The following is a 72,089-nucleotide window of genomic DNA, read 5'->3' as shown; positions in this document are numbered from 1 at the left end:
TGTTGTGGAGGGGACGGAGGAAGAGCCGGTTGGAGTAGTGGACGGCCGTAGAGATGGCTTCTCCCCAAAAGTTGTGGGGTGAGTTGAATTCACTCAACATGGTTCTTGCCATCTCAATGATAGTCCGGTTCTTCCTTTCAACAACACCATTTTGTTGAGGAGTGTATGGCGCCGAAAACTCATGCTTGATGCCCTCATCATCAACAAACTCTTGCATAGTGTAGTTCTTGAACTCGGTGCCATTGTCGGTCCTAATTGCCTTGATCTCGGATTCATACATACGTTGAGCTTTCTTGGCGAAGGTGATGAACTCTCTATGGGTCTCGTCCTTAGACTTAAGGAGAAAGACCCAAGAGTATCTTGAGTAATCATCAACAATGACAAGTCCATACTTGCTCCCACCAAGAGTATCATAATGTGATGGCCCAAAGAGGTCCAAATGAAGGAGCTCCAAAGGCCTAGATGTGGTAACAATACTCTTGATGGGATGCTTCTTCTTGAGTTGCTTTCCGGCTACACATGCACTACAAACACGATCTTTCTCAAAAGAAACGCCGGTTAGTCCCACAATATGCTCACCCTTTAGGAGTTGTTTAAGATTCCTCATGTTAACATGACCAAGGCGGCGATGCCACAACCATCCTTCGTCATGCTTGGCCGCCATTAGACATGTGGAGAAGGAGGGGCTCTCTTTCGAGAGGTCAACCACGTAAAGGTTGTTCTCCACATATCCAACAAGGACCAATTTGAGATTGTCACTCCTAAAGACTTGCACATAATATTTAGTGAAATATGAATTGTACCCGGCATCGGCAAGATGATATATAGAAAGTAAGTTATAGCCAAGGTGTTCAACAAGCATAACCGTCTCAAGGCACAAGTCCTTAGAGATTGATACCTTGCCATACCCAAGTACCTTTCCCTTTGAGTTGTCACCAAAGGTAATGCTTGACTTCTTGTTGATATCTTCAATGAATTGATCAAGCACACCTTTTCCTCCGGTCATATGATTGGTGCATCCACTATCAAACGCCCATTTTGGACCACCGGAGGAATACCCCTACAAAATCAAGTAGAGGATTTAGGAACCCATCGATTAATGGGTTCCTTTGCAATGGCAACAATATCTTTTGGTACCCAAATTGAGTACTCTCTATAAGCATAGCCATTAGGAGGGCCAACATAGTTAGCATAGACATCACCATAATAATCAACAAATAATGCATAGTGATCGTTTGGCCCCGTGCGGTCACCACTAGTGGCTTTGCCCTTTGAGGCTTTGCCATTGTTAGTGACCTTCTTGTTCTTATCTTGAGCGGGTTTCTCCTTCTTGTAGTTTTTCTTCTTGTGGGACTTGGAGCATATCCAAGTCCATACTTTTGATTGTTTGACCTTTGCTTACTCAAGAGGTCATCCAATCCCATCTTGTTCTTGGCGGTGGTGAACTTTGCAAGTTCCTTCGTTAGCCTAACATTTTCCTCAAGAATAGATGCTTGCTCACAAGAAGATTCATTAGGATGATAGTCAAGACCATATTTGGTCACCAAGGACTCAAGATATGCATTGGTCTCAACATGCAAAGAAAGTTCCTCTTGTAAACGAATATGTTCCTCAACAAGTTTAGCATGCTCACTAGTAAAGGAAATGGAGGAACAAGCAAGCTTTTCAACATCAATGGGATCCTTCATTGATCCAAGAGCCCTTTTGTAGGATTCTTGAAGTAGATCATGGTTCTCTCCAAGTTTCTTGAGCTCATCCTTGACAAGCTTGTTAGCTCTTTCAAGGTGGTCAAGATCCCTAGTGAGAGAAGCATGAGCAACTTCAAGTTCCTCCTTTGAGGCATTGAGCTCTTGGGTCAATAATTGAGCCCTATCAATAGTTTCTAGGTCCTTAACTTTATCAAGTTCATAAGTTTCAATTTGTTGCTTAAGGCCTTGAGATATGCACCTTTCGGTTTTTAGCTCTTGTCTTAGGAGATTGAATCTCCATTCCTTCTCATTCAATTGATATTCTAATTCCTCAATGGACTCATCCTTTTCTTTGAGTGAGTCCATCAAGAAATCAAACTTGACAAGAGCTTCACCACGAAGGGTGCATCTAACATCATAGAGTTCCTTAAGCACAATTAATTCTTCTTGATCTTCGTTTTCATCATCAAGAACACTAGATAGGGAAGGTGGAGGTTCCATTACCTTGGTTTCCCTTGCCATAAGACAAGAGCCAATGATTGGAGAGGAGGGAGAGTCATCGGAGTCATCATCTTGAGTTGTTCTTGCCATGAAGGAAGAGCCAACATCATTCTCCGTGGAGTAATCTTTGGAGTAGTCATATGTGAAGAGTGACCCGGGCTTAGAGAAAGCTAAACCGGCCACTCCGGCCTCCTTCTCCTCATCTTCCTCTTCTTCATCGGACAAGTACTCGGCCCCAACAAAAGCTCTTCCCTTGTTCTTCTTGTACCGATCGTTGATTGGGTTCGGCTTCAATCTTGGCTTGACCCCTTTGATGAACTTTGGCTTGTCTACCCTTTTCTCATAAGGGCACTCATTTGCAAAGTGGTTATCTTCATCACAATTGTAGCAAGTTCTCTTCTTCTTCTTGTCATTGAGGAGCATTGGGAACTTTGCCTTGTACTTCTTGGCAAAGAAAGCAAAGTCGGTAGCAATGTCACTAGTTGAAGTCATCTCTTCATCTTCTTCAATTTCATAGTCTTCTTCGCTTCCATGGTCGGCTCTAGCTTTGAGAGCAAGGTTGTGTGACGCTTCATGGTTGTGTGAGGCTTCATCAACACGGTTCATTGCCTTGAGCCTCTTTCCGGCTTTGGCCATGCTTTCATTGGCGGCCACATAGGAGACTAGATCATCGGAGTTGAGATCGGCACTCTTGGTCATGATTTGTAAGTTGAGTGCAAGGTTGGTGTCTTCTTGTTTGACGGCAATCATAGCAATGACCTTGGATTTTATGAAGGCTTCGTTCATCTCGAAGCCGTCATTGTACTTCTCAGCACCAAGTCCCTTGACCCTTACTCTCAGAGCACCAAGCCTAGCATAGGCATCGGATACGGATTCTCCATCTCGAATCATGAACTGGTGGGCCTCTTGCTTTGCGGTCTCATAAAGAGCTGATTGGATCAATTTGGTTCCCTCTTGGAGTACTACGATCCGATCCCACAACTCTTTAGCGGAGACAATGTCATCGACTTGATCAAGAAGCTTGCGGTTGATGCCACTTCTAATCTTGTCACGTGCGGATGCATTGAGTTGATTTGTAGAACTCGGTGGAGGTCAACCGAGTAGGATCTTGTGGCTCCCGATGTCCATGAACAATGAGCTCCCATAGCTCCACACTGCAGCTGCGAATATGAGATTCCATAGCAGATTTCCAATGTGGAAAGTGAGTTCCATCATAATGGGGAACGGTCCCACTATGGTTTATATGAGGCATGGGTGAAGTGTTTTTGGGATAGTCATGGTTAACATCATGGTAGGTTTCCTTAGAGGCCGAAGCCCCACTAGAAGTTCCACCCGCAGTTAGGTTCTTAAGCATGGCAGTCATTTCTGTCATTTGGTTTTGTAACTCATCCTCCTTTTTCTTCTTCTCGGCATCATATGCCAAGAATCTAGATTTCATCTCTTTAACCGAAAGGTTAGAGTCGTCATCTAGACCCTCAAAGAGTTTATCCATCTCACTCTTAAGGCGGTGAAGCCCTTAATAAGAGTCCAGGCTCTGATACCAATTGAAAGTATAGAGATGGTAAACCTAGAGGGGGGTGAATAGGTTTCTACAGATTTTAATTCTTTCTTTGCAATATTAGGCTTTGCGGAATATAAAGGTGAGCCTAATGCAAACTAGGTGAGGCAACCTATATGAGGATACAACTAACTCAAGCACGAAGGCTCTCACAGGCAGTTAAATCACAAGTAAGGAGTTCGGTTTAGAGATAACCGATAGCACGCGGAGACGAGGATGTATTCCCGTGTTCCCTTGCTTTGCAACAAGGTACGTCACGTTTGGAGGAGTGGAGGTCCCACGAAGGATTCCCCGCGCCACGAAGGCTCACCCTATTCTCCGGAGCCTATCCCACGAAGGAATAGCTCACTCACTTGTGGTAGACTTTGAGGTAGCCTCCAAACCTTCACAATCTTGCTCGGAGCAAATCCACAGCCCGGATGCTTCCGGACTCCTCTTGCCCACCTAGGGTTTCCAAGGAACCCTAGGAAGCAAGCTTCTCAATGAATACAAGGGGGAATGAGATTTGGCTTGGTAGAACGGTAGATCGGGTCCTCCTCTAACGATTCCCCGGAGGGATTTGAGTTTGGGTGGAGGAGGAGGGAGATCTGAGGCTTTTGGTGTTTCTAGCAATGGAGTAAGAGAGAGAGAGCTCAAGAATAGCTTGTAGTGTAGTGCCTAACCCTTCCAAGGTAGAAGAAGGGGTATTTATAGTGTTCTTCAAAATCTGGCCGTTGCCACTTGCCACCTCAGCATTTTTCCTCGACAAACCCGGTCGACCGGGCCACAGACCGGACAGCCCGGTCCAGAGGCCGGTCAGACCGGATCAGTGACCGGAGCTTCTTTGCGTTGTCCTGGCGCCTCTCCGGTTGGTGGCCGGTTGTCGGTCGGTTGCCGCCCGGTCGACCGGACGGAGCGCCGGACCCGCCGGTCGAGAGCCCGGTTGACCGGGCGCAAACCGGATCTGCTGGCTCCTCCTTTGGAGCCCGGTTGCCGCCCGGTTGACCGGCCACCACGTCGGACTGGCCGGTTGCTGGCCCGGTTGGACCGGGCAGGTGACCGGATTTCTCCTGTAACCCCTTTTTGATTGTTGTTGAAATGGGGGGTCTCCTTTAGCCTTCTTGTTCCTTTGATACACCATTTACGCCTCATTGCCTAATACCTGAGATTATACTTATAAACATATTAGGTCAAATACTTTAGCACGGTGTCATCGTTACCAAAATAATGGATAAGGGTGAAATACCCTTACAAAGACAGGTACCACCGGCCAAGGTGGTGCCCTGATGGACTCAGTCGTTCCCAAAAGCGTAGGGTTCAGCGACTGCGTAGCTTGGAGGAAGCCGAAAGGTTATACCTGCACACGCTAAGGAAGGCGCGGCCTGATCTGGCCGCGAAAATTCAGCGAACCCTGGATGAAGAGGGTCGACCACAAAAAATGGAGTGGCGCCCCAAGCAAAGGAACGCCGATGATGAAACATCGGCTGGCACAAACATGGTGCTCATCCTTCCAACGGAGTTTAGTGCTCCAGGATTAGACGATGCACCCAATTTGGACGACTGCGAGCGCATCGACGTGACAAAGGACGGGGTTAGGCTGGTCTTATCCACCGGCCTGACCGTGTAGCAAGAACAAACCGATGAGCAAACGTGGCGAGGCCGATCCTTGGGATCGGCCCCAAAGATCCATGGAGGAACATTGCAAAACCTTCATTGAGCGATTTTATCAACGTGGAGGCCGATTCCCGCAATCGGCCAAAATTATCCTCACCACACATTCCGCCTGTGTTCAACATCGATCTAATAAGCGGCGGTTTTACGTCGGCTGATGAGAGCCAACATTAGTCCTAACGGAGCCGACGTTCAAATATAGTGCCTTGGCTAACTACAGAGCCGATATCCGCAGCTACCTGGCAGATTCGGCTCGGGGGGCACCTAGTCAGATGAACATGTGCGATACATGTGCGGTGAAATATTGGGGGCCGATAGAAAATCGGCCAGTAAAAAAAAATTTACATTTTCATGGTTGATATTTAGCCGACGCGCGGACATCGACTTTAGAGCTAAAGAAACAAAGCCGATGCACAGCCATCGACTCTAGTACAATTACACAAGATCTACCAGCTGCGTGTTCAAGACACGGATTTCGACCAGGTCGGTGTTCAGTTCAGCTGTGAGGCCTTCTGTTTCCTCGAGGGAGTGAACAATGAGCCGATTTTGGTGCCTGAACCTTCTCTTCGAGGACTTCCAACCCTTTGCGCCAGTTCAGCAGTACTGTCAGAAGCATCAGTTTTGGCATACAAGGCAGCCCTTTGCTCATTAAGCCGTTGGTACTTCGTCTACAATATCGGCTTTCAAAGGAAGAAAGGTGATTGGCTCTGGTGCATCTACCGTCGGCTTGGCTGAGTTGGCCACTTTCTCAGCTACGCTCGTAGGAATGACTAGGACCTCTGCATGGTGGCTGTCTCAATTGCCTGAGTTCAAGGCCCTTTGTCTGATCTGTGCATCCTCACCTATATTCTCGCCTTGATTGAGGCTCGGGGGGCAACTGGCCTGGTAGATGCTCTGTTTTAGAAGCCGATTGGGGTGTCATCAGCTGATCCTTCGTCGCAACCTTCTTCAAAAATGGTGAATTCTTGCAGAAGAGGATCACTGGACCTGGTGGGAGGAATTTAAGGGCTTTCTTGAAGACTCCACATTATCCACCAGATCTCAAAGTCATCAGTTGAAGGATTGGAGGATGAATTGTGAAGGACCGATGCGTTGCTATCGGCTCATTAAGCATTGGCTAAGTGGACAAATCGGCAAAATCAGTATGAGGGGAAATCAGCTAAATTAGCTCAAGGGAAATCGGCAAAATCAAATTGGGGAAATTCTTCATTGATAAGCAAGATTTCTTACATAAAGAGCTGATTGCTCTCAAAAGGAAGTACTAGGGGATACATTGCCCCGTCTACTACTACTGATCCTATGCTAATGGTCCTATCTATGGGCCGTCGCTGCCCTCGTCGTCGCCGTCGTTGCCGCTGTCGGCGCTACTCCCGGCGGGCTCGTCGTCGCTGCTCCAGCGGCCGCCGACCGGGCCTTCGTTGTCCTCGTCCTCCTCGTCAGCGTCGTTGTCGTCGCTGTCGAAGTCGCTGAGGTTCCCCGGCCAGGGGCAGAAGCGCTTGGCCGGCGGTTCGTCGGAGGAGGTGTCATCCTCCTCCTCCTCCTCCTTCTCTTCCTCCTCCTCCTCAGGGGAGGTGAAGTCGTCGCAGGAGAAGCGATCGTCATCGCTCTCCTCCTCCGTTTCCCCATCGGCGAGGAAGCGGAGGTCACTTTCCCCGTCGGTCGAGGACTTGTCTTCCTCGGACCAGATGGAGAAGTCGTGACTAGACTCCTCCCCGGCTTCGATGGCGCGGCGGATGTTGGCCGCGTGGGCCTCCTCCGGGTTCCACTCCGGCGTCGGCTCGCGGGAAGAGGAGGACTGGGTGGAAAGATCCGATGAGGCAGAGGAGGAAGAAGACATGGTGGCACAGGAGGGCTTTTGGAGTGCTAATGCGAAGGGGATGCGGAAGCGAACTGTTTGGAGCGGTTAAATAAAAGGGGATATAGTGGAAATTCAATGCCACAGCAGTTTCCGAGGAAGTGGTGCCTAAAAAAAAACTGCCAGGTCACGCGGAGAAGTTGAGAAGGCAAGGCGTCATGATGAAGGATACTGCGATGGTTCTGCCACGACATGACCCGACGAAGAAAAGCAGAGTGATTTTGGAATTGTCAATTCCAAAACCAGGGGGGCATGTGTTATCACCAGAATTTGACCGAGTCAGAGGTGGGCCGCGATCAAGATGGGCTTGAAGGATATACATGGAAGAAGTTCATGAATCGGCCTGTATATGCAAAGTTTGGGCTAGTTTGCCCGTGTATCTGTAATATAGTAGGATACGTGTCGGTTAGTTAGAGTTTGTCTCGTGCACGGTTGGGATTATTCCCACGTTAGAAAGTCTACGGACTATAAATATGTATCTAGGGTTTATGAAATAAACAACAATCACGTTCACCACGAACCAATCTAGGCGCATCGCCAACTCCCTTGTCTCGAGGGTTTCTTCCGGGTAAGCATCATGCTGCCTAGATCGCATCTTGCGATCTAGGCAGTACAAGTTTATTCGTTGTTCATGCATTGCTCGTACTGAAGCCTTTTTGATGGTGAGCAACGTAGTTATCTTAGATGTGTTAGGGTTAGCATTGTTCTTCATATCATATGCTGTCGTCGTGCGACCCTTAGACATCTAGCCGCCCTTACACCTATCTTAGGTGTAGGGGCGGCACCCCGCTTGATCATTATTTAGTAGATCCGATCCGTTATGGTTGCTCCTTGTTCTTCAAGGATTAGTTTAATATCTGCATAGTTAGGCCTTACAAAGGGTTGAAGGATCCAGCGGCGCGTAGGGTGTAGTTTGCTAGCCCTAGACAGGATGTTCCGGGGATCAACTTCGTGTTGGTTTTTAGGCCTTGTCTAGGATCGGCTTACGATCACCGTGCGCGGCCGCGAGGCTCAATCACGAGTAGGATGTTCCGATTATGCGGTGAAAACCCTAAATCGTCGTAGATCGTTTTAGCTTTATCTTGATCAAGCAGGACCACCATATATTCGTACACCTCGTGCGAATCATGGGTGGATCGGCTCTTTGAGTCGATTCACAGGACAACCTGAGAGCCGATCGAGGCTCGTATTTAATGTTTACGTGTATGCCATGCAGGAAACTAAGCGAGGCATCTCCATCACCTTCCTGACCAGGTATAGGTCAGGTGGCACGCCCTTGCACCAGCATCGGACGTGCGTGCCGGAATCTTTGCGGGCCGTCGCTCGGAGGGACCAGGGCCAGCCGCAGCCCTAAGTTGTTCCCGGCTCTCCTGTGTTGCCTGTTAAATAAAAGGGCGAACTGTTTGGAGCGGTTAAATAAAAGGGGATATAGTGGAAATTCAATGCCACAGCAGTTTCCGATGAAGTGGTGCCTAAAAAACAAACTGCCAGGTCACGCGGAGAAGTTGAGAAGGCAAGGCATCATGATGAAGGATACTGCGACGGTTCTGCCACGACATGACCCGACGAAGAAAAGCAGAGTGATTTTGGAATTGTCAATTCCAAAACCAGGGGGCATGTGTTATCACCAGAATTTGACCGAGTCAGAGGTGGGCCGTGATCAAGATGGGCTTGAAGGATATACATGGAAGAAGTTCATGAATCGGCCTGTATATGCAAAGTTTGGGCTAGTTTGCCCGTGTATCTGTAATATAGTAGGATACGTGTCGGTTAGTTAGAGTTTGTCTCGTGCACGGTTGGGATTATTCCCACGTTAGAAAGTCTACGGACTATAAATATGTATCTAGGGTTTATGAAATAAACAACAATCACGTTCACCACAAACCAATCTAGGCGCATCGCCAACTCCCTTGTCTCGAGGGTTTCTTCCGGGTAAGCATCATGCTGCCTAGATCGCATCTTGCGATCTAGGCAGTACAAGTTTATTCGTTGTTCATGCGTTGCTCGTACTGAAGCCTTTTTGATGGCGAGCAACGTAGTTATCTTAGATGTGTTAGGGTTAGCATTGTTCTTCATATCATATGCTGTCATCGTGCGACCCTTAGACATCTAGCCGCCCTTACACCTATCTTAGGTGTAGGGGCGGCACCCCGCTTGATCATTATTTAGTAGATCCGATCCGTTATGGTTGCTCCTTGTTCTTCAAGGATTAGTTTAATATCTGCATAGTTAGGCCTTACAAAGGGTTGAAGGATCCAGCGGCGCGTAGGGTGTAGTTTGCTAGCCCTAGACAGGATGTTCCGGGGATCAACCTCGTGTTGGTTTTTAGGCCTTGTCTAGGATCGGCTTACGATCACCGTGCGCGGCCGCGAGGCTCAATCACGAGTAGGATGTTCTGATTATGCGGTGAAAACCCTAAATCGTCGTAGATCGTTTTAGCTTTATCTTGATCAAGCAGGACCACCATATATTCGTACACCTCGTGCGAATCATGGGTGGATCGGCTCTTTGAGCCGATTCACAGGATAACCTGAGAGCCGATCGAGGCTCGTATTTAATGTTTACGTGTATGCCATGCAGGAAACTAAGCAAGGCATCTCCATCACCTTCCTGACCAGGTATAGGTCAGGTGGCACGCCCTTGCACCAGCATCGGACGTGCGTGCCGGAGTCTTTGCGGGCCGTCGCTCGGAGGGACCAGGGCCAGCCGCAGCCCTAAGTTGCTCCCGGCCCTCCTGTGTTGCCCGTCGCTGCTCACCGGTGGGTTTCTGGCCGCAACAGCAACTACAGGTCATATCGTGTTTATTCCACATATGACACCTATGAGAAGGATCTAACCCTAGTTTTCGTCAGTAGAATATGCATATGCTCTGCATGTTGAGCTCCAAGAAGAAAGTCAAGCGGACACCCCCTGTGTCGTCCCCTTCGAGGCGACCGGGGGCTGGAGGGAGAGAGAAATCTTAGTGCCGCAGGGGTCCCTCCTGCGCCTCTTCCGCCGCTGCCGACGGCTCACCCATGGTATTGGTACCCACCGCTCGCAAGACGTGGGGGTATATCCGGCCGTTTGACTCGGCGGAGCTTGGAGTTAGGGCCGCGGCTCTGGTTGTTAGGGGTTGTTGGCCGTGTGATGCATATAAAATGCATACATGAACTTTGTCCTTTATCATATTAAATTCCCACATATTTGCAACATATATTATGATAATACCATGTTTTACCTTGATTTATGGGGATTTACCAATGATTCCCTTTATTTGGTTTATAACATTGCAGAACAGGAAACCTTTTTTTGTGTATTTTTCACTTTCAGAGACCTATACGGAGTCAAATTAATCTGGGATTTTTGGAGCATCATTTTTTCATCGGGGAACCACCCTGGGCCTTGGAAGCTCACCTGGAGAGGCCTGAGCGCCGAAAGAGGCTAGGTGGCGCTCCTAGTAAGGGAGGGCGCGCCACCCACCTCCGTTCGGTCGTCGATCGTCCGATTACCCTGATTCTTTTGCCAACCGGAATATTTTACCCTAAAAACCAATATATATATGACCCCTAATAGTTTCCGGGAGAAGAGCGCAGCACAAACACAGGAACACGAAAATGGAGGCTGCTGCCGAGAATATTGAGGGGGTAACTCCTCTAGGATCACCGCCGGAGGGATCTCCACCTTCTCCAACGTCTTCATCATCATCACCATGATCAAGGGAGAGTAGTCCACCTCTGGACTACGGGTTTGTGGCAGTAGCTTGATCTATTTCTCTCATGTCTTTCATAGTTCTTAGTGCCATATGAGCTGCATAACATGATTATGGCCATATTTGTAATACCTATGTGGTGGATTCTTATTCTATGATATTGTGTTATGAGATCTGATCATATTATGTGTGAGATGTATTGATAGATGCATATTATGTACCCCGTTCTTCAGTTTATGTTCTGATCCAACATCTATGCAAGAGCGTGTGTGGGGTGATGTGTGTATTAGATGGAGTAGCATGGTTTTAGTGATTGGATAGTGACAATATGTTCAAGATCTATTATGGCTTTGCCTTTTTCCTTTGCTACCTCACTAGGATAAAGTGAATGCATGTGCTATGTTCTTCACGTGACAGTACGTAGTGATGATCTTGTTTGTTCAAGGTAGCATATTTGATATTTAAACTTCATGTTAAAGTACTTATGGCTATGAAGATTGATGAGGTTTCTTTTTTGTGGGGTATGAGAGATGTGTTGCATCATCTCTATGTTAGGACTTGATGCCCATAATAATTTTGATCTTACATAAAATATTATTTGCACATTCATATCTCATTGATGAATTGTTATTTGTTCACCACAACTTAACGAGAAAATAGTCAAGTGAAACCATGAACCCCTGTCCACTTTTTATCATAATAAACACATTTATATTGCTTTTACCTTGTTTTATATTTGCTACACTATTTTAATCCGAAAATACAAAAATATTTACTTTTCTCATTTGCATCCAAAACACCAAAAACAATCAACCACTTTACAGTTTTTACTTAGTTATTTTATTTAGTCTAGTTTTATTTGCTTTATTTCTACTTATGTTATTTACTTACGCGAAACCTTGTATTTGACAAACACACGGTGAAGTTGGGAACACAAGATATTTATTTTACTTGCAGGATTGCTAGAAGAAGGAAGAAGACTATACTCTTTGTACAACTCCCCGAGAGTTCGATCGTGGGAAAAATAATCTGCTGATACAACACTCTGTACTTGGAATCCCAGCGTATCAAGATCTTGTGGCGTTGCTAATAGCTGTCATCACCGTGGTAGTTGCTACGGCGGCGACATGGTTTGGCATGGGGGTTTCTACTTCATTGTTGGCGTTGCTTCTCCTTTGTCCGGAAGGAGGCGGCCGCCAGCGAGCGGAACCTTTAGTTCTAGATTGAATAATTTTGGGGCTTTGACCCTGCTGATTTTTGGTGGTTTGGCCCTGATTATCTCCCTGTGCCAGGGTCGTCGATCTGTTGGATGCTGGCCTCTTTGATCTAGCCGCTAACAAGTTCTGTTCTGCTTCCCTTTGGAGTTCTCCGATGTTCGGGGCATGACATCATGGATATCAAGATCGGAACTGATACGGTCATGCCTGGCCTTATCTTTAGCCAGTGAGGCTTCATGAGGGCGTGGCACAAAGCTTCGCGCTTTTGTTGGTGCCATAGGACATGTCTTAGTATAGTTTTCCATGGTATTGACTGAGGTGGAGAAATTCATGGTAGCTACGATTGGAGGTTTTGAAGTTATGTCAGGGAGGTGTTTTGGTTGCGATGAAGACTATGTTGCACGGGCTCTTTTTGTGTGTCATGTGCTTGTGACTTGCAGCAGCGGCCTCATCAAGCGGGGGTGACATCACAGGTGGACGACATTTTTGGTGTAGCCTTTATTGGTTTTACCTTGACATGGTCTTGCTGAAAGCATTATTTTGTGAACTCATAATTTTTCCAGAGATCTTCAATCGGCGACACTAAGCTTGTGCATTGTTTCTTTCTTATAGATGTTGCTTTTGGAGGTACAAGTGTTATATTTGGTGGTGGTTAGAGTAATTGTTGCTGCGAGTATTTTATCACCGGCAACAAGGCCTTTTTATTTTCTTCAAAAAAAATTGGGCTGCCATAATGCTCTATTTTTGCGTAAATTTCTCTTGAAGATTTAGGATTCACGGGTATAGAAGTAACCCGTGCTCTTTTGGATTTATATACTACTTCCTCATTTCTCTTTGGATCTACATTTTAGGATATAAATTTGCCCCGGTTTAAATCTACATGTTGAGTACTCCCTCCGTTGTTGTATATAGATTATGTGTGTGTCTCTAGATCGTCAGTTTGACAATATACGTTCATGAAGAAAAAAATACTAATATAATATAAAATGTACAACAAAACAACTGTACTAATAGAAAGTATCTTTAGTAGTATTTAATTTGTATTGCGTTGGTTAGATTGATGATTTAGAGATGCATGCAAATTAGGGCATCTCCAGTGGTTCGATTCATTTCGAACACGATCCGTTTTGATCAGACTGCGGAAACTAAATTGGCCTCCTTGGTTGGTCTGTCTTTTTAGATCGGTGTAGCCTCAGAAGATCGACACCTTTTTTCACAACAGAATTTTTGAATTAATACAACAAATTTACATAGTACAAAACATAAATTTTAAAAAGAAGAAAATAACCCTAGCTAACTAGGGCACCCACCATGGCTGCCTACTTGTTGTCATCGTCGATGAGATTGATGAAGACAGGCCATGGCCAGTGCAGGGGTTGTTGAGGCGTCGGCTGCGGTATTGGTGCGGGAGGAGTCGCCGGAGGACTCGCTCGCCTCCGTTGGGCGTGCGCGGATGCCCTTAGTTGGATGGCGAGGCCATCCCACTGAGTGAGATGGTCAAGATCGCTTTGGGTGATGGCCATTTCGACAGCCTCCTCCTCCATGAGGTTCGCTGGCTGGAGATCCTGGTTGACGCCGACGCCTAGAGCAGTTGTGTTGGCATCGTGGTCGTCCTCTTCCAAGCCGTCGTGCACGTCGTATTTGTCCTCCTCCTCGTCGAGGCCAACGTCACACTCCCAGTTGAAGAACTCAACGTCGCAACGCATTCCGGGCGCAAATTTGGGCCGCGATACGCGGTGCAGACATGACGATCATTTTGTGTCGGGCCACTGGACTGGATTTTTCCCCCAAATAGTCTGTTCCCATCCAGTTGCTGGAGATGCACTTACTTCGGGTATAAATCTAGGGCACGTTTGGTAGCCTAGGCGCCCCTTGGCTCGCATCGGCCCAGCATTTTTCGGGCCGTTTGGTTCCCTGGGTGCAGTCGCATTCTTGCATAGCACGGGTTTTAAAGCACCCCTGGGACAGGCCCCGGAGGAACGCCCGGTTTGACAGTTCCTCCAGGGCCAGGCCCCGGCGAGACGAAAATCGACAACATCGTTCGCGCGGGAGCCCCGCCTCGGCATGGCGGGAGAAGCCGAAATCCCAGCGGCGTTGCGCGGCAAAGGTAGGGGTAACCTCCCTCTTCGGTTACCCTCTCCATTAGCCCCCTCCCAAAATTTCCCTTCCCCCAAATTTCGCACCGGCGGCGGTGACCCAGATCTGGCAGCGCGCATCTCCCTTCGGTCTCCGGCGTCGGACAAGAGTCCTCTTCTCCAGCCGCGGTGGAGCTTGCGCACATCTGCGGTGGCTTTCAGCCCTGTCCTTCGTCCACCATGACGGAGGTAAGTGGAAACTCCTCTGCTCTACTGTAGTGTTAGATTCATGTTGGTAGAACTAGTTGGGTTCGATAAGACCGGTCGTAATGCATAGATCTTGTTTGAGTAGACCGACCAGCTCCAGCTTGTGCATCACGCCGCAGTACTCATCATTTGTGTACAAGTCTGGATCCTGATGGTGCACAAGAGAGCAGTTAGGCATGCTGCTTTTCCTCGTGTGACTTACGGACCTATGTTACAACGAGATCATGAGAGGATTGCCAACCTAAACAACATCTACAACTGCAACAACGTAGAGGCCATCCAAATGCTACGGATGAGAAGAGCCCCTTTCTATGCACTTGTGAAAACGTTTAGGGAAAGAGGACTGCTGACTGATAGCATCCACACCTCTATCGAAGAACAAGTCGCAATGTTTCTTCATGTCGTTGGTCATAACCAGAGGTTCAGAGTCATCCATAACACATTCAGGCGATCCACAGAGATTATCTCTAGGTACTTCCAGCAAGAGTTGTACGCAATTTGGGAGCTCAGAGGTGAAATGATCAAGCCAGCATCAATGAACACACCAACCAAGATCAAGAATAGCTACAGGTGGTTCCCCTATTTCAAGGTGAGTACAAAATCATGTTCCTTCTACCTATCTGATATGTGCTACTGTCAGAAACATGATTGTGTTCTACTGTGAGAAACATGTTTGTGTGCTACTCTTTTTACAGGATTGCATTGGGGCTATTGATGGTACTCATGTCACTGCAAAGGTACCGAGATCAATGTATGTAGCATTCCGTGGTAGGAAGCACTACACCAGCCAGAACGTTCTAGCAGCTGTGGATTTTGATATGAGGTTCACATACGTGCTTTCTAGGTGGGAGGGTTCAACTCATGATGCGAGCATCCTGGACGACAGCTTATTAAGGCCTGATGGGTTGCAAATCCCTGACGGTAAGTTCTACCTTAGAGATGTTGGATATGCATGCCAACCTGGAATTCTACCTCCCTTCAGGAAAACAAGGTACCACCTCAACGAGTTCTTCTATGCGAAGCACCGACCTCTGAATGCGAGAGAGTTGTTCAATCTCAGACACTTAAGCCTTAGAGTCACCATTGAGAGGGCCTTTGCTGCATTGAAGAATAGGTTCAAGGCCCTTGACCAGAAACCATTCCACACGTTTGACACTCAGGTAAAGCTGGTCCTTGCTTGCTGCATTGTTCACAACTGGATCCTAGGTTGGGGCGAGGATGAGTTATTCGAAGAGGTTGTTAGTTTTGATGAAGTAGAGACTGGCCATGGCGTGGAAGCAGGCGACAATGATGCCTGAAAGGTGAAGAGGCAAGAGTGGGCAGACGCAATGTGGGAAGCCAGAGGCAACACCACCATGTGAGAAGAAGTGAAAAAGTGAAGAAGCGAAGAAGAAGTGAAGAAGACGAAAAAGAAAAAGAAACCCTATGATCCCCTGTTTCTCAAACCCTTTTCGATCCCCATATGTTGAACGACCTCGTTATGATAAACTGCAATTCGTAGTAGCTAGGGAGCAACGTGTTATGAACTACCATTCGTAGTAGCTATGGATGATTTCGTGAACTGGTTGCAACTATCATGAACTGTGATTTCTGTGCGATGGGAGGTGAGAGCATGGTAATGCTACCCATCGTAGTGAAGAGGTAACCGTAGACATGACTGGATGGTACGAAACAGGCCTAATATCATCTCCATCGATATTTGGACTTGGCTGTAGGCAAACAAATAGAAAGTCTTTTTTGGCCAGCCGCTGCAGCCCGACCTACCAAACAACAGGCCAATTTCAGCTTGTGGCTCGTTCTAGACGTGCAAGTGTGCTTGCATGGCTGCGCCAGTGAGCAACGAATCAGACCCAGACTACCAAACGCCCCCCTAGCGTTTTGTTTCACGTGAGACTACTCCAAACATTATGGTCAAGTTGCACTAAAAAACGTACTTTTTAATTTACTGATCTTTTTTAATTTTTAGGATGTAGAAAAACATTTAGAGTATAACTTTTTACACTTTCGTATTTATGAAAATATACTAGTACAGTACTTAGTAGTATTTGGTATAGTGCAACCGAGCAAGCACAAGACGGGTAGTGCAAAAAAGTCAAGCAGCTCTTCAGAAATGAATGCACATAGGATTCTCTGGCGGAAGCCATGCCCGTGAACTGTGGCCTATGACGAACGCATGCGTGCTACGTACTGGGCTTTACAGCTACTGCTGCACAACTTTCCTTTCCGCTGCACGCAACGCACGCTAGCCCGTGCCAGTGTTGACCACGACCTCCTCCATCTCTCGCTTGCTTTGCTCGGTCACGGGCGCCCTGCAACCGCCCATGCAAAGTTGCAGTTTCAGTTTCAGTCCAGTTTTCGCGCGTGACGGGCACCGTGCCAATTGAAAACTAGGGCTTGGAAACCGGAGGGACGGTGGAAAAGAAGCCGCGCCGCATTCATGACCATGGCCCAAAGTGACAAGCGACGGGTTCCCAGGAGCAAGGCCTTTTGCCTCGAGCCCTGCAATTTATTAACCCGGCAAATGCAGTTCAATCGAAGGAAATATGTCTTCCAGGACTTATTCTCCAAAAAAAATGCAGTTCAGTCCAAGGAAATTTGATGGCCATTCTTGCTCAGTTGCAAACATGTGGGTTGCTTTTGTTGAAACGGAGGTAGTATTAATTAGCTTGTAGACTCATTCTATCTTCAAAAGTGTGATGTTATGGTAACATAGCTACTACAACCATGTCGGTTTTTTTCTTCATTTAATATCATGTCATTCATCAATTTGCATAATTGGCAATGCATGTAGCTCTATATTACTACTACCTTAGTTACTCCCACTATGGGTAGTTTTAAGTTAAACTTTTGTGTCATAACTCTACTACCCCAAAAAAAGATGCAAGTAGAATTGTACATTACCTCTCCACTTGTTGTCAAATGTGAGCTTTAAAATATTTACTAAGGTGGCACCGATAGAGTGACATGACTTGCCCATAAAATTATTATACCAACCAGGTCTGCTTTTATACTGAGATAAAATGGATGGAGTGTTATTGAGATAAAACAGTCATTTTACAACAGGATTTGCGCATGAAAGGATTCACACCTTTGTTGTGTGAATGAGTACCGATGTTTTTGCAAGGTGGTGGTGTTGGGATTAGGGTAAATGACAACACATTGGTTATTACTTCCACACCTTGAAAAGGTTGCGCGAGGCGATCATTTACCACCTATGATTTTTAACATAGTTGTGGATATGTTGGCAGTTCTTATTGCTAGGGCAAAGGAGGATAGCTATGCAGGAGGCCTGATACCGCATCTTGTAGAAGGTGGCATATCTATCTTACAATATGCTAACAACAAAATTCTTGTTATGGAACAAAATTTGGAGAAACTGATCAATATGGGGCGCGTTTGGTAGCCTGGCCTCGCCCTGGCTCGCTTCGGCCCAGCAATTTTTGGCACGTTTGGTTGCCTGGGCTGAGTGGCGTTGTCGCACGAACCGCTTCTCAAAACACACTCAGGCCAGGCCCTGGAGGAACGCACGGTTCGGTAGTTCCCAACGGTGCAGACAAATCTCCAACGCGGCTGATGCAAAAGCGAATCTTCGGCGCACACGCGGAGACAAGGATGGAGATGGAGGGAGCTGCGGATCGCATCGACGAAAAGCGAAAAGGGGGGCGGGAAGGATTTTGTCACCTCCCGTCGCACCCCATCGCCTATTTCTACCCCCTCCTCCACTCACCCCCCAAATTTCAAGCTCCTCCTCCCGTCGGCAAGCATGTAAGAGGCGCACGCATCTCCGGTCGGCGACGGTGGCAGTGGCGGTGGCGACTGCATCTGGGCGGCTTTATTTACTTCCTGGTGCAACACATCTTCACGTCCAACGATGACTGTAAGGAATCCCTTATCCTGATATCGCGGTTATGTTTAGATCTAGGTTAGGAGTTGTCAGATGTTGCCGTAGGTTTGCTCTTGTACCGGTGCTTTGTCTGGATTGTGCTGGGCTATCATGATCTTGCTAGGGTTCGACATTTCCGGTTGCTTGTTTGTCCCAAATGTGCTGACGTACCATGATCTTGCTAGGTTTTGTGATGTTCATAGTTGCAATGATCTGCTTGTCTGATTGAGGATGATCTTGGTATGGTTTGTGTTGTCCACTTTAGGCATGTCTTTGTTCCCAAGTAGATTCACATTATATGTACTACGATGTGTGTAGGACTTCTTCTGTGATGACTTTAGCCAGGCGCTTGTCTGTGTTGGGGACTTTCAGATCCCTTCGCAAGCTCCCGATTCACAACCCCTCTATGATTCCAAGGTGGCGGTGACCCCTCTGCCAACCGTCAATGGGCATGTGGCTGACCTGGTGGCTCAGGTAGAGGCAGAGGTTGCTGCTAGGTTAGCCGCTACAAAGAAGAACAAGAACCGCAGGAAAGCGGATAGGGCTTTGAAGGCTTCACAGAAAGGGAGGGGTACCATGAAATGGCTTCCATTCATGTCTAGCTTTGTCTTGGAGAAGATGTGCAGCTTGATCAAGACCTGAGTGAGAACTGACAAAGGATTCAAGGAAGTTCATCTGACTGTTGTGGCGAAGGGCCTGTGGTGTCTCCGCTTGCTCCACTCAGGTGTCAACACTTGGATCCTTTCACATATATTGTTCTTTGGCGAAGAAGAGGTGTTGAAAATTAATATAAACCAATCTTTGGATGTGAAGTGGGTTCTCAACGGAAATTTAATTCGGCTCCCGGGTGCATATACTCCCTCTATAAAAAAAATCATATTTGAAAGTGTTAAAAAAAATTGACAACAAATTATACATGCACATCTTCACAATATATTGTGTTCGTCAAGTTTCGCGAAAAAAATGATATTTTTTATGTTCTATGTAAAAAAGAAAGAAAAATTATCTTGTGAAAAGCCTTACTTTGAGCACCGAATTTAATATTTTTTACACACTTCACACGCGACAAATCAATTTTTCATGAAACGGCTTTGTTGATGTGTAGCATATGAAGATGTATGTGCGATTTTTTTGTTAAAATCTTTTGACATTTTAAAAAATGTCTAAGATGCATTTCAAAATAAAGGAATCATATGCTCCTACGAGCCAAAACACCACTCCTATTGTGAACCGTTCAAATACATAAGGATCCCAATTCATTATAGAAAGTTGACAAATAAAGAATGAAAATCAGTTGAAGATCACTTTGAAAGAAAGTTGGTATGTTGGCTTGGTAAGATATATACTCTCGTAACGTCTTGTCATTATTAATTCTATTCTTTCGAGCTTGCCAATGTTTCTTCTATCTTTCTTTGAAATACCCCAAAGGGGCACGAAGAAGATTAGATTATTATACCGTCACGGGTGTACAAGCCCTGCACGCGTCCCTTGATCATCAATTTAATCAATATAATATAAATTATAAATTATAAAATTTATATCATTAGAAAGTAGAACATCTAAACTTTCTAATGATATATGTTTTATAATATATATCTTCTATTAAGTTGATCAAACTTACGATCTAGATGGACGGATGTAGTAGATCTCATTTTATCTAGCAACCAAGGTGTCTAAGAATCAGGGTTCTACATATCAAAAGTAAATACTTATTGAGAAAATGCCTTTTTAAGTTATTTAATGAAGAAATGATGTGGCATGAGTTGCTACATAAAAAAAATCTCAGGACAATATCTTTATCTTGGATTTGAGTTAAGCCCATAAATTCTTCTTTTTTGAAGGGATAATTTGTAATAAAGAGGAGTTTTTCGAGCGTGTTCTTTCATCATAGGTGATGGACAAAGCACACGTTTTCTGGGATGATTCTTGGCTTGGCGCACACCATTATTATCTATATATCCCTTGCTATATAATATTATGTGTCACAAAAATATGAGTGTGCTATAATGAATCAAACACCGTTGAATATTAGTTCCAGTGTTTTGAGAGACAAAATAAAGTGTAATATGGTTAAGCTTGGTTGAGTGTTTGATGTGGATGTACTTGTGTGATGAACCAGATAGATTTTGTGGTACTTGACGGCTTCTGGAATTCTTTTGAGCGAAGTCTTAATATGCCGATTTCATGAATGGCCATACTCACTTTCTTATCCATTTGTGAAGTTGATTTGGAGGTAGTCAACTTTACATTTAACATACCAGCCCCAACCAATGTTAAGAATATGTTTGGTAACTGAATAAACAAAATTGACAAAAAAAAAAATGATGCTTGAATTTGTGTTGGAGTTTGTTCTATTCTTGGACAATTTAAAAATATCGTATTGATGTAAATTTTGAACAAAACTAGAGGTGTTTATTTCTTGCAGGTTATCCACGAAGCTACTTGCTAGATCAACATGCGGTCATATTTCCTTCCAACGGACCAGCATGAATATATGTACTCCGTTGATGGCAGTCACATGGAATATCTTCACGCAGGGTGATTGGCTGTTTGGTAATAGGATACAAGATGAATTTTTTTGTATATCTTATTTAGATGGCTGATTCATGCGGCCACATTATGTGAATATGTGATCCTTGAGGATTGTAATAAATTTTAAATTCCCAAACTTTGCAATAAAGAAGGTTTTGTGCTAATGCAGGCTTAGGGTAATCTCCATTTGAAAAAGAAAAGCCTATATAGAAGGCGAGAAACGGTTGCGCATTGGGGGGCATCATTAGCCGGAGGCAGGCAAGCGGCAGCCCCCATCCACAATGATGCTGCTGGGATCATGTGTGCTCGGATGTATCTGCTGCACTCATGGCGAACACAGAGAGCTCCCTGCTCCATGGTCCATGGTGAGCCCAAGGGCGAAGTAAACAGGGGAAGTACTCCGTAAAACTAATCTCAGTGATGGACTGTACTACTAGAACAAAAACAGAGACCAGAATGTAGCTTTGTAGTACTCTGAAAAAAGTCTGACTGGTCGCCGGCTGATGGCCTATGGGAGGCAGCCCCAAGACCGACCAGGCATCACCACTGCGCCGCGCCGCATTTCTTTGGTTGGGCAATGGCCCGCGCGCTCTTTTGGGTCTTTGCTTTCCATCGCGATCCAGACTCTGGTCAAACTCAAAACAAACAAACAAACAAACAAAAAAGATGAGATTCTCCTCACGGTTTTCTAGTACTCCCTGTACAAGCCCACTACTACTATTTGTTTTCTATTTATACAGAGTCACTAACACTATTCAAGAAAAATCAGATTAGATTTTACTAGCTTCTATCAAATTAACTGACGAGTAGTTTAGCTTATTTTAGAAAAAAACTGTGTCACTCAATCTGAAACATAGAGTGTAGGCACCACATATAATATGTTTAAATAGTATGAAATACGAGAGCATTTCCACATAATTCCGTGGTACTGATTAGTTTGATTTCTTCTCTTACTCTCTCCGTTCACAATTGCTTGACGTTTTGGTTTCGTTCTGTTTATTTTCATATTCTTTGTAAATAATAACTTTGACTAAACCTAGAGCGTGAAGTAAATAAAAATAGAGTGACTGGTACCAGGAATATGGAGTTGTCAGTATATAATACAAACAGTGATAATGTTATAATGCATTTACCCCAAGTTTTTTGCGAGCACATTTATGTAGTATTTATAGAGTGATTCAGAAGAGAGTATTGTATTTTTCCCGAAATATTTGGCCAATGTTTCAATGAAGGAAAATAGTTCTATATTTTCATTGCCTCTCAATTGATGCAAAGATCGGCCAAAATGATACTATACACCTTTGATTTCGATCAATAAGGCCCATGTGGCCATGTGGTTTCCAAGATTTGTGTTTGCCAAAAAAAAAATCATAATTATATCCAAGGTTGAAAAAAACGCTAGGCGTAAGCGAGACGGTTGGCATTCTCCTAGTGCCTAGGCGATACTTAAGCGTCGCGGGAATAGTTTATACCCTCAAATGTGTATATGGGTTAATGTATGTGAATAAACATCAATGTAGATCATGTAAATGTGTAAATTTGTAATAACTACCTTTAGAATAATTCCCATCTAGCTTTGTTAGTGAATATGGCGTGATTTCTTATTGTGAAAAACATTTTTTTGGTTGCTCTACCTAGACTTCCTCGTATGCCCCACGCGAGGCATTTGTACATCGCCTAGTGCCTAAGTGTGCTTAAGTGTTGCTTAGGTGTTGCCTTGTCCAACAGTGATACCATCGTAGAAAATTAGGTTTTCTGCCCCTCGTCGGCGCCGCGAACAATCTGCCTCGCCTTTCGTGGACTTAGGGCCAAGGAGGTGTGGTGGATCCCGGTCCTTGTCTGTAGGAGGGCTCCATCTTTTGTTGTTTTTTCTCAATCCGTTTAGGGTTTGTCTCCTACTTAGGAAAGCGTGGAGATGGCGACTTCTTGAATATGTAATAAATTCCTAGTCCAACCCCCGTTCCGGTGATGCATCTAGCATCTCCGGGCATGTAGAGGTTTTTCTCCGGTGGATCTCGCTGGATTTGGTGTGTGCTCCTTCTAAGGTATGCTTCTCTTCATTAGTCATGATTGCGTTGGTCCTTTGGATTGTTAGCACGATGATTTCTCATTTATCTATTACAACCAGCTCTACTACGACATTCTTTGTCTTGCTTCAATAAGGGTGTGTTTGGTAGCCCGAGGCAACTCAGAAATTCACATCTCAACCGAGATTTTGAGAGAAACGTGTATTTGTTAGCCCGGGTCAACTCGTATCACCTATGCCCACTTCATACAGAAAAGCCCCCAGCCAGGCCCAGTTGTGAAGCTCAAATCCGGCTTCACAATCCAGCCTGGGCGAGCTCATCCCGCAAAAATCCCCACGAGCCCTTCTCCAGCTGGCTCGCACACCCCCAAAATCCTCACCATCACGACTTATATCTCCTCATTCTTTTCTTCACCCTGGTCGCCTACTCCCTCTCAGCCCCAACCACCACACCGCCAGGCCCCAAAGACCGCGCTGCCAACAGAAGACTCGCGTCGCAGCCAGTGACGAATCGCGCCGCAGCCAGGCCGTCTCCCGCAGCGGCTAGGCTGCCCTCCCGTCGCGGACAGAGTGCCCCTGCTAGGCCCCGACCACCGTGATAACCCACAAGTATAGGGGATCGCAACAGTCTTCGAGGGAAGTAAAACCCAAATTTATTGATTCGACACAAGGGGAGACAAAGAATACTTATAAGCCTTAACAACTGAGTTGTCAATTCAGCTACACCTGGAAAAGCACTAGTAACAGGAGTGATGTGAAAGCAGCAGTAATATGAGAGAAATAGTAACAGTAACACAGCAGCAGTAGTAGTAACACAGAGGCAATGGCACCAGAAAATAGTTGATACTACTTCTAATGGCATATAGGACCGAGTGAGTATTTGATGATGAAAGATGGACCGGGGTTCCCAGCTATCTACACTAGTGGTAACTCTCCAATAACAAGTGTTGGGTGAACAAATTACAGTTGGGCAATTGACATAATTATTATAGCATTAAGGGTGTGTTTGGTTTGTGCCTAGGATTGCCCCACCAAAATTTTGGCTAGCCAATATTTTGGTTGAGCTATTCCTTGCCCACAAGTTGGCCAACATTGGCTAAAAAATTGAACTAGAGTTAGTAGTGGAGCATTGGCGAGCCAAAAAATTGGCAACTATCCAAACAACAACCAATCTTTTGGTCATGACCAAAAAATTGGTAGGGTATGATTTGGTAGCAATCCAAACACACCCTAAGACAGAACATCAAGTTTATTAATCATGTAGGCATGTTTTCCATATATAGTCATACGTGCTCGCAATGAGAAACTTGCATAACATCTTTTGTCCTACCAGCCGGTGGCAGCCGAGCCTCAAGGGAATCTACTGGTAATTAAGGTACTCCTTTTAATAGAGCACCGGAGCAAAGCATTAACACTTGGTGAAAACATGTGATCCTCATATCTAAGCCATCCCCTCCAGTTATCCCAGTTGCTGTCACTCTGGGGCCTCGGGTTCCGGACATAGACATGTGCAAACAACTTGTAGATACAATCTAAGCAATAATTATAGAGCTTAAATCTAAGATCATGCCACTCGTGCACTAGTGACAAGCATTAAACACAACAAGATTGCAGCAACAATAACTTCACAAACATTATAGATAGACTGATCATAATGTAACAATTCATCGGATCCCAACAAACAGAACACCGATTACATCAGATGAATGTCAATCATGTAAGGCAGCTCATGAGATCATTGTATTGAAGTACATGGGAGAGAGAGTACCAACTAGCTACTGCTAGAACTCGTAGTCCATGGGGGAACTACTCACAGAGCATGATGGAGGCGGTGGCGTCGATGGAGAAGGCTCCGGGGGTCGATCCCCGTCCCGGCAGGGTGCCGAAACAGGAACTTCTGACCCCCGAAACTAGGTTTCGCGATGGCGGCGGCGCTCCGGGAGTCTTTCTGGAGTATGATCGATATATGTAGGGTTTTCGCGTCACGAGGGAATATATAGGCGAAAGGGCGGCGCGAGGGGGTGTCCGGGGGACCCACCCCATATGGCGGCGCGCCCCCCTGTGGTCTGGAGGCTGTGGGCCTCCCCCTGGCTTGTCCTTCTGGCTCCGTGTGTCCCTCGGAGAAATAGGAGGTTCGGCTTTTGTTTCGTCGAATTCCGAGAATATTGCCCGAACAACTTTTCTGGAACCAAAAACAGAAGAAAACAGGAACTGGCACCTCGGCATCTTGTTAATAGGTTAGTCCCGGAAAATGCATAAAATCATTATAAAGTGTGAGCAAAACATGTAGGTATTGTCATAAAACTAGCACGGAACATCAGAAATTATAGATACGTTGGAGACGTATCACACTGCGCTGCTAGGCCACGAATGCTCGCACCGCCGCCAGGCCATCTGCCACCGCCGCTAGGGCATCCTCCCGTCGCGGCCAAAGCGCTGACAAGGTCTCCACCGGCATGGTCTCCTCATGAATGGAACTGAATTAATTTTTCATTATTTTGAAGGTCCCTTTTGTAAAAGAAAAAACTAGCCCTGTTTGTAAAACTTGCCCTAATTGAATTATTGTGTATTTTGTAAAGTGTGTATTTTATATTTAGATATAGTCTCAACTTTGTTCAAATATTAAATTAGTGGTAAAATCAATTGTGGTGGTATCCTAACCATCTCATCTCATAAAAGTGCTACCAAACAACATCTCATCTCATCTCATCTCTTCTAATCAAGGAAAAAAATAGCGCGCTATAACAAAATAGCGTCGGCCAAAAAATACACTATTAGCGTGCTATAGCGCGCTAATAGCCCGCTATAGCACACTATAACGCCAAAATGATGTAGTGTGGGCTGTCTAGAAACGCTATAGCGTGCTATTAGAGCCGAAATAGCACGCTATTTTTTCCATGCTTCTAATACATGTGCTACCAAACAACATATCATCTCAGTTTAGCTTGGTTAGGTTCATCATGTATGAGAGGAGATAGTTATACTCGGTTGGCCCGGGCTACTAAACACACCCTAAGGAGGGGTGAGGATGGAGTCAATGGAGGATGGAGCACGCATTTGGCTTGTTCGAGTGTTTGTGGTCATCGCTAGGTGGACCAATTTTTTTGTAATTTTATTACTTTTAGTTTTTCTTGTACGGCTGTCGAGAATTATGAATAGATCGTTGGACATTTTGGAAACAAAAGATACATTGCACAAAATTGGTATTGCTAGATTTGGATTAAAAACTATTTAGTCAAACATAAATATTAAAAAGCATGTCTTATTCACGGGAACCGGCAGTACTCAACTCGAGTGGTAGGCATTATACTGCTCATAGTGGGAGTAAGACTGTTCATAGTGGGAGTAACATAGGTAGTAACATCACACACCCCAAAATATTTTGGTGACATGTCATGACAATAAATGAAGAAAGAGAGTGTGGTGGTAAGTAGCTATGTTACCATAACATCACACTTCTCAAGACAAGATGAGTCTACAATCTAATAAATATAACATGCATGATACCACATATATGTAACTACTACCTCCGTTTTAAAGAATAAGGCGCACACGTATTTCAAGACAAACTTTGACCATAAAAATTAAACAACAAAATCTTGACTATATTATATGCAATTAGTATCGTTGGATTCATATTGAAAAGAACTTTTTAATGATACTAATTTCATAGAAATAATCTTTACCTATTTGAAGTAATTCTTGGTCAAACAAAAAGCTTGTAAAATGAGGACGCCTTATTCCTTGAAAACAGGGGTAGTATCCACTATGAAGGTAGTAACATAGGGTAGTAACATGCACCATGTTACTACTCTATGTTACTCCCCACTATGACTAGTCTAACATAGCTAGTAACATCACACATCTCAAGGCATTTTGGTGACATGGCATGCTAATAAATAAAGAAAGAGAGTGAGGTGGTAACTAGCTATGTTACCATAAGGGCATCTCTAGCGGCGCGACACAAACGGTCGCTGATTTTCGTCCGTCGTGACCGGAAATGTGTCTGGCACCACCTCCAGTGGGGCGACGCAAAGTGACCGGGCCGTCCGCGGAGACGCAAACCTGACCCAAATATGCGCCTCGGATGCGTCTCTGCGGACGCGCAAAGTGTCCGCTCGCGTCAGGCGGATGTTTCGTCGGGCCCGCCTGGCAGCGACCATGCATCGATGCGTCTTCTCAAACGCTCTAGCGACTGCGCCGCTGCGTCGCTTCGGCGGTCTGCGCCACGTTAATGGCGATGCCTCGGCTGCCGAGCGGCCACAACCCACCTCCACCAACCACGTTAATGACGACGTCACGCGTCCCGCGGCCACCGCATGCCTCCAGCCTATATAAAGGGGGGGCGCATTCTTCTTCCTCATTGAAGGAGATATGCCCAAGAGGCAATAATAAAAGTGGTTATTATATATCTTTATGTTTATGATAAATGTTTATATGTCATGCTATAATTGTATTAACCGAAACATTAGTACATGTGTGATATGTAGACAACAAAGAGTCCCTAGTATGCCTCTTAACTAGCTTGTTGATTAATGGATGATTAGTTTCATAATCATGAACATTGGATGTTATTAATAACAAGGTTATGTCATTGTATGAATGATGTAATGGACACACCCAATTAAGCGTAGCATAAGATCACGTCATTAAGTTATTTGCTATAAGCTTTCGATACATAGTTACCTAGTCCTTATGACCATGAGATCATGTAAATAACTTATACCGGAAAGGTACTTTGATTACACCAAACGCCACTGCGTAAATGGGTGGTTATAAAGGTGGGATTAAGTATCCGGAAAGTATGAGTTGAGGCATATGGATCAATAGTGGGATTTGTCCATCCCGATGACGGATAGATATACTCTGGGCCCTCTCGGTGGAATGTCGTCTAATGTCTTGCAAGCATATGAATAATTTCATAAGAGACCACATACCACGGTACGAGTAAAGAGTACTTGTCAGGAGACGAGGTTGAACAAGGTATAGAGTGATACCGATGATCAAACCTCGGACAAGTAAAATATCGCGTGACAAAGGGAATTGGTATCGTATGTGAATGGTTCATTCGATCACTGAAGTCATCGTTGAATATGTGGGAGCCATTATGGATCTCCAGATCCCGCTATTGGTTATTGGTCGGAGTGAGTACTCAACCATGTCCGCATAGTTCGCGAACTGTAGGGTGACACACTTAAGGTTTGATGTTGAAATGGTAGAACTTGAATATGGAATGGAGTTCGAATATTTGTTCGGAGTCCCGGATGAGATCCCGGACATCACGAGGAGTTCCGGAATGGTCTGGAGAATAAGATTCATATATAGGAAGTCATATTCCAAGTTTGGAAATGATCCGGTGCATTTATGGCAGGTTCTAGAAGGTTCTAGAAAAGTTCGGAAGAAATCACCATGGAAAGTAGAGTCCCGGAGGGACTCCACCTTGCATGGTCAGCCAACCCTAAAGGGGAGGAGTCCAAGGTGGACTCCCCAAGGGTGGCCGGCCAAACCCCCTCATGGAAGGGGGGAATCCCACCCCAAGTGGGATTCCCACCTTGAGTAGGTTTCCCTACACATGGAAGGTTTTTGGTTCGGGTCTTATTCGAAGACTTGTAGTCCAACACTTGGGGCTTCCACCTATATAATGAGGGGCATAGGAGAGGGGGCTGACCACCACAAGCCCATAGCTTGGCCGCACCCATAGGTGGCCGGCCACCCCCTCTCCCAAACCCTAGCCGCCCCCTCTCTCCTCCTCTTCTCCCGCACACTTAGCGAAGCTCCGCCGGAGATCTCCACCGCCACCGCCACCACGCCGTCGTGCTGCCGGATTCAAGGAGGAGCTACTACTTCCGCTGCCCGCTGGAACGGGGAGAAGGACATCGTCTTCATCAACACCGAACGTGTGACCGAGTACGGAGGTGCTGCCCAATTGTGGCACCGTGATCAAGATCTTCTACGCGCTTTTGCAAGCGGCAAGTGATCGTCTACCGCAGCAATAAGAGCCTACTCTTATAGGCTTTGGAAATCTTCAAGGGTTAGTCTTGATCATCCCCTCGTTGCTCCCGTCTTCTAGATTGCATCTTGACTTGGATTGCGTTCTCGCGGTAGGAAATTTTTTGTTTTCTATGCAACGAATCCCTACACTCATCCACTCCTCCAAAGAAACCCTAGCCGCCACAAAGCTCGACTGTAGCACCTCCTAGGTGTTCTTGCGACGCGGCCAGGCCCGAGAGGAAGTCCATGGCCGGTACTGGTGGCCGGCGAGGCGGTCGAGGCCGCGGCCCTGGGCGCCCCCGGGGACGGGTGATGACGCGTGAAGCACACGTTCGTTGGGAACCCCAAGTGGAAGGTGTGATGCGTACATCAGCGAGTTTCCCTCAGTAAGAAACCAAGGTTATCGAACCAGTAGGAGATGAAGGCCACGTGAAGGTTGTTGGTGAAGGACTGTAGTGCGGCGCAACACCAGGGATTCCGGCGCCAACGTGGAACCTGCACAACACAATCAAAATACTTTGCCCCAACTTAACAGTGAGGTTGTCAATCTCACCGGCTTGCTGTAAACAAAGGATTAAACGTATGGTGTGGAAAATGATGTTTGTTTGCAAAGAACATCAGAGAACAATGATTGCAGTAGATTGTATTTCAGATGTAAAAGAATGGACCGGGGTCCACAGTTCACTAGTGGTGTCTCTCCAATAAGAAATAGCATGTTAGGTGAACAAATTACAGTTGGGCAATTGACAAATAGAGAGGGCATAACAATGCACATACATATCATGATGACTAATATGAGATTTACTTAGGGCATTACGACAAATTACATAGACCGCTATCCAGCATGCATCTATGCCTAAAAAGTCCACCTTCGGGTTAGCATCCGCACCCCTTCCAGTATTAAGTTGCAAACAACAGACAATTCCATTAAGTATGGTGCGTAATGTAATCAACACAAATATCCTTAGACAAAGCATTGATGTTTTATCCCTAGTGGCAACAGCACATCCACAACCTTAGAACTTTTCATCCTTTGTCCCATATTCAATGGAGGCATGAACCCACTATCGAGCATAAATACTCCCTCTTGGAGTTACAAGTATCAACTTGGCCAGAGCCTCTACTAGCAACGGAGAGCATGCAAGATCATAAACAACACATATATGATAGATCAATAATCAACTTGACATAGTATTCCATATTCATCGAATCCCAAGAAACACAACATGTAGTATTACAAATAGATGATCTTGATCATGATAAGCAGCTCACAAGATCTAAACATGATAGCACAAGAGGAGAAGACAACCATCTAGCTACTGCTATGGACCCATAGTCTAAGGATGAACTACTCACACATCAGTCCGGAGGCGATCATGGTGATGTAGAGTCCTCCGGGTGATGATTCCCCTCTCCGGCAGGGTGCCGGAGGCGATCTCCTGAATCCCCCGAGATGGGATTGGCGGCGACGGCGTCTCTGGAACTTTTTCCGTATCGTGGCTCTCGGTAATAGGGTTTTCGCGACGGAGGGAATAAATAGGCGGAAGGGCAGAGTCGGGAGAGGCACGAGGGCCCCAACCCATAGGCCGGCGCGGGCCCCTCCTTGGCCGCGCCGCCCTATGGTGTGGGTGCCTCGCGTCCCCTCTTCGTATCCTCTTTGGACTTCTGGAGGCTCCGTGCAAAATAAGACCGTGGGCTTTTGTTTTGTCCAATTCTGAGAATATTTCCTGTGTAGGATTTCTGAAACCAAAAATAGCAGAAAACAGGAACTGGCGCTTCGGCATCTCGTTAATAGGTTAGTGCCGGAAAATGCATAATAATGATATAAAGTGTATATAAAACATGTGAGTATTGTCATAAAACTAGCATGGAACATAAGAAATTATAGATACGTTTGAGACGTATCAAGCATCCCCAAGCTTAGTTCCTACTCGCCCTTGAGTAGGTAAACGATAACAATGATAATTTCTGAAGTGACATGCTACTATCATAATCTTGATCAATACTATTGTAAAGCATATGAGATGAATGAAGTGATTCGAAGCAATGGTAAATACAATGACTAAACAACTGAATCATATAGCAAAGACTTTTCATGAATAGTACTTTCAAGACAAGCATCAATAAGACTTGCATAGGAGTTAACTCATAAAGCAATAGATTCTTAGTAGAAGGTTTTGAAACAACACAAAGGAAGATATAAGTTTCAGCAGTTGCTTTCAACTTCAACATGTATATGTCATGGATAATTGTCAACACAAAGTAATATGATGAGTGCAAATAAGCAAGTATGTAGGAATCAATGCACACAGTTGACACAAGTGTTTGCTTCTAAGATAGAAAGAGGTAGGTAAACTGACTCAACATAAAGTAAAAGAATGGCCCTTCGCAGAGGGAAGCATGGATTACTATTTTTGTGCTAGAGCTTTTTATTTTGAAAACATAGAAACAATTTTGTCAACGGTAGTAATAATTCATATGTGTTATGCATAAGACATCCTATAAGTTGCAAGCCTCATGCATCGAATACCAATAGTGCTCGCACCTTGTCCTGATTAGCTTGGATTTCCATGGATTATCATTGCATTACATATGTTTCAACCAAGTGTCACAAAGGGATACCTCTATGCCGCCTGTACAAAGGTCGAAGGAGATAGATCGCATTTGATTTCTCGTTTTTGATAGATCTCAACTAAGGACATCCATACCGGGACAACATAGAAAACAGATAATGGACTCCTCTTTAATGCATAAGCATTCAACAACAGATAATATTCTCATAAGACATTGAGGATTAATGTCCAAACTGAAACTTCCACCATGATTCATGGCTTTAGTTAGCGGCCCAATGTTCTTCTCTAACAATATGCATGCTCAAACCATTTGATCATGATAAATCACCCTTACTTCAGACAAGACGAACATGCATAGCAACTCACATGATATTCAACAAAGGTGTAATAGTTGATGGCGTCCCCAGAAACATGGTTACCGCTCAACAAGCAACTTATAAGAAATAAGATACATAAGCTACATATTCTTTACCACAATAGTTTTTAATGCTATTTTCCCATGAGCTATATATTGCAAAGACAAGGAATGAAATTTTAAAGGTAGCACTCAAAGAATTTACTTTGGAATGGCAGAGAAATACCACATAGTAGGTAGGTATGGTGGACACAAATGGCATAGGTTTTGGCTCAAGGTTCTGGATGCACGAGAAGCATTCCCTCTCAGTACAAGGCTTTGGCTAGCAAGGTTGTTTAAAGCAAACACAAGTATGAACCGGTACAACAAAACTTACATAAGAACATATTGCAAGCATTATAAAACTCTACACTGTCTTCCTTGTTGTTCAAACACTTTACCAGAAAATATCTAGACTTTAGAGAGACCAATCATGCAAACCAAATTTCAACAAGCTCTATGGTAGTTCTCCACTAATAGGTGCAAAGTACATGATGCAAGAGCTTAAACATGATCTATTTGAGCAAAACAATTGCCAAGTATCAAATTATTCAAGACCATATACCAATTACCACATGAAGCGTTTTCTGTTTCCAACCAAATAACAATGAACGAAGCAGTTTTCAACCTTCGCCATGAACATTAAAAGTAAAGCTAAGAACACCAGTGTTCATATGAACGAGCGGAGCGTGTCTTTCTCCCACACAAAGAATGCTAGGATCCGATTTTATTCAAACACAAACAAATAAAAACATACAGATGCTCCAAGTAAAGCACATAAGATGTGATGAAATAAAAATATAGTTTCACTAGAGGTGACCTGATAAGTTGTCGATGAAGAAGGGGATGCCTTGGGCATCCCCAAGCTTAGATGCTTGAGTCTTCTTGAAATATGTAGGGATGAACCACGGGGGCATCCCCAAGCTTAGACTTTTCACTCTTCTTGATCATATTGTATCATCCTCCTCTCTTGACCCTTGAAAAGTTCCTCCACACCAAACTCAAAACAAACTCATTAGAGGGTTAGTGCATAATCAAAAATTCACATGTTCAGAGGTAACACAATCATTCTTAACACTTCTGGACATTTCCCAAAGCTACTGAAAGTTAATGGAACAAAGAAATCCATTCAACATAGCAAAAAAGGCAATGTGAAATAAAAGGCAGAATCTGTCAAAACAGAACAGTCTGTAAAGACGAATTTTTTAGAGGCACTTAACATTCTCAGATGAAGAAGCTCAAATTGAATGAAAGTTGCGTACATATCTGAGGATCACTCATGAATTTTTGCTGATTTTTCTGAGTTACCTACAGAGAGACCTACTCAAATTCGTGACAGCAAGAAATATGTTTCTACGCAGTAATCCAAATCTAGTATCAACCTTACTATCAAAGACTTTATTTGGCACAACAATGCAACAAAATAAAGATAAGGAGAGGTTTCTACAGTAGTAACAACTTCCAAGACACAAATATAAAACAAAAGTGCAGAAGTAAAATAATGTGTTGTCTCCCATAAGCGCTTTTCTTTAACGCCTTTCAGCTAGGCGCAGAAAGTGTGAACCAAATATTATCAAGAGATGAAGCATTGACAGAGGAGTTGGGAGTTTTCTCAACAATGCATTGTATCTTATCTATGTAAGTTTTAGAGGCTCCTCTTTCATTATTTTTAGGCTTACTATCCTCCTCAAATAAATTTTCAGGAACAATCCAATCAAAATTCTTTTCTAGTGCCTCGTGCATTCCTAAGAACTTACAAGGTATTGGTACTTTAATCTCCCCCTCACAATTGACTTTATTAGTGTACTTTAGTCTATCTTTTTCCATCTTTTCGAGGGTATTTGCAAAATTGGTATAAAAGTCAAGCATCTTATGTTTAATAAAGACTTTTCTAGCTTCTCTAGCTACATCACCAAATTCTTTAAGAAGGGTTTCTAAAACAAAATCTTTCTTTTCTCCTTCTTCCATATCACAGAGTGTAAGAAACATATGTTGCATTATAGGTTTGAGATTAACAAATCTAGCTTCCAACATGTGTACTAAAGAGGCAGTAGCAATTTCATAAGGAGGAGCAAGTTCTACCAAGTGTCTATCTTCAAAATCTTCAACTGTACTAACATGAGTGAAAAATTCTTCTATATTATCTCTTCCAATGATAGACCCATGCCCCACTGACATATCTTTAAGAGTGAACTTAGAGGAAAGCATGATGAAATAAACAAAGGGTAAATAAAGTAAATGCAAGTAACTAATTTTTTATGTTTTTGATAATAAGAACGCAAACAAGACAGTAAATAAAGTAAAGCAAGTAACTTTTTTTTTGTTTTTTTGATATAAAGAAAGCAAACAAAGCAGTAAATAAAGTAAAGTAAAGCAAGACAATAACAAAGTAAAGAGATTGGATGTGAGAGACTTCCCTTGCAGCGTGTCCTGATCTCCCCGGCAACGGCGCCAGAAATTTAGCTTGATGACGCGTGAAGCACACGTTCGTTGGGAACCCCAAGTGGAAGGTGTGATGCGTACAGCAGCAAGTTTCCCTCAGTAAGAAACCAAGGTTATCGAACCAGTAGGAGATGAAGGCCACGTGAAGGTTGTTGGTGAAGGAGTGTAGTGCGGCGCAACACCAGGGATTCCGGCGCCAACGTGGAACCTGCACAACACAATCAAAATACTTTGCCCCAACTTAACAGTGCGGTTGTCAATCTCACCGGCTTGCTGTAAACAAATGATTAAACGTATGGTGTGGAAAATGATGTTTGTTTGCAAAGAACATCAGAGAACAATGATTGCAGTAGATTGTATTTCAGATGTAAAAGAATGGACCGGGGTCCACAGTTCACTAGTGGTGTCTCTCCAATAAGAAATAGCATGTTGGGTGAATAAATTACAGTTGGGCAATTGAAAAATAGAGAGGGCATAACAATGCATATACATATCATGATGACTAATATGAGATTTACTTAGGGCATTACAGCAAATTACTAGACCGCTATCCAACATGCATCTATGCCTAAAAAGTCCACCTTCGGGTTAGCATCCGCACCCCTTCCAGTATTAAGTTGCAAACAACAGACAATTGCATTAAGTATGGTGCGTAATGTAATCAACACAAATATCCTTAGACAAATCATTGATGTTTTATCCCTAGTGGCAATAGCACATCCACAACCTTAGAACTTTCTGTCACTGTCCCAGATTCAATGGAGGCATGAACCCACTATCGAGCATAAATACTCCCTCTTGGAGTTACAAGTATCAACTTGGCCAGAGCCTCTACTAGCAACGGAGAGCATGCAAGATCATAAACAACACATATATGATAGATCAATAATCAACTTGACATAGTATTCCATATTCATCGGATCCCAACAAACACAACATGTAGCATTACAAATAGATGATCTTGATCATGATAGGCAGCTCACAAGATCTAAACATGATAGCACAAGAGGAGGAGACAACCATCTAGCTACTGCTATGGACCCATAGTCCAAGGATGAACTACTCACACATCAGTCCGGAGGCGATCATGGTGATGTAGAGTCCTCCGGGTGATGATTCTCCTCTCCGGCAGGGTGCCGGAGGCGATCTCCTGAATCCCCCGAGATGGGATTGGCGGCGGCGGCGTCTCTGGAACTTTTTCCGTATCGTGGCTCACGGTAATAGGGTTTTCGCGACGGAGGGAATAAATAGGCGGAAGGGCAGAGTCGGGAGAGGCACGAGGGCCCCACCCCATAGGCCAGCGCGGGCCCCTCCTTGGCCGCGTCGCCCTATGGTGTGGGCGCCTCGCGTCCCCTCTTCGTCTCCTCTTCGGACTTCTGGAAGGCTCCGTGCAAAATAAGACCGTGGGCTTTTGTTTCGTCCAATTCCGAGAATATTTCCTGTGTAGGATTTCTGAAATCAAAAACAGCAGAAAACAGGAACTAGCGCTTCGGCATCTCGTTAATAGGTTAGTGCCGGAAAATGCATAATAATGATATAAAGTGTATATAAAACATGTGAGTATTGTCATAAAACTAGCATGGAACATAAGAAATTATAGATACGTTTGAGACGTATCAAGCATCCCCAAGCTTAGTTCCTACTCGCCCTCGAGTAGGTAAACGATAACAAGGATAATTTCTGAAGTGACATGTTACTATCATAATCTTGATCAATACTATTGTAAAGCATATGAGATGAATGAAGTGATTCGAAGTAATACTATTGTAAGGCATCAAGCGGCTCCCGGACAAGTTCGCTGACTTCGTCGATGGCGTCGAGTCGGCGCATTTGCAGCTACGGGAGGCCAGCTGCAACTTCTGCCGCTGGACCATGGAAGTCTTGTTCGACGGGCAGGGCAAGATGTACCTGCACACGTGTTGGGACAAGTTCGCCCGCAACCTCGAGCTCGAGCGCGGTTGCCAGCTCACCTTCCTCTACGAGGGTGATGGCGAGATGATCGTCAAGGTGTTCGATGACACGGCGTGCCGCAGGCACTACCACACCGACGAATCCGGCTCGGATACCGGTAGTTAGAACTTAGAGTGTTCTTTCTTTGCAGTGAATCTGGCTACGGGCCAGACGAAGCCAGTAGTGGAGGTTTCTGGATGTTCGTCCTCAGTAGAACCAACATGGGCACCATCTCCCGCTGGATTTTCCAGTTTGGGTGACTGAGTGTGCCCTCGAATGTTCTTTCTTGGCAGCGATTGGCTGGCTCTAGGATTTGGTGGGCCCTAGGGCGAATTCTATAAATGGACCCAATTTAGGCTGCGTGCATGCTAGATGGGTTTACATTTTTTTCTTCTACCTTTTCCTAATGCACTGTGTCAGAAATAATAGACCCCCGTTTTGGTTGGGCCACGGGCCGTCGCACTTCTTGCCCTGGGCCAGAGCCGGCCCTGGCAGTGAACATATGGAAATCAACACAACTGGTTTACTCATTTTGCAATGTTTTATTTGTGTCAACCATGGTTCAAACTATGTATTAGTTTGTGTAAACCATGTTCTCAATTATGTATTAGTTTGTGTAAAACCATGTTCCAATATATAATATTTTGAACTATGTTTAAATGGAGTAGAGAAAAAATATGAAAAAAAATAAATGCGTCGCCCCGCTGGAGCAACCCCCAGAAGCAAACGGACGCGCGAATAAAAATGGTCATTTTAGCGACCGCGGCGCGACACAAACGAACGTTCGTGGACAATAAAATGCGTAGCGCCGCTCGAGATGCCCTAACATCACACACCTCAAAGGAAGATGAGTCTACAACATAATAAATAATACAGTACAATGCATGACATCATATATAAATTATTACCCACTATGAAGATAGTAACATAGCACTCCCCTGACCAGCCTTATCCAGTCAAAACTTGATTACTCTACTAGCTGCTTTTGATTACTCTACATAGCACGCCCCCATTTCTCGCAGCGAATTGATGGTACAGTTTCAAACTAACTTAACCGCCACATCTATATATGCTGCTGGTCTCTGGACTGGTCACACTACTAACCAGTTAACCACTCACACAGTCACGCTCACGAGGTCTAGCGGCTGCTCTGTCCCGACTCCCGAGCAGAGCAATGGAGAGCAGGAGCAGCAGCTTGGTTGCTGCTGTAGCGGTGCTCCAGCTGCTGCTGCTCGCTCCGAGCTTGGCAGCCGCGTTCAACTACGCCGACGCGCTGTCCAAATCCCTCATCTTCTTCGAGGGCCAGCGCTCCGGCAAGCTGCCCCCCGGCAACCGCATGCCGTGGCGCGCCGACTCCGGCCTCACCGACGGCGCGCAGTACAATGTAGGTTCCTAGTACTCGGTATAGATCTTTGGTGTGGCTCGCGACCTCCAGCATTAACGTCAATGCGCGCGTGCATTTATTTTCAGGTGGATCTGGTGGGCGGTTACTACGACGCCGGCGACAACGTCAAGTTCGGGCTGCCGATGGCCTTCACGACAACGATGCTGGCGTGGAGCGTGGCGGACTTCGGCAAGTTCATGGGCGCGGAGCTGCCCCACGCCAGGGCCGCCGTGCGCTGGGGCGCCGACTACCTCCTCAAGGCCGCCACCGCCACCCCGGGCGCGCTGTACGTGCAGGTGGGCGACCCCGGGCGCGACCACGCGTGCTGGGAGCGGCCCGAGGACATGGACACCCCGCGCGGCGTGTACCGCGTGGACGGCAGCAAGCCCGGATCCGACGTCGCCGGCGAGACGGCGGCCGCGCTGGCCGCGTCGTCCGTGGCGTTCCGGCGCTCCGACCCGGCCTACTCCGCGCGGCTGCTCCACGCCGCCATGGCGGTCTTCGAGTTCGCGGACCGGCACCGCGGCTCATACAGCGACTCCCTGAGCGCGGACGTGTGCCCCTACTACTGCTCCTACTCCGGGTACCACGACGAGCTGCTGTGGGCGGCGTCGTGGCTGCACCGCGCGTCCAACAACGCGACGTACATGGCGTACGTGCAGGCGTACGGCATGCAGCTGGGCGCGGCCGACGACGACTTCTCCTTCAGCTGGGACGACAAGCGTGCCGGCACGAAGGTGCTGCTGTCCAGGGGGTTCCTGCGGCGGAAGCTGCAGGGGCTGGAGCTCTACAAGTCGCACTCCGACAGCTACATCTGCTCGCTGGTGCCCGGGACGAGCGGGTTCCAGGCGGGGCAGTACACGCCGGGCGGGCTGATCTACAAGGAGGGCGAGAGCAACATGCAGTACGTGACCACCGCCACCTTCCTCATGCTCGCCTACGCCAAGTACCTCAAGTCCAGCGGCGCCGTCGTGTCGTGCGGCGGCCGCGACCTGGCCCCGGCGGACCTGGTGGCGCTCGCGAAGCGGCAGGTGGACTACATCCTGGGGAAGAACCCGGCGGGGAGGTCGTACATGGTGGGGTTCGGGGCGCGGTACCCGCAGCGCGCGCACCACCGGGGCGCGTCCATGCCGTCCGTGCACGCGCACCCGGGCCGCATCGGCTGCGACGCCGGGTTCCAGTACCTGCACGCCGCCGGGGCCAACCCGAACGTGCTCATCGGCGCCGTGCTCGGAGGGCCCGACGCGCACGACGGCTTCGACGACGACCGCGGCAACTACGCGCAGTCGGAGCCCGCCACCTACATCAACGCGCCGCTCGTCGGGCCCCTGGCGTTCTTCGCCGGAACCATCAAGAAGTACAACTAGCTATAGCCTAGGAGTGTGTGTTCCCGTGTAGCGTGTCACGTATGACGCGTGTGTGTGCTCGATTGGCATGTGACAGAGTGGGAGCGCCATGGCAACAGAAGCTGTGTGAGCCTATGAGCTCCCCCGTCGCCTGCGCCCGTATTGTTGTAGCTCGCTGGTATCGTATCGTACGCTGCTTATTTGGTACCCAGTGTGAATGGTATTGCGATGTGCCAAAATACGTTGTACGGACGCACGCGAGCGTACCGGTGAATTTCTCCTATAAAAGCTCCAAGACTACCCGGCCAACCAGGCTATCTGAAAGGGGTTAATCTATCCGGGCCGTTCGTTTCCACGGCGACAGCAAAAGGATGCCCCCGCTTTTCACCAGGGCCGTTCGATGCGGTCAATTTTTGTTTACCTGTGGCTGCTCCTTCACAGACAATGACATCTGGGCCCATTTTCGTGCGGGACCGGCGGCCAGAGGCAGCTGCAGGTGCTCATCATCGTCGCTCGTTTTAGTGGTTGTTTGCTGGAGGCGTGAAAACCCTAGATCGGCATTGGCTCTCCTCCCGCAAATCCCTGTCTGCTCTCTCGCCTCCTCTCACGTCCTCTCTCCCGCCCGTCGACTCCGCCAGCCGCCGCGTCGCCGCCGTCGACTTTTCGCGCCGCCAGCGGACGGCGACCCCGAGCAGCCGCCATCGCGCCTCAGCAGCTCTTGCCTTGCATCGGGAGGAGCTGGGCCGAGGACCTCGGCCGCGCCATGCGCTCGAGGGCGCCGCTGCGAAGAGCGCCAGGAAGCGCCGGCTGCCGCCAGTCGCGTTCGACGACGCCGTCGCAGGTACGACTACCTTCTGTCCTCTTCCTTTTTTCCTTCCTAGGGAGGAGCCTCGTTTTTCCTTGATTCTCCCCAATCCTGAGCAGAGGGGGCGGGTGATGTGCACAGTAGTGGGGGATGGAGGAGGCGCAGGGGGTGCAGAGGAGGTGGGGGACAGAGGTGGCTGGGGACCGAGGGTGGCACGAGCCGGTGGCAACTCGGGGTCAATCGTGGGCATCACAAGATTCGTCCAGGTTTGCATCTCCTTCCCCTTTCTATCTTTTCCTCTCTGTCTCCCTCTCTTTGCTCTGGCTCTTTTTTCTCATGGCTGCAAGTAACGGAGGAGGAGGAAATGATGTGAGTGGAGGAGCCTGCTCGTTATGGCCGTTCTTTTGGTCAATTTCAAGGCTGAAATTATGTGAGCCTTTTGATGCCTTCTTTTGGTCAATTTCACCTTGTTATTTTAGTAAATTTTATATGTGTATTGAAATATGCTTAAAAGGTGTTCGATGAAAAGGCAAGTGGACTGCAAGTATTCATGAGGAGGAGAAACAAGAGAGGGGAGTGGTGCTGAAATCTGGAGGAGGGAGCTCGAGAAGCGCCGCAGGGACGGAGGTGGAGGATCAGGGAGCGGCTGTACTGGCCTAGCGAACCAGAGGGCGTCGATGCTGACCTGATACACCACTGAATCTGTCTACAATTTCTCCTCTCCAGGTATGGCAGTAGTTCCCTAGATTAGTTTATCCTCCATTCCTTCTGTTCATGGCCAAAAGTAATCTATTTGGGAAATGTGTAGATGGAGAATGTGCTCAGATTGGTTTGGGAGAGGGAGACAAATTAGTAGTTTGCAAGGGCTCTCGCTAGCACCTTATGTGACTGCTCTGTCTTGCAGATCATCACCCGAGTACCCTGTCTCATATTAAACCAGCAGGCCCATGAGCTACTTGATACAATGGTCAATTGATTTTTTTTTTGTATATTGGCCTAATTTAAGACATAATCTCCTGGAAGTCTCTATAAGAATTTGTTTCATTTGGAGAGGCAATATGGCATATGTCACAAATTATGGTGCTGAGCCATGAAGTCTATTAATAATTTACAATTTACTCCTATGAAATGGTGCTCATAAGTAAATTAGTTTTGAGTAATCTACATTCTTCTCTATGCTTTGTAAAATTGTAGGCCAATATACATATGCTTTTCTAGGTTTTCATGTTAGTAGGCTCTTAATTAGGCACTCCTCACTGTCTAATTTATCATATTTATTTTAATTAATGATTTGTTCACATATTGCAGGTTCCTTGCAAGGGCAAAGGGCTGTTGGTTGTCCAGATTTGAGTGTGAGTGGTCAGATGGTGCAAGAGGTTCGACTTAACTAGATTTTGTGTGTGGTGCTAGGGGCAAGGATTGGGGCGCGCTTTCAGCTACATGTTGGGATAGAGAAAGAACACTCCATGCATAATTGATGTGAGTCAACTTGTTGGTCTTTTAAATCCCGGTCCATCAAAGATTCATGTAAAAGTATATGTTGAAGCTTAAAACGGTTATTTCCAATAATGGATGCAATAATGTTCTCTGTTTTCTTGTGGTAGGGTGCCTTTTGTTTTGCACATACCAACAATTAGGATATCATGGTTAGTCGACCCAGTTTCATCCTAGGTGACTGTTGTTTTATTTGAAGTTTACCCTGTAACACGTTCTCATGATGATGGCGTTGAAGATGTTGCTTGGCACCTGAAAGTTTAAAACTTATTTGGATCTGTTGGAGAGGACAAAAAGTTCATGATGTGGAACTTGCATACTAACAAACTAGAAATATTTATATCTGCACTAGAATAGGTTCAAAATCAATTATTTAATTGCACAATTCTACAATTTTTAGAACAACTCTTTGAAGTGTGCAGCGGCAGTGCCTTAGGGTCAAGTACTGCTATTTACGCCGCTTTGTTGGTCCATTTGTTCACTGAATGGGGGGTCTGTTCAGATTGAGGTAATAAGTACCAGTACCATGTTTAGCAATTTCAGTTTGTCCCCGGCCATTTCAGACAATGTTTTCTAAATCAAAATATATATAGTTATGCTTCAGTTTAGATTGTTTTATTCTTAGGATTTCTCTATGAACTTTTCCTCTTTGTAAATATTCGGATCGTGATGGTGCTTGATGCAGGTGGTTCAGATGATTAATGGGTTTATCTTCTGTATGCAGAGAAGGAAAAGGATAAAGGACATGCTCTGGCCTTATAGAATCTGGTATCCAACCAAGGTATTTTACCTATCCCTATAAGAAGCCCGACCTGGAAAATTGGTATTGTCTGTAACCTCAATTGTTAAAAATTGAGCCAGTGTACGAAGACTCGAGAGCCTAACCAAGAGGACCAAGAGGTATATTTCCTGAAGCCCGCACTTGCATTTGTTTTTTCAAGCATTATGTATAAGCTAGAGTGTTTTGGGCTCATGTGCCTGTATGCAGAAATTTATCCTTGTTATTTTGCCGGCCAGTGTCTGAGACGCTCCATGCTTTTGGCTGCACAGATAGTTAGGAGATTCCTATACTGATGTCGCGTTTCTATGCCCTGGCATCAAAATTGAAAACAATGTATTTGCCTTTTGTAAATTTTGCGGCACAGGATGTTGTGGAAGATGAGCTGAGAACTGAAGGCATCGTTAGTGCGAACGACGATCGATAGATCTCGAGACAGAAGCCAACAAAGCTGGTACTGACGAGGGCATGCAGGTTGCACCTGAACCATATTTACTTATTAACAGTCTCTACTGCTATTTAGTAGATTAACATTGTATTGTACCATTTAGTTGTTAATCACACACATTGTTAGTGGATGTTGTCTAAAATTAGTTCCAGGGAATGTTGAATTAGCTATTTTTTATATCCATGTGCAGTGGTGGTATCTCCCGTGGCTTGAACTCTCAGTATATGTGAAAGATCGAGATGTCGCCTAGAGGGGGGGGGTGAATAGGCAATTAAAAACTCTTGCGGATTTGTCTTGTAAGAATGCGGAATTAAACTATCGTTTAGTTTACAAGCACAAACCCTAAATATGCTAAGCTCAACTAAGTGTAACAATAACAAGTAGAGCTAAGCAAGATAGGTACAAGATATATGTAGCACAAGTGATAGCAAGATATATGTACTTCAAGCACGATGGCTATCACAAGGAAAGAGAGCTCGGGTATAGAAATAACCGAGGCACGCGGAGACGAGGATGTATTCCCGTGTTCCCTTCCTTTGCAAGAAGGTACGTCACGTTTGGAGGAGTGGAGGTCCCACGAAGGATTCCCCGCGCCACGAAGGCTCACCCTATTCTCCGAGCCACACCCACGAAGGATAATGGCCCTTTCTTTATGGTTAGCTTTTCCTCCGCTCCGGAGATGGCAAGCTCCACAACCACTTCACAAGCTCCACGAAGGAGAAGCCCGGGCCCCTTCACAATCTTCCACGAAGAGATCACCGGGACACCAACCAAGCCAACTAGGAGGTCACCCTCCAAGAGTAACAAGCTCACGGTCTCTCACTCGAACAAATCGTGGTGGAGAGCTCAACACTATGCAATGATGCAAAGCAAGAACACCGGAGGTGTTCAAGTCCTTCACACTCAAATCCCACCAAAGCAACGAATGCTAGGATGAGATTGGAGAGGAAGAACAAGGGGGAAAGTCAACCAAAGACTCCAAGATCTAGATCCCAAGAGATTCCCTCACTTAGAGAAGAATTGGTTTGGTGGAAGTGTAGATCTAGATCTCCTCTCTCAAATCCTCAAATATGAGCAAGAATCATGGGGGGAACAAGAGAGAGAGCAACTTCTTCAAATGCAACAATGGAGGTGAGAGAAAGGGAAGAAGTACTCAGCCCAAGGTGGAAGAAGGGCTATTTATAGCCCAAGAGCAAATATAACCGTTGGGGAAAAGTTGGGCTGAGTCAGCCGTCGAGGAGGCCGGTCAACCGGGCCTGGGACCGGGCCGTCCGGTTCAGGACCCGGTCAGACCGGGCCACAGACCGGGCCATCCGGTCCACAGACCGGTCGACCGGGCTAGTGACCGGACCAAGCTGAAAAGCTTACTGGATAGTGCCCGGATGGCACCGGTCCAGGGCCGGTTTGAACCGGGCCATCCGGTCGTACGGCCGGTCACGCCGGGCTAGAAACCGGACCAAGATTAAAAGCTTACTTGATAGTGCCCGGATGGCACCGGTCCGAGGGCCGGTTTGAACCGGGCCATCCGGTCGAACGGCCGGTCACGCCGGGCTAGAAACCGGGCCAGCAGGAAATCATGTTATACAAAAACTGTGATAACTTTTGTGTCCGGACCCCGATTGACATGAAACCAATTTTGTTGGAAAGATAACGACGAATAGAACCCCAACAAAAACTGGAAATATGGAGACTCCTCACAGAACATTTTAGAGGATTTTAGAGAGGGAGTATCCCACCGTCAAGAAACGGTAAAGACGTCCAAACTCGAAAACGCAATAGAAGATGCATGCGGATTCCGTTTTCGATGAACTTGGGCTTGTTGTAAAGCTAGCAACAAGCTCAAGAACCTCACACAGAGAAACACCAAGAAGCAATAGGGATATGCAAAGTATGCAAAGGATTGAGCTCTCTAAGACGATGCGATCAAGTTACCCAACCGAAAGCCCCTCTTGATAGTGCGGCTATTTATCCTATAATCCGGTCTCCCAACAACCACCTTGAGACCGGTAAAAGGAAAACCTAGCAAGGCCATACCTTTGCCTTGCGCATCCCGCTTGATCTTGATGATAGCTCTTCAAGCTCCACTCAAGCCGGAATGCCTCACTTGATCATCGTCGCTTCGTGAAGACTCACAAATGCTCCCCCATACACCATGATGGGAAAGCTCTATTGATGCACATCTTCACATGTCCATTATCACCAAATGGACGGCAAGCTTCAAGCATGTGATCCACTTGAGATGCTCATCTTGAACTTGCCCGACTTAACCTTGTACCTTCTCATACTCTCATAAGATAGAGCATGGCTAATATTGAGTTCCACATAAGAACTCCATCTTCATTTCTTCTTCTTGATCATATCACATATGTATCTTCAAACCGATGATCTTGATGCCAATACACAAGGTATACATTTATCTTCATGGCATCCATACTTGAATCCAACACATGGAGAACAAGTAGTACCTATGGAATATTCCTTCATATAAACTCAATGAAAACATTAGTCCATAGGGGTTGTCATTAATTACCAAAACCACACATAGGGGCAATGTACCCTTACAATATGTATTTACCAATTTTATGCATTTCTATGTGTTTCTAGGCTCTGTGCAGTAGGCTCCGCTGAAATCTCATTGTCATAGTCATTCTAATGTATAAGTACCTATAGTTGACTGGACTAAAACTGATTGCAATGAGCAGAAGTGGTACTGACACAGATTCTGTAAGAATATGAATTTGCATTTCTATGTATTTAGTCATTTACTCATGGTTAATACACTCTACTAATATAGCATCTAATTGGTTCAGTTGTGTTATTTGATTTAATCTCCCGTGAATAAGTATTCAAAAAATATTTATGCGTAGTTGTGCTATGTTTGTAATTTAGCTAATTGTTTTGGCAATCATCTGGAAGCAATTTTTATGTGGTGGCTTGTTTGTGCTAATTAATTCGTTTGATCTTACAAGCAGGAACCGTGTTTCGCTACATCATATCTTGCTTGATGGAACTTTGCATGCACACTGACCATGGAACTCACTCATGGTAAGTGGGAACTGGATACCATGCATTCAATATGGTCGTTGACTTGTTACAATATTTCAGAGATCTAGCAGTGTAAAATTAAGTATATGGAAATCTGAAGTCGCAGATTTTTGGTAGTTGCAGTGCGGATATTTGGAGACCTCTTGATTTGTGTTTTGAACCCAACCCTGATTAAAAAATCTGGTCCAAAATTATGTGGTGTATGATATCTCAATTTTTTTATGAAATATGGTGCTTAAATTAAATAGTTTGCAGCTATCTATTTTTCTGTTCTATCATAAAAACATTTGTGAATTATGTTCTATGATATGTAGGCCAGTATATAGACGCTTAGCACACTATCTAATTACTTTTGAGTTATCTGTTTTCCTCTCTATGCTTTGTAGACCAGTATACAAGTGCTTAGTACTACATATAACCATGTGGTAAACTAATTGTTCCTCCATCAAAATGTGGTTGATTCTAACTATATATTAACCTAAAGTTTTTTTAATGTGGACTCCATCCGATTAAACAGTAGATTGTTTTTGCATGATTCGTCAGATAACCCATGGTGGAAGTTAAATGTGTGCATATGATGTTTATATACATCGAAAGCTCCAGGGTCCACCTTCAGTCATTATCTTTTCCCTGAATTTCAGTTTCTGGAAATCTTCAAAAAGTAAGCATATAGTACAGAGCTTCTTGACTCTTGTCTTTCATAGTTTTACTCAAACGTGAACATATAATACAACTTATGAATGCAAATATGTGCAGTTTTAAATATACAGTATATATAGTACATATGCTCCTCTTTCCATTTTTATCCTTCATGCGAAATATCGTGATTTTTGTTCATCTTTGAACCTTACTAGAGATCTATCAAGAACTACAGATTCATACTCGCACTTTGCGATTTTGTTCTTTTTTTCTTAGGATGTCATTTCCTTTGCTAATTCTGGGTGTAGTAGTACAGGTTTACTCACTATCCCCTTCTCACCTCTCTTTATGTTTATTTTGTTCAGATGCGTGAAAGGCTTGGTTGCAACAGATTTCTTTTTTCAAATTTGATTGTCAAACTCATGGATTTTGCTGTGATCGTGAAACCTGTAGGAATTGGCATCGAGATGGCTTGTGCCGTGATCTCCGACTTGCTGCCTGCTCCCATTGGTCAAGTGCTTATGTACTATATCTAAGTTAATGCTTTAGTTACTATATCAACCATACAAATTTACAAGTTGAAATTTCCTACTATTCAGGTGGAAGTGCCATACTCACATGACACCTGAAGATGCTGCACCACATCTAGAGATAAGCTATGCCCATTTTCAAGCGACGAAAGTGGTATCAGGGAACAACCGAGTGAGGGCGGAAGCTGGATTGTAGTTCTCACCGGTTAGCCCAAATATTCATCTTCGGGCTTACAATTGGACGTGCCATGGACTGTAAATATTTTTCAGGAATAACTAGGCTACAATACTCTTCTGCAAAAAATACAATTAGAAGTTGAATTAGTCAAAATTTCATTGTACGAAGGCATAGCTTGAGATATAAGAGGCGTCACAGTGGCTCAAACACAAAAACATATTGCCCAGGACAGAAAAAAGAATTGTCCACTATGAAACTATTAAGAAACTAAATGTACTGATATGACCTTGTCATCTATTAAGATGTATATGTGCCTGCTAAAAATGTACTTGTGAAGTTAGCTTATGGCTACTAAGAATAGCACAACGTGGCATAGAAGCCTGTTAGTCTGATGTGTCTGAATTAGTCTGATGTTTATGGCTACAATTACACGTGCCATGGACTATAAATTTATATTTGTCCGGTTAATTAGTCTGATGTGTCTGAATTTTGAATTTTGCAGCTACCTAGAAGATTGCTGATGGTCCCTCAAGCAAGGACTGGAGAGGTGGAAGTGATGCTAGCTTCAACATCAGTCTCAGCAGGACTATAGCTGCAAAGAATAGTATAATCCAGTTTGTCTTTTTTTATTGTTGTACAGTATAATTTGTAATCTGGCTACTTCAGGGTTCATAGGCACTCTTTAAAGGTTCTAATAGGAACCAGGCAAGTTATTTTAGTCTGGTTGGAAGGTGAGAATAACTCTTGCTCGTGACTCAGTTTTGTACATACACAATTAATTTATCTTAAACAAGACATAATTATTGGTTTTGATTTGAGGATGTTAAAGACATTGGGTGCTTTATATTCAGATTCAACCCAGCAATCCATCTTTATGTTGGATTCCTAAACCAAATCATGGGATAATTACCTGAGAAAATGTGCAAAATCACACGGACTTCTATAGTTCCTCGTGGATATTGAAGAGGAAAATTGGGACCTAATGTTGATAGCGGTTATTGGTGATGAGGGAAATGAAAGAAGGCTGCAATGGAGTTTGTACTAGGTATCTCAATCATTGCCTATACAGATTGATGTGGGTGTGCAGCTTGGTCAAAATATTTTATTCCCTTAATGAAGCAAGTTTCCCCGAAAAATAATGATTCATCGCTTTGCCTCTTATGGTACATTTTTTAATATTTGGATATTGTATGATCAGAGTGAAACAGACCTGCAGTTCAGTTATAGCTACTCTGTAAAATGTAATGTGTTTGTTAAAATGTTTAGACTTCAGCTTGGGTAAAATTTAGCAATTTATTGCCTCTCAAATGTTTATGGTCTTGAAGTACTTATCTAATTGTGTTTGAACACTACAAGAATGTCACATAGTTATATCTTTTCATTCATTAGTCTTCAACCATCGAGCAAAAATTCAAACTTTGCTAGGCCTTCTAGGGCGAGCTTACCTGTAACTTCATGTCCTATCAATCATCTTGGTGGAGTGAATCTGCAAGGCGCCTATTATGAAATATATCGAATTATATGAATTATCAGCAGCAAAAATGATACGTTACATGTAGGCTTTCTTGGTGAATACCTTAGTTTAACTGATGTGTTACTTCTTATAATTTTCAGTAGCAAGTGTGTCACGTATTTGCATATGCCATTATGAGTCATCTTTTCCGTTTGACTAACTACTTTTTATGAATCTTCTACTATGTGTCTGCATTTAAGACTGGCCATAACACTTACATGTGTGCAGTTATGCCATTCTGATACCTGATACCGCCTTTTCTTTGCTTAATGCTCCAGTGCATTGTCTCTGTATTGCAGAAATAGTTTGATTGTTATAGGCTAATTCAATATGGTCTGACCTAGCGGTTGACCATAATTAATTTATGTCAATCCTTCGTTTCTAGGTAGATATAAATCACGACATTGATCATGTGATGAGTTCATGTTTGTCTTGCATGAGAGGAACAAGCTGATTGTTGCATGAAACATATAATTTATTTGCCTTCTCTAAAATATTTACTTTGCTTTGTAAAGTTTCAGTCCAGAAATATAACAGTTAATATGTCAGGAATAGAAGCCTCTGATGTACATAATAAAATCCAATATTTGCCAGATTTTAGTTATCCTGTTTTATAGTTCTGTCATACTCTTGATTATGTGTTGTCCATTGCTTTAACTTGTTTCTCATAAAAGATTATTCAGCCTTCTGTGGAAACTGCAGTGGATGCTGCTACAACCTCCATTTGTCTTAGGACCAGCACTGCTGCCAAGAAACCAAAGCAGTGGCTGGTCTGCATGCATAAGGTACAACCTAATTACTTTGTGTATAGACGTTTCTGCTCTCTCATACTGCTATTGTCTTGCAATAGTTTTGTTCCTATATCGTTCCTTTCTTTAACATGACTCTTTTTGTTTTCTGATATAGTAACTTCAGCCATTTCTCTATCGTACCAGTACATTATAATGATATTTTGTTCTTTTTACTGTTTAGCAGGCCATTTTCTGTACAACTTTATCTTCATGGATGGTTCTTGTTACGGGCTTGGCTCACAGGCCCAGGTGAAGAGCTTATCAGTATCTTAATAATGCTCGCTACCTCAACATCTGCTGGTATTCAGCGTGCCTTCCTTTCTACATCGTTGAGATGAGCTCACCGCCTTGACGCATGCTACTGCTTCATGTGGGTTCTCTGCTAAGCTGTCAAGCTGATGTGATGCCTTTACTACCTGCCTATAAACTGCCGTTGGACTTGTATTCTCTGCTGCAGCAGCGACCTGATGTGTAGCTGTGTAAATAGCTATGTAGAAAGCTATTTTGTGTAAGTGCACGCTGCTCTATAAGCATGCTTTTATAAGTAGATCCTTTGTGACCATCGTTCAGCCAGATCCTATGCCCAGAATATGGGCTGAACTTCATCTGCACTTTATCAACTTCTATGGATGGCATGAATTATTGCCCAGGAAGACCTTGTGTCGATATGCTTTGATTTCCATCAGTTTCTCCTCTACAATAGTGGTATTGCTTATTTTGGTATTTTGTAGTAATTGTGATAAATCATACATGTCTTAGGCTTACATTTTGGACATGTGCCCTGCTGCTAGAACATGCTTATTTATTTGTAGAACCTTGCCCATGTATGGGGTGCACATGGTATGGGATATACGGTCGGTTTCAGAGTTCTAATAATATGCTAATATCATTAGAATTTGTATTTGTGCTTTTTTTGCCATGGAATCTGAACTGTAAGAAGAGAAAAGGGAATCATCAGAAGCATGCTTCCCTTTAACAACGCAAACTCATTAATCCACAGATGCGTACAATGTTTCATGAGATTTCTCAAGGCCTCTATGGCATGCTTCAGCCCACCTGATACGATAAAAATTGATTGGTATGTGGAACTCGAGAGACAGATTGTAATTTACTGAAGAGAAATTATGCTGCCCGTGAGTCTCACTCTGTTACATGCCAGTTAAGCACTTAGTTAATTGTCAGTGGAAGCGATCCTGTGTAACCTACTTCGAGTCTAAAATAGAAGTACAAAAATACCAGATTAAACAAACATCCCAAGTAGAACGAGTCGTAATAAAAACGGCAAGAAACTATTTATGTAACGTGTCTTCCACGATCATTGTTACATGTAAGAATTATGACAACCTAATTACATACACCTATATATTCTTCGCATACTATCTCTTGGGACTGCTTCGTCGAGGGTCTTTCGTGTCGTAAATGAAACACTGCCAAGAAAGGTTAACATCAGAATTCAAGTGTTGGTGCCATAATTTTATACTCCTAAAGTGCTTGAACACCTATTTAGCTTTTTCGGTATGTTTAAGGTTACCATTTAGGAACATCAACCGACATCAAGAAGTATGAACGTTATATGGACTAGCAAAATAGGAGTGTTCCATCGATTATTATCATGTATACAACATGAACATTTTGTGAAACCGCAATGGATCCGGAGCAAGGAAAAATTATGCCATTCAGAGTGATGGACTGCTATAACTGGAAGCACGCGATTAGAAAATTTCCACGAAATCATTAGAGAGCTTTCAACCATTCCTAATATACTTATGATAATATTAGTCTTAGATGAACCTATACCTATTTCTATCTATCTATGTTGGAATTTATGTTATGGGTAGCTAACCAGGGACCAATCATGAGACTCACGGCATAAAGTCAATAAATATCAATCCAAAATTTACAATTATAATATTGTCTCGCTTTTGACTTGCGTCGGGGCGCAACGAAATGAAGCGCAAAGGTTCTTTGCAATTTTCAAAAAAAAAAAAAACAGAATCCTATAAACCATGTGATGTATGATTGGATGTAGTATAGTGACGTATATTGAAATGTAAAGTTCACTTTTCATAGATTGTATAGATCTCTGCAAGATATTAAAGCAGTTAAATTTTGGGAAAATTCTTAATAATAAAATAGGCTAAAATGTATAGTTTAAATTCTGACTTGATTCTGTCATTTGCGCGATAGCGCAACAGGTCATCTAGTGCAGAACAATGCTGCGCGACGACGAATGACTTGTGGACGTGCAAAAATGCACATCTAAACCCGAGCTCATATGCTCCTGCCCGAATAATTTTTTTGCAAAAAACAACAAACAAAATAAATAAAAAAGAAGCAAAACCGGAGCACATATGCTCCTCGCCCACACCGCCCTCATAACAATTAACACTCTCGCCTCCTTGTGTCCAGAGAGTATCGACAGTCTCCCTCGAGACGACAATCGGCAATGGAGACTGGGCGTGGAGGAAGCCAAATCACGACCATGGGGCCAGGTCTTCGGCGAAGCTGAAGAAGCAGAGTGCATCCTTCCTTGATTTTGCTCTTCATCCTCGCAATTGAACCCCTCGACCACCTCTTCCGCTTGGCCACTGAGTAGGGAGTCCTTAGGCCAATCAGGAATAGACCAATTCGCTTTGTTGTATCCCTCTACACCGATGATGCATGCATTTTTGTGGGCCAATGGACGGACGATATGTTGGCGGGACAACATCTTAGAGACTTCGGGGAGGTGAGTGGGTTGTGTACCAATCAGGCCAAGTCGTAGTTCTTCCAAGTTGGTTGCAAGGACGAGCAAATCGCTACAGACTTCATTTTCACGGCAAGGCGAGGATTTTTTTTTTCATTGCATTTACCTCGGAGTCTTGCTCCACCATGAAAGGGCATTACTCCCATAATATAGTTTTCTGTTGTAAACATAAAGATATTTAACCGTGTGCTTATGTGTTGTAGAGAATATTTGTATTAAGCATATCACGGGGCCGACCCCTAAAAAGTGAAACGAACAAGACGGTGCCTTGAAGCTTTGTGGTGAAGTGTCTGCAGGTGTTCAAGATTGTATTAGGGGTTGGTTTGGAATGATGGTGGAGGGAACCACATCAAAAGTCACTGTTGAGGATCTCCAGTCCGGAGACTCCGGCCTTTGCACACCGGAGACTCCGGCCTCCCCAGGCTGGAGACTCCGGAGAAGTCCCCCGACCTCCCAAAGAGAGAAGCTGGTCGTGTGCCTCACTCTCAGTATGGGGGTCCAGTAACTTGGCCGGAGACTCTGGGGTTTGGGGTAACACACCAGAGACTCCTGTGTCTTTACACCGGAGACTCCGGTCCGAAATTCCTGCAGCGCTTACATTTGGTGTGGGGGTATAAATAGCACCCTTCTTCTCCATTGAGAGGCGCGGCTTCTACTCTCTCTCCTCCATTGTTCCAATGCTAAAAACTCATAGATCTCCCTCCCTAGCCACTCAAACTTGTTGATCTCTTGGGAATCAAGGGAGGAACCCTAGATCTACACTTCCACCAAAGGGATTGGAGTATCCCACTTGATTGCAGAAGATTCATGTTTTGAACCCTAGCTTTGTAAGAAGTTTCCCTCGGAGCTTGCTTTGTGTTGTGAAATCTCCGTGGTCGGTTGTTGGGAGCCTCCAATTGAAACGTGGATGTGTGCCCCAACCTTGGTGTAAAGGTGCCGATTGCGACCTTAAGGCAACCGCTTAGTGGAGCGTGAGCTAGGCCTTCGTGGCGGTGCTTGCTGGAGAATTACAAGGATGGAACTACGGAAATCATACCCTTGTGTCTCTGCATGCTCCACCTCGGTTACTTGTATTGTTTACCGCACTTTACTATTTGTATCTTGTATTGTGTATTGCTTGCTTGCACCTTGTCATATAGGTAAATTCACATAGTTCCATATCTATAGAATTTACCTTCGTATGAGGATTAAATTGGAAAAATAATTAAAATTTGATTAAGCACCTATTCACCCCCTCTAGGTGCCATACGATCCTTTCACACCATTTACCTCTTGAAGTGGTTCACTTCCGGCCACTTTCGAACAAGCTAGGCGCAAGGTTGGCGAGTTGGTGGGGGTAGAACTTCATACATGTTGGAAAAGTTCTTATATGTTGTGTGATGCTATCTTCCATGGTGGTTTATCACCTAGTTGTGCTCAAATTTTCCAAATGGATCATCCAGAAAATCGAGAAGATAAAGAGAGCATTCATTTAGATGAATCAAGTGGAGAACGGTTTGCCGCCCAAAGGAGGTGGACGTTCAAGGGGTTTTCAACATCAAGAATTTTTGGCCCGGCTATGAGACTTTGATGTCCTTAGTATGATTAGAAGAACCCTTATAGACCATGGCATGGGCTGGCTTTCCCTAGCGATGTTGCAAACACGTAATTGTTCAGGTCCTCCACATATGTCGCCACTGTAGACGGGGATCGGTGCCTCTTCTTGTTGGAGATATGCCCAAGAGGCAATAATATAAGTGTTGATTGTTATATCTTAGTGTTGTGGGTATACTTTATGGGTATATCAACGACATGGTCGAGATCCGGCAAGCCCGGGTGGCCCACAGATGGTGATGGTGGCATATGGCCCATCGGGCGGCCCAGTTGTTGTTGATAGAAGATGGATGAAGTCCAGCCCAAGAGTAGGAGCTGGATCTCAACCGACCTATGCAGGTAGTCGAATCTTAGAAGGCCCATGAAGTATCCGGATCCATTACGGCGTATAAGGAAAGGTGGATCCTTGACATGCACGACAAAGTAATATACCGTAGTTAGGCATCTTGTGTTCCGGCTAGGACTCTCCGTGTAAACCTAGATCCTAGCGCATTTATAAGCCGGATCCTGGGATCCCTAGAGGCACAAGCACAAATCATTGTAACAATGTGAAAGCGCCCAGATAATTCCAGATAAGCAGCAGTAGGCCCTGTCATCGTGCAGGTGTTCTGAAGCTGGGTAAATCGCGTACCACCATCCCGAGGACTCTTCGCCCGATGGCTCCTACTTCTTCTCCCCCTCGTGAGGATCCCTCCTCTCAGGTATCGTCGAATAGGCAACAATAGTTGGCGCCCATCGTGGGGCCAGCGGCGTCTGGAGGCTGAAACCGGGAGGGTTCCGCCATGGGAAGCTACGATGACTCCATCGCTGTGGGGCGTGTCCTTTACGCCAGGAATTTTCCGATCGTCCCTCAGGACGAGTGTTGGATTCTAGCTAAAACCGACCCCATCAAGCTCTCCATCGTCCCAATCGGCGGCATTCACATCTTCATTGGCTAGACCATTGATTCCGATGGAAACGCCCTGGTAAGTCACGCTGACGCGACCGCCGCTGAGCAGGACGCAGTTGAAAAAATCCGATCTGAGACGCAGGAACTCCCTAAGGAAGATTCCGCCTTAGATCTAGAAATTTCAAAGCCCACCCAATCCGCCCCTGGGCATGAAATTATGGTGGAAGACCAATGCAGATCCGCCTGGGTCTCCCAGGTGTTAGAGAAGCAAAGGTGCTACTTCATGCACTTCCTCGCGCATACCGCAGGAACCGCCCCTCCTCAGGATGGAGCTAGACCCATGCAGGTCGAGGCTACCTGAGACAGCGATGCCACGGATCAGCAAGAAGCTGCCGGAAACAGCAAAGCTCCGGATCAGCAAGAGGATGCCGTAGACAAAGAAGAATCAATCCTTGGCAATTTATGCCCAATCTGTGACGATGCTTCCACCATGGACACAGAAGAATACAACCGCCTTACGAAGGAGTTGGAGGATGAGGAGAATGCTGAGGCAGAATCCGCCCCGCCAAAGGAAGTCCTTGTGACCCTAACCGGGTTGGAGCAAGGAACTGATGCAGAAGCAACTCTGACCGACGCCGGAATTCCAGGCCCGCCCAGTTCGGAGACTCCGCAACAGATGTGCTATCGTGTCGTGCCGGATCCTGGAGAAGGACGTGTCCTCGAACACGGGGAAGATATGCCCATAGAAGAGCTCGCAAGGCAAGCAGGCCAAGGTGCTATCGCGAACTCGGAAATCTTGACCAAGCCAATAACTTCGGAAGAGGCAGCAGACCCGGTAGCTCTAGAAGCCAAAAGGAGGGAACTGTTGGCTACAGCTGATTCGCCAACACCGCAGTAGTAATGCTGGGGGAACGGCAAGATGCATAGGAAGTAATGCCGCAGGTGATACGTCTCCGACGTATCGATAATTTCTTATGTTCCATGCCACATTATTGATGATATCTACATGTTTTATGCATACTTTATGTCATATTTATGCGTTTTCCGGAACTAACCTATTGACGAGATGCCGAAGGGCCAGTTGCTGTTTTCTGCTGTTTTTGGTTTCAGAAATCCTAGTAAGGAAATATTCTCGGAATCGGACGAAATCAACGCCCAGCATCTTAGAATCCCCGGGAGCTTCCAGAACACCCGAGAGTCGCCAGAGAGGACCCACAGGGGGGCCACACATGGGGCTGGCGCGGCCCTGGCCCTGGCCGCGCCGCCCTATTGTCTGGTAGCCCCAGACCCCTTCTGACGCCGCCTCTTCGCCTATAAGAAGCCCCTCGACCTAAAACCTCGATACGGAAAAGCCACGGTACGAGAAACCATCCAGAGCCGCCGCCATCGCGAAGCCAAGATCTGGGGGACAGGAGTCTCTGTTCCGGCACGCCGCCGGGACGGGGAAGTGCCCCCGGAAGGCTTCTCCATCGACACTGCTGCCATCTCCACCGCCATCTTCATCAACGCTGATGTCTCCCATGAGGAGGGAGTAGTTCTCCATCGAGGCTAAGGGCTGTACCGGTAGCTATGTGGTTAATCTCTCTCCTATGTACTTCAATACAATAATCTCATGAGCTGCCTTACATGATTGAGATTCATATGATGATGCTTGTAATCTAGATGTCATTATGCTAGTCAAGTGGATTTTACTTATGTGATCTCCGGAGACTCCTTGTCCCACGTGTGTAAAGGTGACAGTGTGTGCACCGTGTGGGTCTCTTAGGCTATATTTCACAGAATACTTATTCACTATTATGAATGGCATAGTGAAGTGCTTATTTATATCTCTTTATGATTGCAATGTGTTTTGTATCACAATTTATCTGTGTGCTGCTCTAGTGATGTTATTAAAGTAGTCTATTCCTCCTGCACGGTGTAATGGTGACAGTGTGTGCATCGTGTAGTACTTGGCGTAGGTTATGATTGTGATCTCTTGTAGATTATGAAGTTAACTATTGCTATGATAGTATTGATGTGATCTATTCCTCCTTTCGTAGCGTGAAGGTGACAGTGTGCATGCTATGTTAGTACTTGGTTTAGTTGTGTTGATCTATCATGCACTCTAAGGTTATTTAAATATGAACATTGAATATTGTGGAGCTTGTTAACTCCGGCATTGAGGGTTCGTGTAATCCTACACAGTTAGTGGTGTTCATCATCCAACAAGAGAGTGTAGAGTCTAGCATCTATCTATTTATTCTGTTATGTGATCAATGTTGAGAGTGTCCACTAGTGAAAGTATGATCCCTAGGCCTTGTTTCCAATACTGCTATCGCTGCTTGTTTACTGTTCTACTACATCTGTACTGTCTGCCATATCACCACCATCGACCACATGCCAGTCCTGGATAGCAAAGCACTTTTCTGGCGCTGTTGCTACTGCTCATATATATTCATACCACCTGTATTTCACTATCTCTTCGCCGAACTAGTGCACCTATTAGGTGTGTTGGGGACACAAGAGACTTCTTGCTTTGTGGTTGCAGGGTTGCTTGAGAGGGATATCTTTGACCTCTTCCTCCCTGAGATCGATAAACCTTGGGTGATCCTCTTAAGGGAAACTTGCTGCTGTTCTACAAACCTCTGCTCTTGGAGGCCCAACACTGTCTACAAGAATAGAAGCTCCCGTAGACATCAAGCACTTTTCTGGCGCCGTTGCCGGGGAGGAAAGGTAAAAGGCACTCATACTCCGGTTCCAGGTACTTGATACTTTTAAGGCGCCATTGTGTGTGTGCTCGAAGCTATTTCCTTTAGATCCTGCAATTGCATCTTTTTGTTTCTTGTTTACACTAGTAAGGCATAATGGACAACAATGAGCTTCTTATTCTATTTCCTGATTTAAGACATGGATGGTTTGATCCGAAAATTAAAAAACCCATGGAACATATTAGTATGAATACTTTGAACACCGTTGTTGCTAATGATATGGAAAATTCTAAGCTTGGGAAAGCTGGTTTTGATGAGCATGATCTTTTTAGTCCCCCAAGCATTGAGGAGAAAATTTTCTTTGATGATACTTTACCTCCTATTTATGATGATTATAATGATAGTAGTCTTTTGGTGCCACCTGTTATGGAGGATAAATTTGATTATGATTACAATATGCCTCCTATATTTGATGATGAGAATAATAATGATAGCTACTTTGTTGAATTTGCTCCCACTACAATTAATAAAATTGATTATGCTTATGTGGAGAGTAATAATTTTATGCATGAGACTCATGATAAGAATGTTTCATTTGATAGTTATATTGTTGAGTTTGCTAATGATGCTACTGAAAGTTATTATGAGAGAGGAAAATATGGTTGTAGAAATTTTCATGTTACTAAAACACCTCTTTATGTGCTGAAATTTTTGAAGCTACACTTGTTCTATCTTCCTATGCTTGTTACTTTGCTCTTCTTGAATTTGTTTATTTACAAGATTCCTTTTCATAGGAAGCACGTTAGGCTTAAATTTGTTTTGATTGCTTCTTGATGCTCTCTTTTGCTTCAAATACTATTTCTTGCGAGTGCATCATTAAAACTGCTGAGCCCATCTTAATGGCTATAAAGAAAGAACTTCTTGGGAGATAACCCATGTGTTTATTTTGCTACAGTAACTTTGTTTTATATTTGAGTCTTGGAAGTTGTTACTACTGTAGCAACCTCTCCTTATCTTATTTTATTGCATTGTTGTGCCAAGTAAAGTCTTTGATAGTAAGGTTCATACTAGATTTGGATTACTGCGCAGAAACAGATTTCTTGCTGTCACGAATCTGGGCCTAATTCTCTGTAGGTAACTCAGAAAATTATGCCAATTTACGTGAGTGATCCTCAGATATGTACGCAACTTTCATTCAATTTGAGCCTTTTCATTTGAGCAAGTCTGGTGCCTCTTAGAAATTCGTCTTTACGGACTGTTCTGTTTTGACAGATTCTGCCTTTTATTTCGCATTGCCTCTTTTGCTATGTTGGATGGATTTCTTTGTTCCATTAACTTTCAGAAGCTTTGGGCAATGTCCAGAAGTGTTAAGAATGATTGTGTCACCTCTGAACATGTGAATTTTGATTATGCACTAACCCTCTAATGAGTTGTTTCGAGTTTGGTGTGGAGGAAGTTTTCAAGGGTCAAGAGAGGAGGATGATACAATGTGATCAAGAAGAGTGAAAGCTCTAAGCTTGGGGATGCCCCGGTGGTTCATCCCTGCATATTTCAAGAAGACTCAAGCATTTAAGCTTGGGGATGCCCAAGGCATCCCCTTCTTCATCGACAAATTATCAGGTTCCTTCTCTTGAAACTATATTTTTATTCGGTCACATCTTATGTACTTTACTTGGAGCGTCTGTTTGTTTTTATTTTTGTTTGAATAAATGCTTGTGTGGGAGAGAGACACGCTCCGCTGGTTCATAGGAACACATGTGTTCTTAGCCTTTAATTTTCATGGCGAAGGTTGAAACTGCTTCGTTAATTTGTTATATGGTTGGAATCGGGAAATGCTACATGTAGTAATTGGTAAAATGTCTTGAATAACTTGATACTTGGCAATTTTTGTGCTCATGTTTAAGCTCTTGCATCATATACTTTGCACCTATTAATGAAGAAATACATAGAGCATGCTAAAATTTGGTTTGCATAATTGGTCTCTCTAAGGTCTAGATAATTTCTAGTATTGAGTTTGAAGAACAAGGAAGACGGTGTAGAGCCTTATAATGTTTACAATATGTCTTTTATGTGAGTTTTGCTGCACCGGTTCATCCTTGTGTTTGTTTCAAACAACCTTGCTAGCCTAAACCTTGTATCGAGAGGGAATACTTCTCATGCATCCAAAATCCTTGAGCCAACCACTATGCCATTTGTGTCCACCATACCTACCTACTACATGGTATTTCTCCGCCATTCCAAAGTAAATTGCTTGAGTGCTACCTTTAAATTTCCATCCTTCACCTTTGCAATATATAGCTCATGAGACAAATAGCCTAAAAAACTATTGTGGTATTGAATATGTACTTATGCACTTTATCTCTTATTAAGTTGCTTGTTGTGCGATAACCATGTTCCTGGGGACGCCATCAACTACTCTTTGTTGAATATCATGTGAGTTGCTATGCATGTCCGTCTTGTCTGAAGTAAGGGAGATTTACCGCTAGAATGGTTAGAGCATGCATAATGTTAGAGAAGAACATTGGGCCGCTAACTAAAGCCATGATCCATGGTGGAAGTTTCAGTTTTGGACAAATATCCTCAATCTCATATGAGAAAATTAACTGTTGTTGAATGCTTATGCATAAAAGAGGAGTCCATTATCTGTTGTCTATGTTGTCCTGGTATGGATGTCTAAGTTGAGAATAATCGATAGCGAGAAATCCGATGCGAGCTTTCTCCTTAGACCTTTGTACAGGCGGCATAGAGGTACCCCTTTGTGACACTTGGTTAAAACATATGCATTGCAATGATAATCCAGGTAATCCGAGCTAATTAGGACAAGGTGCGGGCACTATTAGTATACTATGCATGAGGCTTGCAACTTGTAGGATATAATTTACATAACACATATGCTTTATTACTACCGTTGACAAAATTGTTTCTTGTTTTCAAAACCAAAGCTCTAGCACAAATATAGCAATCAATGCTTCCCTCTGTGAAGGGCCATTCTTTTACTTTTATTGTTGAGTCAGTTCACCTATTTCTCTCCATCTCAAGAAGCAAACACTTGTGTGAACTGTGCATTGATCCCTACATACTTGCATATTGCACTTGTTATATTACTTTGCATTGACAATTATCCATGAGATATACATGTTACAAGTTGAAAGCAACCGCTGAAACTTAATCTTCCTTTATGTTGCTTCAATACCTTTACTTTGAATTATTGCTTTATGAGTTAACTCTTATGCAAGACTTATTGATGCTTGTCTTGAAAGTACTATTCATGAAAAGTCTTTGCTTTATGATTCATTTGTTTACTCATGTCATTTACCATTGCTTTGATCGCTGCATTCATTACATATGCTTACAATAGTATGATCAAGATTATGATGGCATGTCACTCCAGAAATTATCTTTGTTATCGTTTACCTGCTCGGGACGAGCAGAAACTAAGCTTGGGGATGCTGATACGTCTCCGACGTATCGATAATTTCTTATGTTCCATGCCACATTATTGATGATATCTACATGTTTTATGCATACTTTATGTCATATTTATGCGTTTTCCGGAACTAACCTATTGACGAGATGCCGAAGGGCCAGTTGCTGTTTTCTGCTGTTTTTGGTTTCAGAAATCCTAGTAAGGAAATATTCTTGGAATCGGACGAAATCAACGCCCAGCATCTTAGAATCCCCGGGAGCTTCCAGAACACCCGAGAGTCGCCAGAGAGGGCCCACAGGGGGCCCACACATGGGGCTGGCGCGGCCCAGGCCCTGGCCGCGCCGCCCTATTGTCTGGTGGCCCTAGACCCCTTCTGACGCCGCCTCTTCGCCTATAAGAAGCCCCTCGACCTAAAACCTCGATACGGAAAAGCCACGGTACGAGAAACCATCCAGAGCGGCCGCCATCGCGAAGCCAAGATCTGGGGGACAGGAGTCTCTGTTCCGGCACGCCGCCGGGACGGGGAAGTGCCCCCGGAAGGCTTCTCCATCGACACCGCTGCCATCTCCACCGCCATCTTCATCAACGCTGCTGTCTCCCATGAGGAGGGAGTAGTTATCCATCGAGGCTAAGGGCTGTACCGGTAGCTATGTGGTTAATCTCTCTCCTATGTACTTCAATACAATAATCTCATGAGCTGCCTTACATGATTGAGATTCATATGATGATGCTTGTAATCTAGATGTCATTATGCTAGTCAAGTGGATTTTACTTATGTGATCTCCGGAGACTCCTTGTCCCACGTGTGTAAAGGTGACAGTGTGTGCACCGTGTGGGTCTCTTAGGCTATATTTCACATAATACTTATTCACTGTTATGAATGGCATAGTGAAGTGCTTATTTATATCTCTTTATGATTGCAATGTGTGTTGTATCACAATTTATCTGTGTGCTACTCTAGTGATGTTATTAAAGTAGTATATTCCTCCTGCACGGTGTAATGGTGACAGTGTGTGCATCGTGTAGTACTTGGCGTAGGTTATGATCGTGATCTCCTGTAGATTATGAAGTTAACTATTGCTATGATAGTATTGATGTGATCTATTCCTCCTTTCATAGCGTGAAGGTGACAGTGTGCATGCTATGTTAGTACTTGGTTTAGTTGTGTTGATCTGTCATGCACTCTAAGGTTATTTAAATATGAACATTGAATATTGTGGAGCTTGTTAACTCCGGCATTGAGGGTTCGTGTAATCCTACACAGTTAGTGGTGTTCATCATCCAACAAGAGAGTGTAGAGTCTAGCATCTATCTATTTATTCTGTTATGTGATCAATGTTGAGAGTGTCCACTAGTGAAAGTATGATCCCTAGGCCTTGTTTCCAATACTGCTATCGCTGCTTGTTTCTTGTTCTCTTGCATCTGTCTTGTCTGCCATATCACCACCATCGACCACACGCCAGTCTGGATAGCAAAGCACTTTTAAAGCTGTTGCTACTGCTCATATATATTCATACCACCTGTATTTCACTATCTCTTCGCCGAACTAGTGCACCTATTAGGTGTGTTGGGGACACAAGAGACTTCTTGCTTTGTGGTTGCAGGGTTGCTTGAGAGGGATATCTTTGACCTCTTCCTCCCTGAGATCGATAAACCTTGGGTGATCCACTTAAGGGAAACTTGCTGCTGTTCTACAAACCTCTGCTCTTGGAGGCCCAACACTGTCTACAAGAATAGAAGCTTCCGTAGACATCAGCAGGTCGAAGAGAAAGAGCGCACAGGTGTAGAATACTTAGAGAAGGCCAAAGCACTCCGAGAGCGCTGGGAAACCGTCATGGATGATGCCACCAGGGAAGCAGATAGGATCTGTTGGGAAGCCATTCGCCCCCGTAAGATCAACTTTGCGAGTCCCTCCGAGCATCAGCCACTCCCAACTCCAAAAGACAATATGAAGAAGGTTGCGGAGCTCTTGGGCAAGAATGATGAGGAAATCGATATTTCCCACCTCTATACACTCGTAGCATCAGCAATGAAGCAACAGAGTAAGGCAGATACTTCGCACAGGTTGGAATCCAACCCGGAACTATGTGTATCCACCGCGCAGGAGGACGCCTCAGGAAGGGAGCATCGTGACGAAGAATCGCGCACTGGATCGACGGAGCGCGGAAGAAGAACCAAAGAACATCCAAATCTGATCTCGGTACCCTCGAAAACACCTCCGACGGACCCAAACACGGGAAAGGATCCGATGTACACTAGCAGGGACAAGTACCGGAACCTGCCACCTCCGCCCCAGACCCCGCATCCTCCTCCGCCGCCTCGCCGACCTAGTCCAGCCGGAAACACCAGACCCCATGGGCCTAGTGGAATTAATATCCACGACAACATGGCACCTCAGAGGAAACGGAATAAGGAGCGCACGCCGGAGCCACGTCGGAGCCGGAACGAAGAACACATGCGTGAGCCATGCAGAAGCTGGAATGAGGGGGGCGACCGCCATCATGGAGAAGGTAGCGATCGAAGCCGGAGTCAGCAGCAAGAAGGACGCAGGGAATCTGAAGGCGGAAGCAAAAGGTCTCACTGGCCCCCTCGCAGATCTCCTTCCCCACCACCTAGTGGAGGAGGTGGAGGCGGAGGCGGAGGCCGGAGATCTCGCTCCCGCTCAAAGTCTCCCGCCCGCAACGGCCCGCGTGACGCACATGAACGTCTTAACGAATACAGATCTGAATACATTGGCCCGAAGTGCTTCGGCAAGATAATCCGGGAGGGACCAAAGCCAAAAGGCTTGAACCTCAAGCTACCCGGAAATCTGAAACATTATGATGGCAGTGAAAGTTCTGATACCTGGATCGAGGACTACTTCAACGCAGTCAGCTTTGCCGGAGGAACCCCCAATGTAGCTTGCCGCATGCTTCAGTTGTACCTTGTTGGTCCAGCTCGTACCTGGCTCAGTGACCTTCCGGAAAATTCCATCTTTTGCTGGTTAGACCTGAAGATCGCCTTCGAGAAACACTTCATGGGTACCTACAAAAGACCCGCCACAACCAGCGACCTACAGGCATGTATCCATAAGAATAATGAAACCTCCCGAGCTTTTCGCACTCGGTGGTTAGCAACAAGAAACAAGTGTGAGAACGTAGATAACCGCATAGCTATGCACACCTTCATAGGTGGCTTGCAAAGGGGAGGGCTGCTCCAGCACAAGCTAACTTGCCTGATCAATGAGAACAATCTAACCTTGGATGACATGATCGACATCACCAGCACTCACACCGCCGTTGATGACAACGCGGGTGGAGAACTCACAGCCACAACCATACCTTTGCACCAGCAAAAGAAGAACCGTGATAACGGCGGCAACAACAACAACAAGCGGGGGAATCCCCTGATGACCAAAAAAACGGCGGATCCGACATGGTTGCCATGGAGTTCCAACGCAGAGGTCAGGGAGGCAAAAGAGGCCGCGGCCATGGTGGCGGAGCCGACAGGGGCCAGCAACGCGCTGACGAGGTCACCGTCGCTGGGTTCCACGCTCCCCAAACTTACGAAGAGTACATGGACATGCCATGTTTAGCCCATATTGATGCAGTTACTGGCAAATCCTCCCACACTAACCGCAACTGCAAGTGGGTCAATGATTTGAAGACTGATCCAGAAGCAAGATACAAGCGCGCCCGGAAGCACCGCCCGCGCGGTAAAGGAGGCAAGGGCAAGAACCAGGAAAAGGATGAGGAGAGTTCCGAGGCGATGGAAGAGGATGAAACTTCGCTGGATCCCAAAGAGGGCTCCGCAGCTAACAAGTCCAACCCCTTCATCAAAAAGAGTGCCGGAGCATACCACACCTTCCTCGGAACTCCAACGGTTAGGGCCAATCAGACATCCGGATCCTGAACGCCACGCTTCCGGCTGTGCCACAGTACGTCAAGTGGTCGGAAAACCCGTGCACCTTCGACAGGACGAGTGAAAGAACATTTCCCGCCCTTTTGGGTTTTGTGTGTTTGATGTCAACACTAGGTATATATTTATGTGTGTTGATGTAGACAGGTACAAGTTTTCAAAAGATATATTTGACCGGTGGAATGGTATGGCTGTTCTGAAGTATCCGAAGGCTTTTTATCTCTGGTGGAAGTTCCGGCCCCAGCTGGCGGAACTTCCGCCCTGGTGCTTCCAGCAGTGGCCTCTCAGCGGAGATCTTTCTGAAGTCTGAGTTCCCTGACCGGAAGTTCCGGTGAAGTTGGCCGGAAGTTCCGGTCAGCGGAACTTCCGCCCAACTTCCGGGCAAGTTCCGGAATCGTGACATTGTGGCTCAGTAATGTCCAGTATGGTTTTCTCGCAATTCCGGAACTTGGCCGGAACTTCCGGGTCGCCGGAAGTTCCGCCCTAGTTCCGCCCCAATCTTTTCTGACATGGTCGTCTGAAGCAGAATCTTCCTGGCGGAAGTTCCGGCCCTCTTGGCCGGTACTTCCGGTGCCAGCCGGAACATCCGGCCCTCCTGGCCGGAACTTCCGGTGTTACTGAAATTCGTCCCAACGGTCAGATCTGAGAGCTCCAATCATATAAATATCTCTCTTCTCCAAAGGGACAAGTTGCTCAATCATTGCACAAAAAATCTGCCAAGCTTCACCACCATTAGAGCCACCTCAAGAACACAAGATTTGCAAGATCTCCTTCCTCCCCCAACCAAAGCTCTTGATCTTTGGAGATTCGAAGGAGAAGACACCGATCTACATCCTCACCGAAGCGATTTACATTTCCCCCTCATTTGTTTGAGGGCCCTCTTGCTAGTGTTCCTATTTGGTTCCCTAGTTGATTGTTGTTGATTGTTGTATTGTTACAGATTTGGGAGCCTCCAATTTGGGTGTGGATGTGTGCCCCAAGAACCTTGTAAAGGCCCGGTTTCCGCCTCGAGGAAATCCCTTAGTGGAAGTGGGCTAGGCCTTCGTGGCGTTGCTCACAGGAGATCTGAGTGAAGCCTTCGTGGCTGTTGGTTTGGCTTTCGTAGCAACCACACTCCTCCAAATGTAGACGTACCTTCTTGCAAAGGAAGAGAACTACGGGAATCATCTCCGTGTCATCGCGTGCTCCACTCTCGGTTACCTCTATCCTATTGTATCTCTTATATTGCGTAGCTATATCTTGCTTAATTGATCGCCTTGTCATATAGGTAAATTCACTTAGTTGCATATCTAGAGAATTTACCTTTGTGTTAAGCCTAAATTGAAAAAGAACTAAAAATTGGGTAGCACCTATTCACCCTCCCCCCTCTAGGTGCGGCATATGATCCTTTCAATTGGTATCAGAGCCTCGGCTCTTAAATCGGGCTTAACCGCCTAAGAGTATGCCGGACAATGGACCTATGGAAGGGGACGCTAAGATGGTCACCATGGATGATATCAATTCATTGAGGTCATCCATGGAAGCTCAAATGGAAAGCATGAGAAAGATGATTTCCGAGCTTTTGACTCCGCCCCGTCCCGTGGCTCCCACCAAAGAGGTTAATGTCACGGATGCGTTAGAAGAGGGAGATGCTTCGGTATTACCCTCCGCTACCACACTCGTGGATGGTGATAACTTAAACACTATCAAATCTAGCATTGCATCTCCTAGGGGAACTAGTGGAGGTGAGAGCTACAATCGAGTGGCTCCACCTTTTCTATCTCCCGATATACCGGTTCCCCATCCTCATATAAACATTCGGGGCGACCCACCTAAGTTTTCCGTTAATGATTTTGATACTTGGCAATTTGAGTTTAGCTCTCATGTTCCCAGTGCCTCCAATGAACTTTGGAGAATCATCGTGGAAGGCTTCAAGCCTTACAACCCCGACAAGTTGACTAGAAGAGAAGCGGTTGATAGTCAACTCAACAACACCGCCTTGCACATGATTCAAACTAGTGTGGGGACAAAGGAGTTGTCTCGTGTTCGGAATTTCACCACCGCCAAGGAAGCTTGGGATGGTTTGGCCGCTAGTTGCATTGGAAGTGAGAGCACAAGAAGGAACAAGTATAATGCTCTTCGGAATAAAGCTAAAGGATTCATGAGGTTAACGGATGAAGATTAGGAAGTCATGTATGGAAGACTTCTCACCGTTGCCGATGCTTTCCGGAATGTTGGTGCCACTCACATCGATGACTCTTGGATCAAGGAAAAGTACATCGATTGCATGATGCCGTTTGAACCTATTGATGTCAAGACTCTTGTCGGTAGAGAATGTTATCCCTCTCTCACATCTCAACAAGCCGTGCACGAGATGCAAGCTCTCAAGGTGCTTGAGCAAAACTCTCATGATTCTCGCAATCGTGCTCTTGGGATGTCAAAAGGGTCCAACCTTGCCGTGGTGGTCAACTCCGTGGAAGAAGTGTTTCCTCAAGAATCTTATAGGGCATCTTGGAGCATGTCCTATCCGGAAGACTTGGAACACCACTACCATGACCACATGGCATTCCATGCAAACACCTTTTGGATTGACCCATCCAAGGCCAAAGAAGACAACATCAAGAGAAACAACTCAAGGGATCCCACAAGCTCGGGCCCAAGAACAAGATCTTGCTACAATTGTAATGACAAGCGCCATTTCATTGCCGAATGTCCCTATGAGAATAGGGAGACTCATGGTGGAAAGCTCATCCCCAAGGACAAGAGCAAAGACTCAAAGGGCAAGTATTCAAAACCCCCCAACAAGAAATTCTATAACAAGAACAAGAAGGGCAAAAGGCCCTCAAGGATTGTGCTAGTGACTAAAGAAGAATATTCTTCCGATGAGATTGAAAGTGCTAGTGATGATGAAGAGGAAAGCTCAAGAGAAGTGGCCGCCATTGTCACTACCAACACTCCCTCTTCCTCTCTCTTTGATTCACCCAATGAGAATCCCCAATTCAAGAATGCACATTGCTTCATGGCAAGGTCCACCTTGGACACATCAATTGTGCTATCAACTCAAGAAGAGTATACCTCCGGAGATGATGATGTTGATGATGAAGAAGATGCAACCTCAAATGGATTGGTTGCCCTTGCCTCCCTCTCCACTAACTCTTCATCAACAAGTGAATCTCCCAATGAGGTCATTCATGTGGAGGAAGAAAGTTGCCTCATGGCTAAATCTTCTGAGGTATCATCTCCTAACCCCTCTACGCCTAACATTTCAAATGATCTAGGGGTTGATCTTGCTAGTCTAAAAGTGAAACAAGAAATGCTTGAGTTTGATGATTTCATTCTTAACCTTCAAGGTAACACTAAGAAGCATGTTTCAAATCTCATGGTTCGTATAGCTCAACTAAATGGTACTCTTGAGAAAAAGTGCCAAATAGAAAGAGAAGACTCTCTAGAAATACATGCTCTTAAAAATGCTCTTGAGGAATGTCAAGAAACCATAGCATCTCTTGAAGAGAGGCTAGAAAATCTTGAAGAACCTCAAGATAAACTTAACAAGCTCACTAAAGCTAGAGATCTTGCTAGAGCTAAGACTAAAGTGCTTATAAAGGAAAAGGCCAAATTTGGTGTTGATCATGAGAAACTTGTGAAGGATCTAGATGAACTAGACAAGGCTCACAAAGCCTTGAAGAGTGAATACTCTCTCCTCTCCAAGTCTTATGAGCAACTTCAAATTAGGCTTGCTTCATATGACATACATAGTACCTCTACTCCTTCATGTGATCATGCAAATATTATTGAGGAAAATGCTAGGTTGAAGGATGAACTTGCTAAGGCCTCCTCTCCCCAAAGCAAACTTTCCTTGGATGATCTTTTGAGTAAGCAAAGGTCAAACAATGGGAAGGATGGACTTGATTATAATGCCAAGGCTAAAAAGGCAAACAAGAAAAAGGCTAAGCCCTCACATGAGAAAGCCACCACTAATGGTGAAACCCGAAAGGGCAAAACCATTAATGATGATGGTGCGGGAATTGATAACCCTCACTATGTTCTTTTTAAAGATTATTATGGTGATGTTTATGCTAAATATGTTGGTCCATATGATGGTTATGTTGCTTGGTCTATTTGGGTCCCAAAGACCCTTGTTACTAACAAAAGAGGACCCATTGAGAAATGGGTACCTAAATCCAAGAATTGATCTCATGTAGGACTATGCCGCCGGAGGTTCAAAATGGGTACTTGATAGTGGATGTACAAGTCATATGACCGGCGGCAAGAACCTCGTCAAGGAGTTGAGGCCCAACATAAATAATATCACCGTCTCCTTTGGCGATAATTCTACATCCGAGGTATTGGGTTTTGGCAAGGTTGTGGTTGCACACAACACTACTCTTGTGGATGTCATGCTTGTCAAAACCCTTGGTTACAATTTGCTTTCCGTTTCCGCCCTTGGCAAGATGGGTTTCGCCGTCTTTATTGATAATGATATTGTGGTCCTCTTGTGGAGCAAGACTCTAAAAGTCGCTTTCATTGGGTATCGCGAACACAACTTGTTCGTGGTGGACTTTTCGGGGACCACCACGACAAGTGCGATGTGCCTATTCGGAAAGGAGGATGTGGGTTGGTTGTGGCATCGCCGCCTAGCCCATGTCAACATGAGAACTTTGCAAAGTCTTCACAAGGGGAACCATATTGTGGGACTAATGGAAAATGTGTCTTTTGCCAAAGATCGTGTTTGTAGGGCGTGTGTTGAAGGCAAAATGCATGACTCTACGCATCCAAGCAAGACCATCATCTCTTCCAAGAGGATCTTGGAGCTCCTTCATGTGGATCTCTTTGGTCCCGTTGCTCATGCAAGTCTTGGTGCGAAGAAACATTGCTTGGTGATTGTTGATGATTACTCAAGATACACTTGGGTCTACTTTCTCAAGACGAAAGATGAGACTCAACAAATATTCATTGACTTTGCTACCGAGGTGCAACGCCAACACAACCTCCTCATTATGGCAATAAGAAGTGACAACGGCTCCGAGTTCAAGAACTATACACTCAATGATTTTCTTAGTGATGAGGGGATTCGACATCAATATTCCGCTACTTACACCCCTCAACAAAATGGTGTTGCGGAGAGGAAGAACCGGACTCTTATGGATATGGCAAGATCTATGATGGCGGAGTATAAATCCCGCTATAACTTTTGGGCCGAAGCCATCTCCACCGCTTGTCACTCCTCTAACCGGCTCTATCTCCGCAAGGGCTTGAACAAGACTTCATATGAAATACTCACCAGGAACAAGCCTAATATCTCATACTTCAAGGTGTTCGGGTGTAAGTGTTTCTACAAAATCAAAGGAGTTTGTTTATCTAAATTTGCTCCTAAAGCTTTGGAGGGTATATTTGTTGGTTACGGTGCCGAATCTCACACTTATAGAATCTTTGATATATCCTCCGGGATTATCATCGAATCTTGTAGTGTGAAGTTCGAAGAAAATGATGGCTCCCAAGTGGGGCAAGTTGATGTATGTGCAGGTGATGAAATACCTCAAGATGCCATAGTAAGAATGGGTGTGGGATTTTTCCGCCCCATTGAGGGACACGGTGTGGCGTCTCGGGAAGGACTATGCTCTACCACGGTGGAGCCCTCATCTTCTCAACATCTACAAACCCCATCAAGTGAAGCAAATGGTGCACCTACCCAAGAACAAGAACAAGACCCTCCCTCTTGTGTGCAAGATCAAGGACAAGATCAACCAAGAATTCATGATGGCTACGACGAGTATCCATTTGATATTTGCTCCGCACCAAATGATGTCCAAGATCAAGCACATGAGGTTGAGCACACTCAAGAAATTGAAGGTGCTCAAGTTGAATGTCAAGACGGGGACCCAAAAGATCAAGTTGATCAAGTGATACCTCCACGGCCAAGAAGAACCAAGGAGGAGATCGAGGCCCGTCGTCTAGCAAGAAGAGATAGGAACCTTGAACTTCGTGGACACACACATGACAAGGTTCTTGGTGATGTAAGGGAAAAGGTTTCCACAAGAAGGCAATTGGCTAATTTTAGCAATCATCATGCTTATATCTCCTTAGTGGAACCCAAGAAAGTATTTGAAGCCCTTGAAGATTCGGATTGGTTGGAAGCTATGCACGAAGAACTCAACAACTTCAAGCGCAACAAAGTATGGACCTTAGTAGAGAAGCCAAAGGGGTGCCGCAATGTTATAGGCACTAAATGGATATTCAAGAACAAGCAAGATGAGTTTGTAAATGTTGTGAGGAACAAGGCAAGATTGGTGGCTCAAGGGTTCTCTCAAGTTGAGGGAATTGACTTTGGAGAAACCTATGCTCCCGTGGCTCGCCTTGAGTCCATCCGTATCCTTCTTGCTTATGCATCGCATCATAACTTTAAGTTACAACAAATGGATGTGAAAAGTGCATTTCTTAATGGTCATTTGCATGAAGAGGTTTATGTTAAGCAACCCCTGGGGTTTGAGGATCTCAACTTCCCTAACCATGTCTATAAGCTTGATAAAGCACTTTATGGTCTCAAACAAGCTCCTAGAGCTTGGTACGAGCACCTTAAAGAATTATTGGTAGACCGTGGGTTTGATGTTGGGATAATCGATCCCACTCTTTTTACTAAGAGGGTCAATGGGGAGCTTTTCATTTGCCAATTATATGTTGATGATATTATCTTTGACTCTACTAACAAAGCTTTCAATGATTAATTCTCAAAGCTTATGACTGATAGGTTTGAGATGTCTATGATGGGAGAGATGAAGTTCTTCCTTGGTTTTGAGATCAAGCAATTGAGGGAAGGAACCTTCATCAACCAAGCAAAATATCTCCAAGACATGCTCAAGAGGTTCAAGATGACCGAGTTGAAGGGTGTAGCCACTCCTATGGTTACTAAATGTCATCTTGCACTTGATACCAATGGTAAAGAGGTGGATCAAAAGGTATATCGCTCCATGATTGGATCCTTGCTTTACCTTTGTGCATCTAGACCGGACATAGTGTTGAGTGTTTGTGTGTGTGCAAGGTATCAAGCTTCTCCTAAGGAGAGCCATATGATGGCTCTCAAAAAAATCTTTCGGTATTTGGTTGATACCCCAAGATATGGTATTTGGTACCCCAAAGGCTCAAGTTTTATTCTCAATGGATACACCGATGCGGATTGGGCGGGAGACAAGGATGATAGGAAATCAACTTCCGGGGCTTGCCAATTACTTGGTAGGTCCTTGGTGTGTTGGTCTTCTAAGAAACAAAATTGTATATCTCTCTCCACCGCCGAAGCCGAATATGTTGCCGCCGCAAGTGGATGCACTCAATTGTTATGGATGAGGTAAACTTTAAAGGAATACGGTGTCATTTGTGACAAAGTGCCTCTATTATGTGACAATGAAAGTGCCATCAAGATTGCCTATAATCCGGTGCAACATTCAAGAACGAAGCATATTGAGATCCGGAATCATTTCATTAGGGATCATGTTGCCCGTGGTGATATTGAGCTTATCTATGTTCCTACGAAAGATCAACTTGCCGATATATTCACGAAGCCTCTTGATGAAGCAAGGTTCTCTTATTTGAGGAATGAGCTAAATATCATTGATTCAAGGAGTATAGCTTGACCATC

At 44.9% G+C, this 72,089-nt stretch overlaps 2 protein-coding genes and 1 long non-coding RNA gene across 4 annotated transcripts; all 3 read left to right on the top strand.

Annotated features, from left to right (window-relative positions):
- Positions 1 to 14,650: 14,650 nt before the first annotated feature.
- On the top strand, positions 14,651 to 15,797 carry LOC127315587 (uncharacterized). Its single transcript, XM_071824193.1, has 2 exons — positions 14,651 to 15,088; positions 15,195 to 15,797. Exons 1-2 carry the CDS (start codon positions 14,651 to 14,653, stop codon positions 15,795 to 15,797), a joined length of 1,041 nt encoding a protein of 346 aa, XP_071680294.1.
- A 21,586-nt stretch (positions 15,798 to 37,383) lies between these two features.
- Positions 37,384 to 39,259, top strand: LOC127314288 (endoglucanase 19). The gene is made up of 2 exons (XM_051344736.1): positions 37,384 to 37,674; positions 37,761 to 39,259. Exons 1-2 carry the CDS (start codon positions 37,465 to 37,467, stop codon positions 39,039 to 39,041), a joined length of 1,491 nt encoding a protein of 496 aa, XP_051200696.1. The 5' UTR covers positions 37,384 to 37,464; the 3' UTR covers positions 39,042 to 39,259.
- A 9,833-nt stretch (positions 39,260 to 49,092) lies between these two features.
- LOC127312292 (uncharacterized) lies at positions 49,093 to 49,810 on the top strand. 2 transcript variants are annotated; one of them, XR_007858239.2, is made up of 2 exons: positions 49,093 to 49,235; positions 49,426 to 49,810. It is a non-coding gene; the product is annotated as an uncharacterized lncRNA (long non-coding RNA). The 2 variants fall into 2 exon arrangements; XR_007858238.2 differs by having other exon boundaries at positions 49,423 to 49,810.
- The last annotated feature ends 22,279 nt before the right edge of the window (positions 49,811 to 72,089 follow it).

Source organism: Lolium perenne, chromosome 7 (assembly GCF_019359855.2).
Source record: "Lolium perenne isolate Kyuss_39 chromosome 7, Kyuss_2.0, whole genome shotgun sequence".
Lineage (NCBI taxonomy): Eukaryota > Viridiplantae > Streptophyta > Magnoliopsida > Poales > Poaceae > Lolium > Lolium perenne.
The sequence above is the reverse complement of the archived record's forward strand: the minus strand, read 5'-3'. Positions and strand labels throughout refer to the sequence as shown.

Excerpts from the sequence above, each read along its gene's own strand:
- LOC127315587 (XM_071824193.1), top strand. The coding sequence starts at position 14,651 with ATGGTGCACAAGAGAGCAGTTAGGCATGCTGCTTTTCCTCGTGTGACT. Across the intron at positions 15,089-15,194 it reads GGTGGTTCCCCTATTTCAAG|GATTGCATTGGGGCTATTGA; the intron begins GTGAGTACAAAA and ends CTCTTTTTACAG.
- LOC127314288 (XM_051344736.1), top strand. The coding sequence starts at position 37,465 with ATGGAGAGCAGGAGCAGCAGCTTGGTTGCTGCTGTAGCGGTGCTCCAG. Across the intron at positions 37,675-37,760 it reads CCGACGGCGCGCAGTACAAT|GTGGATCTGGTGGGCGGTTA; the intron begins GTAGGTTCCTAG and ends ATTTATTTTCAG.